This window comes from Trachemys scripta, chromosome 4 (assembly GCF_013100865.1).
Source record: "Trachemys scripta elegans isolate TJP31775 chromosome 4, CAS_Tse_1.0, whole genome shotgun sequence".
In the NCBI taxonomy this organism is placed as follows: domain Eukaryota; kingdom Metazoa; phylum Chordata; order Testudines; family Emydidae; genus Trachemys; species Trachemys scripta.
Window position 1 is genome coordinate 107,897,543 of NC_048301.1, and position 60,006 is coordinate 107,957,548.

Consider the following 60,006-nt stretch of genomic DNA (forward strand, 5'->3'; position numbering starts at 1 on the left):
GAAGAATCCCATGCACTGCTACAGACTAGGGACCGAATGGCTAGGTAGCAGTTCTGCTGAAAAGGACCTAGGGGTCACAGTGGACGAGAAGCTGGATATGAGTCAACAGTGTGCTCTTGTTGCCAAGAAGGCTAACGGCATTTTGGGCTGTATAAGTAGGGGCATTGCCAGCAGATCGAGGAATGTGATCTTTCCCCTTTATTCGACATTGGTGAAGCCTCATCTGGAATACTATGTCCAGTTTTGGGCCCCACACTACAAGAAGGATGTGGAAAAATTGGAAAGAGTCCAGCGGAGGGCAATAAAAATGATTAGGGGTCTGGACCACATGACTTATGAAGAGAGGCTGAGGGAACTGGGGTTGTTTAATCTCCAGAAGAGAAGAATGAGGGGGGATTTGATAGCAGCCTTCAACTACCTGAAGGGGGGTTCCAAAGAGGATGGAGCTCGGCTGTTCTCAGTGGTGGCAGATGACAGAAGAAGGAGCAATGGTCTCAAGTTGCAGTGGGGGAGGTCCAGGCTGGATATTAGGAAACACTATTTCACTAGGAGGGTGGTGAAGCACTGGAATGCGTTACCTAGGGAGGTGGTGGAGTCTCCTTCCTTGGAGGTTTTTAAGGCCCGGCTTGACAAAGCCCTTGCTGGGATGATTTAGTCTTTCCACATGACATGTTCCAAAAGAATAGGTTATGGTAAAAATATTACATAATTAAAAATCCTGTTTTTGCAAGTGTGTAGGATGAATTTATTTTATATCACTGTGAGAAGAACTTTTTGGAAAAGTATGTCTCCTTTTTTTGGTTTGGCCTGGACATTTGCCCTATTTTAATTTTTAAGAAAAAAAAATGTAATATAGTAATATCTTAAGTTGTTTCATTTTAGAAATAACTTCCCCCAAAAGTGAAATGCTTCTGTTTACCTACAATTGTATTGTGTTACTTCTTGCACATCAGTATCTGATTAAAGATTAAAGATTTCAATTGTACAGAAAAAAAATTCTATTTTCAGTTTATTGTCAAACTAATATATTCTAACAAGGTGAAAAACCACAGAATATAATTAAGTACAATTCATACAAACAGACTAGGCACAATAAGGTACTCAGCAAACAAATACAGCCTTCGTTAGACAGCTGACAACAAAACATTTCATGCCAATAATACTCAATAATCCTTATATTTAACAAACCATGAGTTAAGGCTCAATATATTACACATAAGTGTGGACAATTCACCAGATATAAAAAAGGATTGTGTTGTTGTGGGAAGGAGTCTGACTATGTAAGAAAACACTTGCTCATTTGCTTTAAAAAATGTATTATCATCAGCTGTCATCTTCGGGTGTTTTAATAATTCAGTAAATTAAGTCCTGGAAAAAGTAAGAAAGACCAGATTTACTCCAGCAAAAGAGACCCTGTGAAAATTGCACACAGGACGCCCACGTCACAATATACACACGAACGTTCCACATACTACACATGAGCATCTATCTTAGCACACATGCACCTACATCACAGAGCACACACGCATCCATACCCATATTCATTCCAGCATTAGGACTGTGAACAGTCCCCAGCTTTCAATAAAAAGTCGCAGTTTAGCGACCTAAACAGTCGCTACGTGAAGCAACACAATCGCTATAGTGACATCAGGGGCTGAGTCCCTGCACCCCAGCCCCGTACCACAAGCCCAGCAGAGGCACAGCCGCCGGCACCTTCCCCTCGGCGCACCGCTAATGCACAGCGCCTCCTGCTGGAGCAGCCTCTCCTCTGGGCCGGCGGGCTCTGCGCCCCTCACCCGCAAAGGACGGGGGAGGCACATCCCATTGCACAGGCGCAGTATGGCGGTTTGAGAGACATTTCACACGAATTTAGTCCCAGCCATGTCACATGCGCATGCGCTAACCAAGATGTCGCGTCGCTCCCCCAACCCTTCTCAATTGGGGGACTAGCGAGCTGAGTTGCGCATGCGTATTACCCTATGGGGAAGGGGGAAATGAAGGCGCGAACACCCTTGCCGCATGCGCAAGGCTGGAGACCAAAGGTGGTGGGGTCAGTGACAAACCGCCGGACGGCGCATGCGTGTTACTTGCATAGCGGTTCGCTTTTGGAAGCGGCCAAAGGGGGCGGGGTTTGGAGCGGGAAATCCGTTGTGCCACGCATGCGCAGTGCCGGGTAAGCGGGGCGGGGCTCGGCTTGTGCTCAGCTGACGCCGGAGCCTTGGGCTGAGACGGTCGGTTAACGGCGGCAGCGGCCTGTTCGGGCGGAAAGCGGGTCCCCGCCATGGCGACCACCGTCAGCACCCAGCGGGGCCCGGTGAGTAACCGCTACCCAGGGCCAGGGGGCGAGGGCAGGGTGTCTCCCCCTTCGTTCTGGGCCCGGGGCAGGGTGTCTCCCCCGCGCTCCCTGTGGGCAGGGGGCCTGCCCTGGCTCCGCTCTCTGTCCCCTCTCACCATGGACCTGGGCCCCAGGGGCCGGGCGTCTGACCTCTCACCATAGCCCACCCAGCCCGTGGCCTTGGGCAGGGTGGCTCCCCGCCATTCATTCCCTAGTGTCCGGGGCTAAGGGTGGGGGAGGGCGCTCTGGCTCCCCATTGCCATCACCCATGGGGGGGGTGCCCCTTCTTCNAACTTGAGAGAAGCTGCAGGGCAAGCATTTATCTTCCTACACCACCTTTAAGAAATTTATTAGTCATACAGCACTCTTCGCCTTGGAACTTTGTTTTTCTCCTCTTACTAAAATACTGACATGAGGCCCTGTCTGTTCCATGTCGGGAGACCTCTTTACAAAAGTCACTGCCCTGACATGGTTAAAATGCTTTAGTCTTGTAGGCGTAAATGTGCTACTGAATTGCGTTATGACTTTAGATATCAGAATAACTTGATCTTCCTTAATGGTTGCAACAACAATCATTTTGAGGTATATTAACTGTATCACACTTATCAGAAGCTTTTTGAAGTCTATTTTTAAAGACTTTGATGGAAAAGGGAAGTGGGAGGTCAATGGGTCTCTACAGAGGCCAATATATTCTGAACTCTAGTTACTAATAAGTAAATCTTCCTTTCTCTAAACTGTGTGTTTAAATCTCGACCATAGTGTTGAAATAACCATAGTTAGAATATCTGTCCTTTAAAAGAAGGATCCTGCATGATGAATAAACAGTTTATTGAATTAGGTGAAATGGGTCTAAGCAGATTGCTGAATGCACACAGTTTTGAGTGGGCTTGTTGAGCCCCAGGGGCAAGGTTCTTACATGAATAATTAGATGGCTGTGTTTTCCAACTGTGGCAACATTTCAAAGGTATAACAATTCTTTTCATTTATGTAGCATAGGCATCAAATAGGAAACTCCCAAAGTACATTGCAGGTTTTGGACCTAATTTTCAAGGTTGAGTGCCAAAATCCCCAATTTTGCTACTTAAAAGGACACCCAAATGGGCATTTAAGGTATCCAAGTTTCAGAATTGACCTCTCAATACATAGTTGCTTCACCTACCATTCTTTGTCTGTAGCCAGCTCTGAAATGGAAATATGCCATAAATTTTTCAGCCAGCATTACATATTCTTAATGAAAAAATCATAGCCAATTGAAATATGAAGGTATGTTTAGTTATTAGAATATAAATATTCAGGAATTTGGTTGATTCATTAAAATAATTTTGAAGTGCAAGAAAATCCAAATCAATTAATGACTGTTATTTACTAATACCATTTTTCAAACAGACAAATTCACTCTACTGATCAGCTCAATTTTATAAAAATAAACTAAAGTTGGTAAGACGTACTACTTCTTAAATGAATATCTCTACATATGAATTTTCTTTGCTCAGTATTTTTCAATCTAGAAACGAAAACTGTAGGTGTTTACAATTTGAAAGCTTTTCCAGTTCCTCTCAACTCCTGTCACTGTTCTCTGGCTTGTACTCCATATTGTGCATCCTGTTTGGGAACTGGTTTCAAAGCACAACATGGACAACATTCCAACTGTGTATTTTCAGTGTGGGAAACAAACACACTCTGCAGATGATTGTTGGCTCAAAGACCAGCTTTGTATAAACCCCAACAAATGGGGATGGATACAGACAATGCGCAAGTCAGTGCCAAGCGGACAACAGAGAGGATTTTGTGGTCAACAGCTTGCTGGTGAAACATGGAGTGTGCTAGATGTTACAGCATCTCTTAAACACTATAGTTTAAAAGATGAAATCCAAAACATCTTGCTCTTTTTACAAATGGAAGGAGTAAGACTTAAAAATGGAGATTATTATGAGGTCTGCTGTTTTGATAACTTAACAGGTGAGGGTTTACAGGGATACTTGTCACGTTTCCCCCTCTTGTGTTCCAGGAGCCAGAGGTGGGGAGAGAGGCTTCAGGTTTCCCAGCCTCTCCACACAGTGGGGACAGGGGAAGGCCACTTCTGGCCAGGGCTTCCCAGCATATAGCAGGAACAGCTGATCCAAGAGGGCAGTGAGAATTTCCTGTCCAGACTAGAAGGGCAGCCCAAAGGTCTTTGTTTTCAGGGTCTGGTCTTGGTTCTGGATTTGCATAGGGTAGGAGAGGAGGAGGATACAGTAAATTTCTAGGTATTTTCAACACTACTCTTCTAAAGCACATGAGCAACCTTAATTGTGCCTTGTAGTAACACTGTTGAGGGGTGGCGGAGATGGCAAGAAAATCTAAAGTGTTATTTAATCAGTTTAATCTAATTTGGGACCTCAGACACTAAAATGATTTAAGTCTAATCATGGTATAGCATGGTGTTACTACAAGGCACACTTAAGGATGTTTGATGTGCTAACTCTGCATTTCCCTACCGTAACATGTTAAGGTAAAACTTGAAACAAATCTGAACTCTGAGTTCCCTAGGTTTATAATGTCTGGCTTGGGGATAATTTCAATATATTTATATTGTATTATTTTACTGACACTCTCAACTATAAATCTATTTTAATATAGCTTTTTGTCTAGGAATTCATATTAGTCCTTTCAAATGACTGTACCACCTGCTCTCCATTATTAATTGTTTATATCACTGTAGCACCGAGAGCCATTGCTCAGGATTGGGGAATTTACTATGCCAAGTGCTGTACAAACAGGTACTGAGGCCTCATTCTATAGTTATATGTATACTGGCAAAACATTTATCAGTCCAATATAGTATTCTAGCAAAACCCTCCTAGTGAATATGCAGTATATACTAGCAGATAGGTGCTTTTGCTGGTATAGGTTATCCTTTTTTGCTAGCTATACAAGCTATACTGACAAAAGCACTCTTATACTGAGTCTACACTATGGCTTTTGCCAGCAAAGAAATGTTACAAAAAAATCTCACACACTCCTGATTTTTCTGTAGAGGCAAAAGTTCCTGATCCTGATCTGGCCTAAAACAATCCTTACTGCAAATTGAGAACAGGTGCAACCCAGCACTTAGTGCAGTTTTTCTACATTAGCCGCAATATTTTAAGGTTATAGATTTTCAGTTTCTTTGGTAGCTTGTTCTGGTTGCTAGGAAAACTTAAAAAAAAATAAAAAAAAATTCTGGCTTGATGAGCTGGTACTGAGGGCAATTGTCATGTTACGTAGAGACTAATCTATGTTGTGGTGAAAGATTTTTTTAGTTCATGCCCTCTAGCATTGACTCCTTTTTAATGGAATCTGTTTATATTAATCCCACTTTAAAACCAAAGAGCTAGCTTGATCTAATGATTTATCATAAATTCCATCGTTCCCTATTGCATAGTGATTGGAGAAATTTTTTGGACTGTACAGCTGGGTATTTTCAAAGGTGGTGGTCTCTAGTCTAGTTCATAACACAAGAAATAGAAGTTACCAAATGAAATTAATAGGCAGCAGATTTAAAACAAACAAAAGGAAGAATTTTTTCACACAACATAGTCAACCTGTGGAACTCCTTGCCAGAGGATGTTGTGAAGGCCAAGACTATAACAGGATTCAAAAAAGAACTAAATAAGTTAATGGAGAATAGGTCCATCAGTGGCTATTGTCCAGGATGGACAGGGATGGTGTCCCTAGCCTCTGTTTGCCAGAAGCTGGGAATGAGTGACGGGATGGATCACTTGATGATTACCTGTTCTGTTCATTTCCTTTGGGGCATCTGGCATTGGCCATTGTTGGAAGACAGGATACTGGGCTAGATGGACATTTGGTCTGACCCAGTATGGCCGTTCTTATGTTTTATATTGAAAGCTGGACTGAGAGGTGAGTAATGAGAACAGATTTTACATTGGTGTTTGAGCATTAAGAATATTTGTTCCATGTATGAATAGTAAATATGATGGATTATTGCTCACTTACCTGCAGTGACAGAGTCCTGTGGTACCTTATAGACTAACAGACGTATTGGAGCATAAGCTTTTGTGAGTGAATACGTCTGAAGTGAGTATTCACCCACGAAAGCTTATGCTCCAATACGTCTGTTAGTCTATAAGGTGTCACAGGACTCTTTGTCGCTTTTTACAGATCCAGACTAACACAGCTACCCCTCTGATACTTACCTGCAGTGTACGTCTTGCTTTCTAAAATCAGGCTAATGCCAATAAAAGTAGACTTATACATAGGGTAAGGCAAATATCTTTCTTAAAGGAACTGTAATCGTATTTGTTCTGTACTACCCTGTTTCCCCGAAAATAAGACATCCTCCGAAAATAAGGCCTACTTACAGTTTTGCCTCTCGTTGTAATATAAGGCATCTCCCCGATAATAAGACCTCCCCGATAATAAGGCATCCACCGATGATAAGGCATTTTTTATTTCTGAAAAATAAGACATCCCCTGAAAATAAGACCTAGCGCATCTTTGGGAGCAAAAATTAATATAAGACACTGTCTTATTTTCGGGGAAACAGGGTAGTAGCTTTACTATCACAGCCCTATATATTTCAGTAGGGCCAGTTGGAGCCCTTGTTAGGGCTTGCTGACTAGGAAAGATAACTGGCAAGCCATTTGGCACTAGTGGTAGTATTGTAGGGAAGAGTCAAGAGGGTGTAGGGCGGAGTGGTATGGATTCAGCTCCCTCTTACGTTGCTGTGTAGACATACCCTAAGCCAAAGGTTAGTGGGACTCGAGTCAGCTGACCCATGTCAGGGAACCCTGGGCGAGAGCATCTACATTGCATTTGAAGCCTAGGTTAAGGATTTTCTGACCCGTGCTCAAACCTAGGGTTCTGACATTTACACTGCATTCACAGACCTGAGTCCAAGTAATTCTATCCCAGAGTTCCAAGCGCCACCAACTCCTCAGTGTCTAAACTAGCCCTATGACAGTGTTGCACTGTGGGAAAACTCTCCAGCCCACCCGGTTTCCTAACTGTGACAGTGCCATTGATGGAACTCAGGTGCCCATAAGGAGCACACTAGTACATAAGTTGCATAATTAGCTCTGTTGGTGGCTGTTTCAGTAGAATGACTACAATTTGAGAAGGCTTTATACCGAACTACCATTCAGTCTGAGAAATGGGTTCTCCATCTCCAGGCTGAGTCACATTGGCAGGAAAATATTCATGTGCACCTGTTCTGGAGATAATTAGGACGTTCGTCTCCAGGGCCATCAAATTATTAAAATGAAACTTTGCAATTTGTAATTTTTAAAATGATCAATGAAGGTGTTTTTAATTTTTTTTCTGTTCAATTTGAAGATTGACATAAATTGTGGGTTTTGGAGGAAACACCCAGACCTAGTCTGGCTGTTGCTGGCTGCAAAGCAGTCAAGTGCATCCTCTGGCAGCCCCTGACATCCCTTCGCCAATGCAGCAGGTGCAGGGATAAGGAGGCTGGGGGGAAGTTTTGGGACTGACTCCCAGTCACTGTCCTCACAGTTCATGTAGCCCCAAGTTAGGGTTACCACCTAGCTGGTATTTGCCTGGCCTACCCGCTTTTTATATGAATTCACCAGTTGCCAGGAAAATAATTTAATCTGCTGGTTTTTTTTTAATGTGGGTTTAAAGATTTGTATTATCAGAATCCACTGGGATATCTAAGGTTAAAAGTTTCTGTATCCAGCCAAAGATGCTGCAGTGTTCCCACTTCTGCAGTTTGAGATAACAGATCAAAATTATTGAAAATACAGCAGCTGTATGCCCACCAAGAGTCAAGTGCACTGCACATGTATGAGAGAGGGGGTTTGAGTCAGGCAAGAGTGAGGCGAGTGGGATGTTATCAATCTTATCTATATGTGTTATCTCTTTAGATACTATAAGTGGCTGTTGGGGGGGGGGAGATTGTGGAGTTGCCTTGGGGTTGTGGGGGGCTTGTCTTGTGGTAGGGGGGTGCCTTTTTGCATTTCAAAGGTGGTAACCCTAGCCCCAGGAAGGGTAGAGGGGGCCAGGAACAAGGAACAGAGAGTGGAGTGGGACCAAGCAGTTTCTCTGCAGGGAAAGGGAGTGGCAGAACTCCCAGCTCAGCGTGGCTGGGAGAGGGATGACCCCCAACATCCTGGCAGCCAAGAACTTCCTCCTGCCAGTCAGCTTTGCTCCCTGTTCTGGGCAAACTCTACACAGCAGCAATGAGGAACTGGAGCTGCAGGAAGCTATGGGAAGTTATTTGGGTTGGCTCCTACTCACTGTCCTGACAGTGCACGCAGCCCTACGGAGGGCAGGGGGCACCAGAGAGCAGAGAGTGACCAAGTGGCTGCCCTACAGGGTGTGGGAGCAGCTATACTGATCTGGGAGCTCTGCTGCTCTGTCATCCTGCAGGGCAGGCTTTCTGATACTGTGTTTGCAGACCAGTGTTCAGCAGACAATGGGTTAACAGTGATCTGAGCAGCTCGGAGGTGTGGCTCCCATTAGCAGCAGAGTGCAATAGACTGCAACACAGATTGTCAGCATAGAGAGGACTAAGGAAATTGCTGTAAGGAACTCTGGGATACATCCAGAGGACTTCTGGAATCTGAGTGCACACAGGAAAGCAATAGGGCTTAGATCCTAGTCCCAGCTTAACATGGGCTTGGACCCTCCAAGTCTAGTATAGCTGGAGTTTTTTGGAGGTTCTGGAACATACTTATGGAGAAAGAAATTGGCTGGTGGGGGTGTGACCAGTGTCCCAGGGGAGCCAACTGAGGTCACTCAATTAGGGTGAACTACAAAGAATGGGACAGACAATCCCCAAAGCTGGTGGATATTCCAATACTTAGATTTACCAAACCAGCACAAAAGAGCTTCTTATAATACCTTACTGGTTACCCAGAAGCCAACAACATAGTTCCCTTAAAAATAACGATGAGTCCTTGTGGCACCTTAGAGACTAACACTCCTTGTTGTTTTTGCTGATACAGACTAACACGGCTACCACTCTCTAACCAGTTCCCTTAAAGTAACCCAGCCTCAGGTCTCCACCTAAACATCTAAGTCAAATAGGAGGAGGATTACTAAAAATCTTATTCATCATATAAAAATGGTTCTGCCAATCCCAGAGGATTGGACATGTTATCTCCCAGGTTAATGAATATTCCATATCTTAACCGAATACACGCTTACAGCCAATTCTTATTCAACTAAAATTTATTAAAAAAAGAAAGAGAATTGGTTAAAAGCTCAGTATACATACAGAGTTGAGCACAATTCTTGAGATTCAGTTTTGTAACAGAGATGGTCAGCTTTGTAGATGCAGAGAGTTCTTTCAGAAATAGTTCATAGTCCAATGTTTATATAGAGGGTGGTCCAGTCAAGACTGGGATCTCAGTTCTTATGGCTTAGGCTTCCCCTGCATGAAGCCTCAAGCAGATCTGAGATGACAGGATCAGGACCCAAGCCATTTTTTATACAGTTTCAGGCCTTCTTTGACAGCTCAGAATCCTTAGGTAAACAAAAGGCACACATGGGGACCTTGAAGTGGACCCATTTTCTAAGCATCCCTGGTGATGAGCCATACAGATTAACATAAGGCAATTGCCTGTTTTTCCACCATTTGCAGATGGTTTGCTATACATTTCAAAGAGATGAATACAGTGATATACTGTTTACAGTTCATTTAAATGTTAAGATGTCCTTTTGATCTCTGAATTAAGAGAATACAGCATAGACAGGGACTGTCTGATTACATTGTTGACCTCTACTAATATATATGTAAATACACAAACATTTTCTCCCCCATGTCTTGAAGGGTTGAATTTGAGTCATTTATCCTGTGGGATGCTTAACCCTTTCTGGTCATGCGTCACAGGGGGACTGCTAGGAATGGAAGGTATGGACAGTGCGGAAAGTTTCATTCCACACCAACAAACACCTTTCTTGGAGACTGTAAACTTGCTATTTTGTTTGTAGTGGGATTGAATTAAGTCTTCTCAATACCAAGAGGTGATAATCCTGTCTGAGCTATGAGTTGGTTGTTTTTGTGGGTAGGTGTTTTTTTGCAGCTCACCTTCAGCTGGAAAGAGTTGAGTTGTGATGTTAGCTTGTGTTTTTTTTAGAAGGCTGATTGTGTTCTTTTTTTTGAACAATGATTTTGACTTCAGATTTTCTGTTTCACCCTTCTAGGAGGGTTTTCACTGCATTTGTTTGTTTTCAGCTAGCTAAATTATGTGTGTGTTTGGCACTGGAGAGAGAGAATCCCAGGGACAATAGTTTGTCACCTTTTCTTGGGACCCACTCTTAGAAACATAGGGGCTCTAACTCTTCAGGAAAGCATTTGGACTATTGCTTCCATTGCAGGGTCCAAAATAATAGCTTCCAGATACAGAGCAGGTAGGAAGCTCTTCTCATGACTTAGAGACCACTAAGGGTATGTCTACACTGTAAGCATCACAAGCTTCAGCATTGGTTTCACAAGCCTGCCTGGGGATCATGGGTGGATACTCAATTGCCAGCCCATGCAGAGTCCACAATGCTTTGTCTCCATGCTATTCTTAGTGTACTAGTTAGATTAAGGCTAGTGTGGGTATACCTACTTGAGCTGTAGATTGCAGCTTGGATGTACCCTTAGGGGCATTTGACAAACTTAATAGTGAAATGCCTCCTTAGACTGTACAGGGTCATTGAATGCAGTGAAGTTATTTCTTTGCAAATCATCTTTAAAAACAATGGTCGTGGCACAGATACGTCAAAATGTAACTCTTCCTTCTGAACCCTGTTGTCCTGCGCTCCTCTATTTTTATATATATATCACACTTGGGTGACCTATCGACAGCATCTCAAGAGTCTGGAGAGGTACCACCAACGATACCTCTGTAATATCCTTCGTATCAGTGGGGAAGATCGCTGCACTAATTCCAGCATCCTCCCTGAAGACAGTGTCACCGTCATTGAAACAATGATTCTCATGCACCAACTCTGTTGGGTTGGACATTGTGTGCGGATGCCAGACTCTTGCCTCCAAAAACAAGTCCTCTACTCTCGGCTCACCACCGTGAGATCTCTGACCATGGGTCAGGGGAAACATGCTTTCATTGCATCTTTGTAGTATCTCAAGAAAACTGATGTGGTTCCAGGATTGGACTCCTGAGTCATCTCAGGACCCATGTGTAAATCCGAAGTAGAGATCATCCTCAAATCGAGGGATCGCTGATTATATATAAATGGTTTTTATTTTTAAAAGATAATAGTGCTACGTAAAGGTGTGGTCACGACCTGAGCAACCCCTTTTGGCCTGGCATGACACTACAGGTGTGCCCCATCTGTAACTTCCTCAAGTGGAGCAGCAATAGATTGCAATTGAACAGCCCAGGGACAAGGAGAAGCAGATACATAGCATTCGGTTAGTGGGTATCTTTTTAATAAGACTTAGCCCAAGAATCATTACAACAATCATTTTATTAGGCCCCAGGTATAGAGTCCTGTACTGACAGTCCACACCTAAGTCTCTGAATCAGGTTAGACTTGTATCCAGATATCGTGGGAGCAACTGCCACCCACTGCTTTTCTTCCTTGTTCTGCTTCCTGTTACTGTTGTTCCTAGGCTGCAGCTGTAGGCTCTAGCCGTTTTTTTTTTTTTTTTTTTTTTTTAAAGGATTGGTACCTTCCCCATGCGCGCACACAGGGGCTGTTATAGTTCATGGTTAAGGCTATTATTATGTCACGGAATCCATGACTTCCATTGACCTCCATGACATTTTCTGCCCTGGAGCTAGAGCTCCCAGCCAGTCCCGCCCCACAGCTGCCAGCCCCAACCCTGGTAGGGGGACCCTGCAGCTGCCTAACCATGGCGGGGGGTTGGCGGACATAGGACTCTGTGCCTGGGTAGCTGTAGGGTCCCCCTGCCTGCCAAGGCTGGACAGCTGTGGGGAGTTCCCACTGCCTGCCGCCTGGGCAGCTGATGGACCCCTCAGAGCTGCCCAGCTGCCGCAGGGGGTGGGGAACCCCCCAGAGATGCCCAGTTGCAGGGGGGGGTGAGGAGACCCTGTAGCTCCCACACCCGCAGCAGTGAGGGACCGGGGATCCCCAGCAGCAGTGGGTGCTGAACCTGCCTACCCCTTTTGTCAGGGATTTTTATGAAAGTTAGGGACAGGTCATGGGCTTCTGTGAATTTTTGTTTATTGCCCGTGACCTGTCCATGATTTCTGCTAAAAATATTCGTGACAAAAACTTAGCCTCATTCATGGTGCTTTACAAATTCTACATTTTGATGTAGGCTCTTGGTACTAGAAAGACTGACTCTTGAACTAGGATGTGAACTTTCATATTGTTGTGTTAAGGGTCAAATAGCAATTATATAAATGTTTAAAATGTATTATCTACTCTTAAATTGAAGCTGACTAAACAAGTATTTGAAGTACACCGTTATTCTTTGCATATTACAGGACTGACTCAGCCAAGAAGTAACTGTCACTTCTGGGCCTTAAAAGATCTGAATAAATTTACAGAAACTAAATATTCAAAGCTTCTACAATACAAGACAGGGCAGTTTTTCAGTTAGTTTTGAGTTTGGGCCTGGCACAAAACAGTGTTGATTGTATTAGGTTTATTAATTGAAACAAACTGTCCATGATCACATTTTATCAATGAACACTGGCAATTGAGATGTCATTACAAGAGATTTTAAATACAGGAACTCCTCACTTAAAGTCGTCCCGGTTAACGTTGTTTCGATGTTAAGTTGCTGATCAGTTAGGGAACATGCTCATTTAAAGTTGTGAAATGGTCCCGTCTAACGTCGTTTGGCAGCCACCTGTTTTGTCCACTGCTTGCAGGAAGAGCAGCCCCTTGCAGCTAGCTGGTGGGTGGTTGGAACCAGGGTGGACCAGCAGCCCCCCTATCAGCTCCCCACTCCCCTAAGTTCCCTGTGCAGCAGCTGTCCCTCCCCCCGCTGCCATGTACTGCTCCTGCCCTCTGCCTTGGAGCAGCTCCCAGAGACTCCTGCTTGCTGAAGGGGGGAAGAAGGTGTCAGGGTGTCTCCCCCTCCGCCCTGCTCCTGCACCCCACTTACCCCATCTTCCATAGAACGGGGGGGACACACGCCCAATGGAGGGAGCTTCTAGGCAGGAGCTGCAGGTCTCAGGTCTCAGCAAGCTGATTTAATTAACAAGGCAGTATACTTAAGCCTGGGGTCAGCTACTTAAAGGGGAAATGTGCATTTTTTCTCTCACACACAGGGTGTGTGTCTGTCTGCCCTTCCTCCTTTCCTGCTGCCTTGTAGAGTGTTGTGAGAGTTAACCCTTGAGGGCTCAGTCAATTGCTAGTTCATTTAGCAGTAAGCCATTCCCTGGGATATATCCCACCCTCTGACTCCTCCACCTCAACCAAGCTTCACAATCATCATCACTGTGTACCAGTATTAAATTGTTTGTTTAAAACTTATACTGTGTGTGTGTGTGTGTGTGTGTATCTTTTGTCTGGGTGAAAAAAATTTCCCTGGAATCTAACCTCCTCATTTACATTAATTCTTATGGGGAAATTGGATTCGCTTAACATCGTTTCACTTAGTCACATTTTTTTCAGGAACATAACTACAACATTAAGCGAGGAGTTTCTGTACCTTCTGTACCACATTTGCATTCTGCCATTCTTAACTTAAATTGGCAATATGTGGATGGACATTCAGGTTGTCTTCCTTACCCCTAGCTTTATCAATACATTTCAGTCCTGGCCTGCTGCACCTACTGTTGCTGAGATCCTGACAGTCTTGTTTAGGAGTGTCATCTCTTGCCAAATTACTTTTCATAGTATCTAAAAGGTATAGCATCTATATCTTAAAGCTTGTAATTCTCAGACTGTAGCTTAAAGATGTTCTAATTTTCTACAATAAGATGTTGTAGATAAGCATTTGTAAGAATGACAGTGTTGCTCATTTTTGTGGGATACTTCTGAGTGTCACCATTGTCGGGATCTGTAAGGCTCTGTAGAAAATGGAGCAATTTGTATATAATGTTTTAAAATAGATTCAGGATCTTTTATTTAGTGCACAGTTCATATTATAAATATACAAATATTTTGCCTTTGTAGATTGATAGAGGCTGTTTTACCCATTTCTATTCACTTTTTAAGTTGCATCATTTGCTTAGTGGGCTAATTGACACAAGTGGGATAATGTAACACTTTAGTCAAGAGTCTATTAATGTGTTTAACTTTATCCTTATATTCTGAGAGTGTTTATAATTTTGGTAAAACTTTCTCTGAGCTAGGACTTGATTAAAAATGAACCCCGCCCCATCTCAAAATTAAAGCCAATGCTTAATGACTTAGCCCCGTATAACTGTTGCTCAGGGGTGTCCAGTATAGGTCTGTGGTGTAGATCTGGCCTAAATCTCCCTGTCCTCTGATTCTTTCCCCTTATAATACAAGCATGCTCTATAGTCTGTTTCATGTTAAAATCCACCCATGACCCCACTTGTCTTTTCAACTACGATCCCTTCAACTTCTGCCCCTTCTCTTTCATCTCTAAGGTCAATGAACATACTGTACGATTACTGTTTGGAGTTCATCTCTTCCAGTTTCATCCTAACCCCTCTCCAATCTGACTTCTGCCCCGTGCATGTCTCTGACACTGTCCTAGCTAAAGCACAGAACCAGCTCCATTCTCATCCTCATTGATGAATCATCCATCTTTGACAGTTGACCATGGACCACTTGAAAGCTTGTCCCCTTTTGGCTTCTGTGAATTTGCAGTCTCCTGGGTCTTCTCCTGCCTCCAATTGCTCCTTCACTGTGTGTCCTTTGAAAGATCCTCCTCATCTCCCCTTTCACCAGCTTTCTGTGGGGGTTCCACAGGGCTTTGTTCTTGGTCCCCTTCTCTTTTCCCTCTACATCTTATTTCTGGGTAATCTCATCCACAAACTAAGTATCCACAAAACTACCTCATTATCCACCTTTAAATCTCACCTCAAACATCTCCTTTGCCAAGACGGCTACAAAAAAACGTGGCAATGAGTAGGCTGATGATGTGCAGTCACCGCTGCTTATCATGCTGACTGATATTGTCTTATTTCCTTGTACTTCCCCCATCTGTCTGTATCCATTGGTTGTCTCATCTCTTATTTAGATTGTAATCTTATTGGGGTAGACACTATTTTTTTTTGTTCTGAGTTTGTACAGCAGCTAGTATAATGGTGTCCTGACTTAGGTGCTATAGTAATACAAATAAACCTATCTATCAGGATCAGGCTTAATTTAAAAGCAAATTTTTAAAATGTGTGATGTGATTTAAATAAAAATATTACACACACCCATCATAACTCAGCACTGATGTCCAAAGACCTGCATAATAATGCCTTTATAGGTTTCTCTTAAGCATAGCTCATGCAAACTTACCACTTTGTTCATGCTACCAAAATTAGAATAAAAACATGCTGAAGTGACTTGGTGGCCATTTCTTTGTTTTCCTTCCTCCATTTCTTGTTGCAGAACCTTTTACTAGTGGAAATGAGCTATAAATTAGAATCTGATTTTTGTTCTACAGGTGTATATTGGTGAGCTTCCTCAGGATTTCTTACGTATCACCCCAACACAGCAGCAGCAGCAGATCCAATTGGATGCACAGGCAGCTCAACAGTTACAGTATGGAGGACCGATGGGCACAGTAGGCAGACTCAGCATCACTGTAGTACAGGTATGATTTGTTGCTCTCTTCTAATACATTTGTTAATCTGCTACATCTTCTAACAGTGGCCCCATGAGATCTGGTGCTGAAATTGAAGTTGCTACACTAATTGGATAACTTAGTTTCCAGCTAAGTGGCTCTGTGTATTAGTCTCTCATTATAAAATATGACCTGCCCACACAGTCCCTAGCAGTGTTTACATACTAAATTGCACAGCATTAACAGTAATGCACAGTACTGCCGTTTTCCTATTTAAAACTTCTCATCAGTATTTACTATTTTGGCCACGTACAGTAATTGAGTGGACATGTGCTTCAGTCATTGGGTTACTAAACCATCAGGAGCAGCAGCTTCCATAACATCTTTTGTTAAAATAACTTTTGGGCAGAAGCTTTTTTTCATCAGGGTGTAAAATAAGATACTGTATGACTGCAACTGCAGCTTATAATATTGGTCCTCCTTTAGTGCAGTTGGGGCGGAACTAGATGACCTTTTGAGATCCCTTCCAGCCCTACATGTCTGATTCTATATATAGATATATATCTCATGTCAAAGTGAGAAGTTTTGGTGTTTCTGGGACATTCCCTAGATAACTACTGTATCATCTTAGCCTTCTAAACTTTTGCATTCCTTTCATTAACAATTATCTTGCCATCTAGTGTTGGTTAAGTAAACTCTTTCTCTTTTGGGGTGGGGGTAATTGGAAACCAAGCTCCTGGTATAACTTGACTTACGAAATAACAGTTGGCTTCTGGCTAAGAAATTATGATAAAAGACTATATTGGAGAAGTAGATGTGACCTAAGTTGTGCATGGCTTTGAAAGTGATGGGAGAGTCCTTACATTCGATACAGAAGGTTAAAGGGAGCAGTTAAAGGAATTTCAGAAGGGTCTGGGTACATTCTAACTGATAGACAAGGTAAATGATTTTTGGTGCAGCCTTTTGCCTTTTGGACAGACTGAAGTGAGCTAAGGCAAGGGCCAAAGAGGCCAGACGAGGTACAAGTTTGGACTACCAACAGACAAAACGTTGACATTATTGGAATCTTAAAATATTTTGCTGCTTCAGAGAGAATAATCTTCTGTGCACATCATTCAGTTAAGAAGTAGTATAATATATTTTGCTAATTAGTTCCCTTGTTACTTGTGGGGCTTTTTAAAAGCATTTAAAGAGTCATATTGACATTGAGCCAGAACTAAAGAGGAATTACTGTCGGACACTATGCTATTAATGTGTAAGAATACTGTAAGTCCCAAGACTTGCTTCTTCTAGTCAGCCTTTCATTGCCTTCATTCCAGACACTGTCCATATTTTTGTATATACATTTGTAATTATAAAAATTCCAAAGGGAAATGACTTAACAGTAAACCTTTTCTCATAATCTTTCAGTGTAAATATTGTGGCTTGGGCTCTAAAGCCTAAGGGTGGGATACTTTATCCCCCCACCTTCAGCCCTGGTGGATGCAGGACTCTGGGACTCCAACTCATGCCCTCCCCCCCCCCAGAGATGTGCTATTAACATGTTAAAAAAAATAATGCATTTAATGTTGTTTTCAGTTAGTCGCAGGTGTTAACTGCAATTGACAGTCATAAAATATAGCCTTTACACTAAATTTGGTGCTTTTTTGCTAACCACATTTATTTAGGCAATTGTATAACTTATCATAGCATCAGAGAAACGTAGGGCTGGAAGTGACCTTGAAGTCAAGTCCAGCCCACTACACTAAGGCAGGACCAAGTAAATATAGACTATCCGTGACTGGTGTTTGTCCAGCCTGTTCCTAAAAACCTCCTATGATGGGGATTTCACAACCTCCCTTGGAAAGCCTATTCCAGAGCTAGAAAGATTCTTCCCCCCCCCCCCCCATATCTAACCTAACTCAGCCTTGCTCTACCCCTGAGGATTGCTTTTTTTATTTGAGTCTCTGCCCACATCATAGGTGGGCCCGGTCAGTATCCCCTTTCTATCCTGACAGACTTCTTCTAAACTAATATAGTTTCACTCATAAGAATTAATAAAGAAAATGGCAAACTTAATTTTTTTGTTTATTTTCTTCTTCTTTCTTCATTTTTGGTTTCTTCCCAGGCAAAACTGGCAAAGAACTATGGTATGACCCGCATGGATCCATACTGTCGGGTACGGCTTGGCTATGCTGTGTATGAAACTCCTACAGCGCACAATGGAGCCAAAAACCCACGCTGGAACAAAGTTATTCAGTGTACTGTTCCCCCGGGTGTGGACTCTTTCTATCTTGAGATATTTGATGAGGTTAGAATTTTATTTTTGCTTTGGTGGTTGGGGCGGGACCTTACAAAGCTGTACTGAGGTGACGTAGCCCAGTGATGTATACCAGCACCTGGAATGTGTCTTTTTTGTGTGGGTGGCTCACACTTGAACATATTTCTTTTCAACAACAGGTAGAGGCACTGTCTTTAATGAGAGCTGAGATTCTGATGTAATTATATGAGTTCTGGAGGGATGACATAGGGGTTGTGAGAGGGTTATGTTAGCCTTAAAGTCAAGTGGTTTCTGAATATTCTAATGTTAAACTACAGTGCAGTACGTAGGAGCATTCTTATATTCTGCATTTTAAACTAAAAATAGGCTGCTCGTGCAGTTCTTTGGGAGATAATGTTGCAAGACTTTTCAAATCAGATCACAGCTTGAATCCAAGATGTAAGAGTTTTGGTGACAGTAAATCAGTTAAATGTAGAATAATCTTTGTAGGCAAATTTGAATTAAAAAATGATTCCATTAAGGGGTTTGTAGCAGGGTGGTCACCCCACTCCGGTCCAGAGGGGTTAAAAACAGCCCTGGGAGGGGGCTGTGGCTGGGGCAAGCAGCTCCCTGGCTGAGTGGGAAGTCAGGCTCAACTGGGACCACGCCCCAATTAAGGTTCAGCTGGTCCTATAAAGGCCAGGACAGCCAGAAGCCCAGACAGTTCTCTCTCTGCTTTAGAGAGAGAAGGGCCTGGCTGCCTGGAGCTGAGAGGTACCTGAGGAAGGCTAAAGGAGCTGGGGAACTCTGGGCTGGGAACCCTCCAGGCTGCAGGCCTAAAGTAAGGCCAGCTAGGTACTGGGATTGCAAAGGGACAGCCCTGGGTAGGCAGAGGCAGCAGGTCCAAACCCCCCTTGCCAGTGATGAGTGGCTGACACTGCAGTCTGCCCCAGGGAGTAGGGGCTTGGTAGTGACTGGCAGCGGCCTGGTACTGAGGCGAGATGGGGTTAGTGGGTAGGGGTTCCCCTGGGAGGGGAGACCTAGTGTGTGAGGGGTTACTGCTAGGGGGCAGCACCCCAGGTACAGGGGCACTGGGGTCCTGGGAGGGACTTGGGGCCAGACGACAGGCAGGTCACCGGCCTGCAGAAGGTGCTCCAGGAGCTGGAATGAACTAATTCCCAAAGCAACCAGCAGGAGGTGCTGCAAGGGCGAGTCCGCTCCTCTACAGGGTTCCAGTGACTAAAATTCATAGTACATGATTATGAGCCAGAATCCCAGGTTCACATCAGGCATTCTTTCCTTGCAGCTCTAGTTTCCTCCTGGTTTTTTCTGCTGCTGCCTTCCACTTCACTCGTTGAATCTCTTCCTCCCAGCTCCTCTCTTACTATCCTTGGTGCCTAAAACTTTCACTGCTGCTTCTGGTGCATATGTGGGAGAGACAATAGCTTTAGAAAGCTATCTATAATGGTAACATGTTAGAATCTTGTACCTTACGGGTATGAAATCACATCTATGGGTTTTCATAGCTTTCAAGATTTTTCTTTCAGTATAATTGTCTTATGTCAAGGTGGCCAATCTTTTGGCCAATAAGTGCTGGATAGTGTACTTTGGAACCCTAAACTACTCAAACTCCTGAATAGTCATGATAGATAGTCCCATGGTTCTCAATGAATAGATGCCATCAGTCTCTCCTTTGAGAGGAATCTGCCATAACACCTAAATAATCTGACCAGCAATGAAGAAATCATCCATTTACACAAGAGACCTCACACACTATCTTCCCGTTTTTGAGCAAGCTATCAAGAAACAAAACCTTCTGTTCTGCTGGTATCCTGGATTCCTCTGTTAGGGTTCAAGACTTGACATGGTACTTAAATAACGCTTATTCTTGTGGATGATCACCTGCCCACAGACAAGGAAGTACATCTATACTCAACTTACTGGATCTCTGTGACACTTGATATTGTTGATGACCAAATTACTCCTGTCCTGATCTCAAGAAGCTGCAGAGCCAAACAGAAATGCAGTGGAATGGTTTAGGTCCTTCCTCCTTGGGCTGAATCCAGAGGATTATTGGTGGGCATTTGATCATCTCCAGGGCTTTCCATCTGCAGAATTCAATAAGGCTTAATTCTCTCCCCTCATGTTATTCAAGATCAGTATGAAACCATTAGGAGAGTTCTCATTTACACCAAATGTAAATAGGTCCATTTCTCAATACATAAGTGAAATTGGCCCACTACAAAGCAGCTGTCTTAATCTGGAACCCAGACAAGACTAAGGTGGTGCTGATGGGAAGCATGTTGAAGAACTTGCTTCGTTTTGTAGCATGAGCCACTATCAAGGGCATTTTTCTTTCAGAATAAGTTGGATGCCTAGATAACCACAGACAAATAACTGGTGACCCTATAGGACTCAGACCTGACTGTGGTGGTCTGTACATTCGTGACTTCCTGCCTTGATTACTGAAATTTGTTAAATGTAGAAATGAAACCACATTCCCTTAAAAAGCTTCATCTGGTTTAAAAAAAAATGCAATAGCCCATCTGCTTAACAGAACTGTTCACTTTGAACATGTGCTTCGCTGTCTGCCCCAACAGCCTCTTGAATTAAAAAACATTAATTTTCATGGGAGATGTATTCCTTTGGAACAATGGCACTGTGAATATGCGGAAGCTTGTGATTGCAGCAGACAGAACTTTCACAGGAGCTGGACCTGTGGAACTCACTCCCACAAGAGAAATGACCAACATCCTCACTAATATTTTGACAACTACACACAAATCTCATTTCTGCCTAGCTCACTCTCAGTTTCTCCACATAGGCCCATGCATGTGCACTCAAGAGAATCCCTACAAACTAATCAAGGTTTATCTTTTACATTCTAGGAATGAAAAAATATGTATTTTCTATCTTTAGATACTTGGTAGGTGCTCACATACTGTTGTATTAGAAATCATAAAAGAGATGTGGGTGTATGGTGAGTGGATAGAGATGATTGCAAATGAATCAAAGCATATGCTTCCTCAAAAAGGAGGCAGTGTTGGTAGGCTCTCTAACTTTTTGTTTTACTTATACATTCTCTGCCCTCACACTGAAGTTTCTCTGCAGCTCGACCAGTAGTAGAAAGTGGTAATGAAAAATTATACTCTAGCAAATTTATCTAGTGCTGGTTTTAGTAAGTCTGTTTTGGCTAGAGAATCATAAAAATCAGATGTGGAAATACCAATCTTACTGCCATTGTGTGATTGCTCCTTACAATATGTTTTTAATGCTTTTGTCCAGTTTTGGGTTAAATGTGTGTCAAGCAATTGGGCTTTCACTGCTTCCGGTTTGGAAGCTTAATTTTGTCCCCTCTCCAAAGAAAATTGATGTGAACAGTCAAGCCATTCAAAAGTAAAACTGGTTTTGCTGAGAGTGGATTTGGAGGCTTCACTTCAGGATTCCAACTGTAGGGAACATTTTTCTGCGCAACAGAGTTGGCAATTTCCCAGGAAAAACTAGTTGAAGATGGTGCAGGTAAATACCAGCTTAAACCCAGTTTAAACCTGGAAATTGGGAAAAAATAATTGCATCAGCGTCCTGCAAGTTCAGCAACTATAGAACAAATCTTTTCAAACTGGATACATCCATTCAGAAGTTAGGAATAGAGTCAGTCTATCCACTACATCAAAGTTGGCCTGCTGCTGCCAAATGCTGCATAGCCAAATGGCCTTGGACTGGTAGTCTGCAACACTTCATGCTTCTGATTGTTTAATGCTTCAAGCCTACATCGCTTCCTTGTTGTTTTCTATACTGGAATGTTTTTGACTCTTGTTTATATAATATTGAAAACTGAAATGAGTCATGACTTGTTTAACTTTCTTGAGAAAATACCAAACCAAAATATATACATATATTCTGATGTTCTATATTATGACTATATTAGTATTACACCCACTGCAATTTACTTTTTATTTGTACAGCCCTAAATAATCTATAAATCTGTTGCCTTATGTAACCACAACTTGAATATGTAACTAAAACTAAGTGTAATGTGATGTGTATTAACTACAATACATGCCTTAAACTGGAACTAATTAGTTTTTTCCTGGGGCTGTAAAAAACTTCTCTGATAAATGCCAGGTTATCCTTGCTGTCTAAAGTGCAAAATAACTTTCCCCTCCTCAAGTTGGTTTCCAGTTTTATGTAGTTTGGATCCTTTAGTGAGCTAAGATAGTGAGGATGAATAGGTGGCTAGTAGTTCAAAGTAGCAATACTGCAACTAGAGGCATTCAGATCAATCAGCATTTGAGAACCTACAATATATATCACTTTGGAGCTGCTGTCAGTACAGTCCATACTGATGCCAATGTTGCATTTCTTTAGCATATTCAATCTGTGGATATGAAAGTAATAAGCTGTCTCTGGCTACCCTGTCGCAGCTCCCCATGCTGAAAAGCCATAGTCCCTCTTTTAAAAAGGTACTTAGCTGTATCCTTTCTGGAATACAATCTTCAGTAGGGAAAAATCTTTGCAGGAATATTGGCTGAACAGCCTAGTGTTTAATTTCTGCTGTCAAAGTTGTGTTGCAAAGGATGGCTTAAAACTGAAATGGGTAAAATGTGACACTGAGACTTGAGTTCAAAGAACGTTAATCAGAAATCATGTTCAGAAACTTTTTTTTCTGAAGGCCGCGAGTTTGATCAGCAATATTTTATTTCCAATGCCCTTCAGCGAGCCTTTTCAATGGATGACCGCATCGCCTGGACACACGTTACTATTCCTGAGTCTCTGAAACAAGGAAAGGTGGAGGATGAGTGGTATAGCCTGAGTGGAAGGCAGGGTGATGACAAAGAAGGAATGATTAACCTGGTCATGTCGTATGCGGTAAGCCAAATGCGTTTTTGCCCTCAGGATATGGAGGGTGGCTTTCTTAGGGATGGGAACAGAGGAGAAGTCTGATATAATAGAACAGCTCAGTAAACCATGTTTTATCATGTTGATTTTATATTGTTGAAACCTATTGATGTAAGTGAACCTAATATTTTTAACTGTTGTATCAATAAACACTGCCATTCTACTCAGTGAGAGAGCTGGATGTTGCACTTGCTGTATAGCATGTTATCCTAAAAAATGGGCACACCATGAGTTGAAAGGAGAAAAATGGTATCCAGATTCTTTGAAGTTCTTCATATTTCCTGATTTTTCAAAAATGACATGTCCTCCATGCTGTTCTATCTACAGCTGAAGTTTAGTTTTTCTAACTGTGTGAAACTGTTGCTGCTTGTATAACAATATAACCCTTCACCCCCTACAAGCTTTCTAAGTAACCTGAATAGTAGTATTCCTGATTGTTTGAGTAGGCTTAACTAATCTTTCTCTACTTTGAGTATTTTGAGTGCTCCTATAATGATTAGTTTTAATCATTTAGGTTGATGGCACAGACAGCTCAAAATTCACAATGAACTTTTAGAGTAGCAGCTGTGTTAGTCTGTATCCGCAAAAAGAACAGGAGTACTTGTGGTACCTTAGAGACTAACAAATTAATATGAGCATATGCATCTGAAGAAGTGGGCTGTAGCCCACGAAAGCTTATTCTCATATTAATTTGTTAGTCTCTAAGGTGCCACAAGTACTCCTGTTTTTTTAAATGAACTTTTACTTTCACATGGAAGACTGTAGGTTTTATGCTCAACTGGAGACTTACAAATTTCATAACATCAAAAGTCATACGAGGCAAAGAATAGTTTAAAAGAACCTTTTGCGAGGGGAAGATGCTGGGAAATCTTTGTGTTGGAAAAATTAGATGGCTTTTGGTCCAGAAGGCACTCTTCAGATGGGGAGGATTCTACCGCTTGTACTTGCAGTGAGTGGTGGAACTACTCTTAAGTACTACTAATTGAGTAAGAGTGGCAGAACTTAAGCAAGAAGCACTCTGCAAACTCAGGACCAACTTGATCTTGGGTTTGACTTGTTCAAAACCTTGGGATCCAAATTATTTATTGATCATGACAAAGATTCCACCATTTTTACAAACAGTTTAGATCACTAAAGGTAGATATTGAATGACTTAAGCAGTGCCTGCAAAAATTGCCAATTAAAGAAAAAAAATAACATGTTCAGAGAGCTCAAGGAGCCTTAGACGACATCAACCTTTAAAACACTATGCAAGATGCAATACACCCCCTTGTGGACATGGATAATATGATTTTTGTTTGTTTGTTTGTTATCTTTGATCAGTGAGAGTATTAGTATTAATGGAAGTTGTACAGTGTCTAAATTGAGACTGCTTTAAACCAAATTCACATTCTTTGGCTCGTCTAAACTAATCCAGCTGCACTCACTTGATTTTTGAGAAATGACTTCCCTTTTAAATAGTAATGGATTAAAGCTCTTTATACAGAATTTACTCTATTGTAAAAACTTTACAATTTGTGAAATGAAGCAGAATTCATGAACGTATACAAGAAATTTTGGAAATTCAGATTATTTCCTACTTCTTACTAATGAGTACCTCCATTTTTATCTGGGAATTGTTACAAAAAGCTAGCTTAATTTGACATGGCTTTGTGGGTTATAGATTCGTTCCTTCAAATGGCAATTCATTTTGCGTACTCATTGACTTCCTGAAAAGTGATATTCATATCTATTATTGCTAGTTTGCTGTACTAGTCAATGTAAAGTGACTAGCAAGACTTGAAGGTTTTGCTCAAGTGCATTGTCAACTTTAGTTGTGTTTAACTGTTCTTTTCTGTCATCCTTTTGGTATCAAGTCCATACCAGCAGCCATGATGATGCAGCCGCAGCCAGTGGTCCTGATGCCCACAGTATACCAGCAAGGAGTTGGATATGTACCTATTGCAGGTATGTTCTCCATCCTTCCTTAAGGGTTTTGGAAAATTATTTTGGAGGTCTGAAGGAATAATATTCTCTTGTGTTCTGTGTAGGAGGATGTTGGCAGTATCTTTTCTATGGTCCTTTCTCAACTGTGCAATGTTGACGGGTGGAGGGAAGGCAGGAGAGCAACCAAACCCAAATATGGAGTCAGTCAGCTTTTCGTCTGTGATTTACATTGCATTAACTAAAGATGTGATTTATAAACTGGGTTAATTAAATCAGTCCAAAAAGCTTATTTAGGTTTAAACCAAGACTAGTCTACACGTGAGTTATTGCAGAATAAGGTAGGGTGTGAATTTAAAGCAGAATAGCTATTGCAGAATAACTTCATGCGTAGACAAGCTCTACATACATTAGAAATCTGTTTAAGTTAAACTGAAATACAATTGTCTGAATATTGTGTATAAACAATACTACTTTGTGTGGACAAGACCTTAGGCTGGCACAGTGGAAGATCCCATCTATATGGCAGCAGGTCAATTGGACCCCAACTTCCTTCTGCACAGTGGTGCACAGGAAGCTTCCATGGAGCTGGGATCCGTTACTCAGGGAGTCCTGGCTCCTGTAGACTCTCCGAATCCTCTTTTGTGTAGCAGAACTGGACCACTTCTACTCTGTTGGCAGGGTCTTCTGTGCTCACAGAGGGACAGAATCTACCCATGAGTGCTTCTTTGCAATAGCATGTAGAAGAAAGTTATTTAAAATGGCAGCCCAGGATACACAAGTAGCTGAAGACCAACTTTTCTTCAGAGGGTTTAGCATAGACTTTCTCTGCTGAAATTCACTGCATTATTGTACACAACTGGGACAAGGAGAGAGCCTATACTTTGAAGCAGAGCCCCTTTTATTTTTGTAAAAAAGTAGTAAAAATCAATTAGACTGTGAAATTGCCTTTCAAACTTCGGAAGCAGCATTAAAGTATTTAATAGGCTTTTTGTGATATTTTATTTCTCACATGACATATGGTGTTTAAAAGTTTCATTCTGATATGATATGGACATGGATTCAGGTGCAATAGCTGACTCTAATATAATGTCAGTTTGTGTACATCAAAGGGAAAGACTGAATTCAGTGTGGGTTTTTTGGTTTAAGTTAATAAATGCATTCAAGTGACAGAATGGGTAGGGCATGATTGTTAGGTAAAAAAGCAAGTCCTCACTCACCTCTCCAGCACCCGAGTTCGTGCGGAGTTGGTATGGGCTCACAATCTGTCAGAGACCAGACACCAATTCGTTGATCAACGGGCTCACACTATCCTTAGCTTGAAAGGCTTCAGAGTAAGTGTGGCAAGTTTATTAGGGGTGAGCATCAATATTTATACACAGAAGTAAACAAAGTGATTAACATCATAATGGTCATGCATAATCAATCAAGATTCTACAGGATAAAACAGGTTAAAATGTAAATTCAAAAAGAGATAAGGGGAGATGGCTACTTAAGGGGAGGGGGGGTGTCATGAGTAGTTCGCAGGTCAGAGCTTTGGTTAAAAGTTCAGACAGAGACATCAAGTCTGGGTTAAGTTTAAGCTCATCAAAAGTTCAGTGATCATAGCACCAAGGGTTGAACCCAAATTCTGATTCCAAACTCATTTATTAAAGTTAATATGAAGCTTAAATTCCATCAGGAATCTGGGTTACCTGGATGTGGAAGCAAATTTACTCCACAGTAGTAATGTGTACAAGACCGTTGAAATAACTGCACATACAAAAGATTGAAGCATTAAACAGTGAGTGTACTAGAGGTTTGCACACTTTGTTGCTTTAGTAGTCCTAGTGCATTGCACCCAATAGGGACTCTGGCATTCTTTCACTTCCCCCTTGTTAAGGAACCCCCTTGCAACACAGTTCCCTCCCTCATGCTGGTGGTTCTGGGTCCCCCAAGCCAGGGGCTCTTTGTGCACCACTACCTTCTCCTTTCCACTCTCATTTTCTTTCAATCTTGAGGAAGAAGTCTTTCAGGGCAGCAACATTTTAAACTGTATCAGGAACTAAAAATGGGGAGGAGGAAGGGTATTGTTATGTAGCAACGTGTTTAATGGCTACCAGCAACTGGTTCTTTGATCTATAGACAACTAAGAAAGGTGGTTGAAGCTGCTGGCTCTGCTAACCAGATGCTGAAACTGCATGTGCCCCACTTCTTCCTTTCAGCTTTGATTCTCCCCCCCTCAAAAAAAAAAAATCAGTGGGGTTCTGTCCACTGGGAGAGCATTCTCTGAAATCTTGGAATTCATCAGTTCCAGCATTCAAAAGTTATTGTGTTACAGAGAAATGCCATTTAATTGAGTGTTAGACTTCATTTAATCAGCCAGCTACCTAGTTTTGACTATAATTCATATACTCTGAAGTGCAATTCCATTATGATGTAAACCAAATGCATATGTAGTTCTTGCATGTTTCAATTAGAATTTAATATTTTTCTTATTGTAGCTTCAAAATCATTAATGTCATAAAAAAAATACTTCATATACAGTACTTGTGAATTTCAGTGCGCCACGAACAAGAGGGTGTGAATGGGTCCTGGGAGATTACAACTGAATGCTGTACAGAATTTCTCAAACAGCTCTACAAAAAATTGCAATGCTAGCCTGTCTGGCCCAGTCCTATTGCATGTTGTAGTAAGGACCATGCCTCCACTAAGAGTGCTCTGGCAGTGCTTAATTTGTAATGAAAGAGGTGCTGGGGTTCAAGCAATTTTTTTACTTTCATAACTGATGTGGCAAGCCCAGAGATGCCAGGGCAATGTACTGCCAAGCCCAGAGGTGCTGGGGCTTAGCCCTGGCACAAATTGAGCACTGAATACTGGTATACTATACTAGCAAAGTACTGGTGCGAATGCAGCTATAGTGGCAAAGTTGTGCTTTGCACTTGTGTAGTAAAACTAGCCCCTACCAACAAAACAAGTTATACCATTAAAAGCACAGGGGTTTGAAGACATGTGGTCCCTGACCTGTATTAGCGGAAGTCTGTAATGTAGATCTGACCTGAGACTCATTGTCACAAGCGAACTAAGCTTTCCTCAGAGTTGAAAGATTAGTGCTTTTCTGTACTCTGATGTGCACACCATCTAGTGTTGTCTGCCCCTTTCCACTTTAATTTGAAAATATTTTAAAAAAATCTTTTGAAGAACTTTTATTGGTGAAACTTTTCAAAGCAGAAAAGTACAGAAATCTGAGATTTAGTGCATATGACCTTATTTATTTCCTATATTAAACGTCTAATTTCCTAACTCATATTTGTGTAGTATAGAAGTGTCCTTATCTGGTAACATACCTGTACTGGTATGGGTGGTGTAGCACACTTATGCCATGGCTATGGAACACTTGTATGTAGCACTGTACTCATTACTGCTGCATTTGTTTTCAGAGTTAACTTGTTGCTTCAGTTATTACTGTGAATGAAAGTATTAGGAAATCCTGCTTCTCTACTTAAACAATTCTTTATTTTTCAGACCATCATGAATTGCTTTCTTTATTTAACAAATGTCAGATTTTTCCACTGTGTATTTAAAAAAAAAAAAAAGACTCCAAAGGTGACTTAGAAGAAAAATATTATGAACAGTTTAATGGTTTTTATTAAATGCTTCTGATTTTTTTTTTTAGGGGGTTTGAATTCCAAATCAACTTTTTTTTTTTTAATTCAGTTCATTTTGCACATGGCATCTTTCCAAGTTTGCATTTGATAATCTCTGGAAGCTTGTACAGAATCTGAGTCAGAACAGAGAACAGAGCAGAGTAGAGAGATACTGAATGTAAAGAGTAATCGATATGCCAGTATCCAGGATACAATTAAAGCTACTCCTGGAGTCCCTTCCCCTCAAGTGCTATTTACTTGTCTCCGCTCTAGATGATACTTTAAACCTACTAATGCTACACTTTGGAATCCCTCAGCTTTTTGGACAACTCAAGGGGTGAATCAGCATACCCTTATTGACCACTACCATCTTGTCCTTATGAGTGATGATATCTCAGCCTCTGCAAGTTCAGTTTCATCTGCAGTGTAGGAACAAGGAAAGAGTTCCTAGAATGACATTACCTCAGACCAGGGGGTCTTGGACCGAATAACTTGTTTATAGTGTTCAATTCCATTTCACTTTTACTGAAGGGTGTTCTCTCCAGATTTTAAGAGATGATACTACCATGTATAACTACAAGGGCGGAGCCTGCTTATTGCTTAAGGATATGACTATGTCACGGTGGTCAACATTATCACAGAATCTGTAAATTTTGCCACTTATATGGACCTTGCTGCTGCACATTAACAGTTTTTTAGTTCACTTTGATCAGCTGCTGTTTTAGTTTGCTTTAACCTAGTCCTGTTTCAAACAGGACTAGCTCAAAGTGAACTAATGAACTGTTAATGCATGGCAGCATAGTCCGCAAGGTCGCAATGACCATATCATGAAATTATCTATTTTTTCCATTAACACTGCTGTGAATTATGCATAATTTTACCATATCATCATCATCATCATCCATACTTATGGTAGAAGGCTATGAAATTTTGGATTGGTGTGTCCATTACAGCACGCCCATAGTTCTCAATCTCCTAGGGATAGACAGTATTGTTTTAAAATATCCCAACAGGAGATCTTCACTAACTGGAGTGAGATATTTCTTTCATTCCACAGCACGTTAGAGATGATGGGAACATCACCCATGGAGCTGTAGAACCCCATTTTGGATTCATTGGGTTTTGTACTCTGGCGTGCTAGAACTTCCAATCTTTCTTTCTCTGCTCAGTTTGTCAGATCTCCTTACCCAGAAGCTTTTACATCCTGATTTGAGCTCTTTGCCTAGTGGTTGGTTAGTTGAACAGTTTAGATTGAATTTGAAAAGACCAGAAAATTCTACTTGAAAGGAGGAAATATTCCACCCGAAAATTCACGTTCTGTGAAATGGACCTGGTTCTCTGTCTGGGCAAGATTAAAGGATCTGAACTTCATTATTATTCTGTTAATCTTTTATTGTGAACTACTTGTTTTACATCAAGCAACCTAATCTCTCCTTCAGTTTGGTCAGAATGCACCTGGCTTACAATTTCACTGGTGCAAGATTCCACTATATTCTCTAATCCTACATGAACTGAACATAATTATGTCATTGTGTTGCCTATTGTTCAGGAGTTACCCCCATTCTGGGACTTGTGTGGTGCCTACAAACACAATTTTAGCAGCTCAAATGTTTCCTGGACCATCTGTCTTTGAAGACTGCATTTCTGGTCATGATCATGTTGGCTTGAAGAGTGAGAGCTATGTATTAATGGTTCAGCCATTATATATAGTGTTCCAGAATGATAAGATAAAGGTATACCTGCATTTCAAATTCTTGTTGAAGGTGACCTGTGATTTCCACATAAACAACTTATCAGCAGGGAAAGCTAGGCTACTTTGTTAGTAAGGTTTTAAGTTACTGCCTGACCAGGGCTTTGTAAAACACCTAGATGACTGTCTTGTTTGTAGCATTATCTTCACATGCTAGGGAACGGTAAAAATTTCCAAGCAGATCAGAATCTCTCCACTCGTTCATGACATATTAAAGGTACATTTTACCAGGCCTCAAATACATGCCTCAGAAAGTCTCTTCTTGTCAATTGCCTGCAGTGGGGAGTCCATGTAGAATGTGTTTTGAAGAAGATAGTTACTGTTATCTCACTCAAGATTGTGGAGTCTGACAACATATTGTTAGTGGAAGGAACTAAATATCAGAGGGGTTACATCCTCTGTTTACTTGAGTGAGATTGGAAGGACATAGGTCGGATGCCCCAATTGGCACTTCTTCTCAAGAAGTTCCCTTGCCTTCAAAGTGAATCCAAGACCACAAGGCATTTAGCCATGCTTGTCCCATTCCCCTTAATGGGAATCATAAAGAGAAAATCTTACACAATGGGGTTTATAAAGTGTTTGTCTACACTGCAGTTAGACACCTGTGCCTGGCCGGTGCTAGTTGACTTGGGCTAAGGGGCTGTTTAATTGTGGTGTAGGGATCCTGGGATACAGCCTGAGCTCTGGGCTCCTCCCACCTCTCAGGGTCTTAGAGCCTCGGCTCCAGCTTGTGCCTGAACATCTACGCGGCAATTAAACAGCGCTGCAGCTTGAGCCCTGTGAGCCTGAATCAGCTGGGTAAGCCACAGGATTTTTAATTGCAGTGTAGACATACCCTTAATTTCTCCCAGTGAACTACATCTGCAATTAAGTAAATAGCCACTAGGTGTCATTCTGTTCCAGCAATCATCTTGTAGACTGATTCCTAAGTGAAAGTTTTGGTGATAAGGCTTTTTTTGGTGACTGAAATATAGCAATAAACACTGCCTCGTGTTTGGGTTTTAATGTCTATTCAGAAAAGTTAAACTTCTATTCTTTTAAAAAAAAAACTGTAAAAATGTCTGACTTCCACAATTTGTTCAATTTAAATGAGAAATAACTTTATAATCAAACTCGACCTGTTATCTGAAAGTCAAGCTATGATTTTTCTGGTTCATTCATCAGTAAAAGACTCTGCATTTGGAACTTAGTGCAAGCAGGACTGTTAATCATGATGTGCAAGCCAGAATAGAATCTCTCTCTCCCTCAGCCTTTGTAGTACTAACTCACTGGAGTAAAAAGTAGGGGAAAAAATGGTTTGTCACTACAATAAGTGGATGAGACTCGAAATATACACAGGAAGAAAATGTTGAGTAACAAGGGGTCATTTTTACGCTGTGATGGGGGAGATGCGCAATACTGGTCTAGAGCAGAAATACTAATAGAATATTTCTGTATGATCTTTAACTTCACTTATGAACATTACTTTTGTTAGTAAGAAAAGCATTTTATGCCATCCAATGACTAGTGTTCTCTCCTTGATTTGCAGAGTGGAGCTGTGGTGGAGGTTATACTGGTGTTTTGCTGAAACATCTAACTTTCAAAGCACTATGTTTTTTAAAAAACAAACAAACCGCTCCCCCTCAACTCTGTCATGCAAGTTCAGCTAGGCACATGATCTACAGAGTGATATACCTTCAGTCCCAGTCACTTAGGCCCAGACCCTCAAAAGTATTCAGGTGCTTAACTCTCAAATGACTGGGCTGATGAGCTAGTAGTCTAGCAGAGGTAGTAGACTTATAGCTTGTCTACGCTGAAACTTTACAGTGCTGCAACTTTCTTGCTCGGGTGTGAAAAAACACCCCCCTGAGCGCAGCAAGTTTCAGCACTGTAAAGCGCTAGTGTAGATAGTGCACCAGCACTGAGAGCCACGACCCTTGTGCAGGTGGTGTTTTTTTTAACTCTGCCGCGACTACACAAGCCACGTTAAAGCGCTGCCGCAGTAGCGCTTTGATGTTGCCAGTGTAGACTAGCCCTAAGCAATAGGAGCTTGCTTCGTTGAGTAGAACATCTACAGCCAGCTAAGGAATAGCATTAATAGGCTCTAAAGGAAGTTCACTTCTGATTGACTAAGGCTTTATCTACACTGGAACCGGAATGACACAACTTGTCATTCAGGGGTGTGAAAAAAACATTTCCCCCACATTTGCAGATGAAAAACGCTGGTGTGAGCAGCGCTTTGACGGCAGGAGAGCTTTCCTGCTGACAAAGCTACCGCTGCTCATTGGGGCTGGAAGTTTATCATCAGGAGAGCTCTCTCCTGCTGACAAACAGCGGCTACACTGCACTTCACTTTTAGCATCACGGCTGTAGCAGCACAGCTGTGTTGCTAAAAGATGTGTGGTGTAGACATAGCCTAAGTCAGAACTACAAGATGTTAAAAGTGGCTCGTTAGGGCTCCATCAAGGGTATAGAGTATCTCTTACCAATGAGGCAAATCTAATCTTAGCTTATTGTGCCTACACCTTCTTGCACATCTTAACAAGAGATGCCTTAATTTATGCAGACTCATTCTTCTGAAATTGTAAACTCTGATTGCAGTGACCATTTTTTAATGAAAAGCTCTCTGATAGGAATAAAAAAAACTAGTCTATTACAATATGAAAGCTGAGGGCTAGTATAATAGCTTGTGTCTGTTAAGATCTACAAGTCGCCTTGCTCTTAGTCCACTTCGGTATTAAATATTTGTATGCAGTGCTATAAGGATATGTTGCCTTTCATGGAGAAAAGAAAGTCACTGCCACAAGGAAATTGCAGTCTAGGTACAAAGCTTTCCTTCTGATCACCACTTCTGTAAACCACCTCACTATATCTTCAGGAAATCTGATCTGACTGTTGCAACAAGGTACGTCTAATTAAAAGACACTGGAAATATGAAGGCTGGGATCCATAGTCTAACAGCTTTGTATCTGAATTTGCCTGACTCTCATCCTTGGAGGGTAAACTGTTCATTTCCTGGTAAAAAGTAGATTAATGTTTCTTTTCCATGTCTTATTCCTTTCCTACCTATCCTCAGGGCTTGAGTACTTTGCTCTGGGTAAGTCTTCTGAGCTCTTATCTCACCCCACCATATTGGATCGAGAATCTTTGCACGAGCTCATTGAAATTGCTTTTTGTTTGTACACGACATATTGTACCACAGAGCATTGCACTTGGATGTCACAATAAAACAGTTTTAATACATCTGTTTTAAGATTCAAAAGCATCTTTGCCCTGTTGCAGGTGCTAATGGTCTTTTAATGTTTTTTTTTTTCTTTTTCTTTCCAGAGACTTCAGAAATAAATGGGATTAGTTATAGTAGTCTACAGATTAAAAATTATTAGTTTTAGGATTTTTAAACTAAAACAGCATGAAAGTAGTAAAGTTTTCCTGTATACTAAAGTCATCGATACACAAAGGCAAGCCGTGCTGGAAAGATGTAGAACAAATTCCAAAGTCATTGACAGCATCTGGTTCAAGTAGTCTTGTGGGTTAGTTCAGGTAGCAACCATTCTTAATGTCAACAAGCACTAATTTTGCACGTGTAACTTTTTTATAGAGGGAGAGAGGACTATCCCAACCCCTGCCACTGTTAAGTTTTTGTTTTTTTACTGTGGGAGTGGAGGGGACTTCAAAAACTTCTTGGAAGCTCATGTACTAACAGGTTCTCCAGTGACACATTGACAAAGCTTCCTATTCTTTCTTTCCCTTCCCCACCCCTCTTACCTTAGCAGGCTGAAGCCTTACACCTTGCATTCTCATGGGTAAACTTTTTCACCACCATGTGCCTTTTGGAAGCAATATTCGTTTTAATTATTAGTCTTAGCTATGTCATCTGATGCCTATTTCTGTGTGAGCACTACTCAAGGTAGCTGGGCTTAGATTCACAAAAGTACTTCGGCATTGTGATGCTGAGGCGTGCAGCACCTAACTTTTGGGAACCTAGGAACACGCTGATTCTCAAAGCCTGAGTTAGGCACTTAGGCTCCTTATACATTGAATGGGGAGAGAGAAGTGCCTTAGACCACTATTCACAAAAGCCAGGATGCTAGACAGGAAGCCATCCAAACTAGCCAATGGGAGATGCCAGTAAGATGGGTATGTGCTAAGTCCCTCCCCTCTCACTGAGATAGATGCCTCAGTTTGGACTGCAGGGGATGCCTATCTCTACTAGCAATTTTCAGCTGTGAACACTGTAGTTAAGCATCTCAGGTGTTTTTGCAAGAAGGTAGCCAGTGGAGGAGGACCTCTAGCTTGACTTTTAGCCCAGTGGTCAGGTACTCATCTGGGATATGGGAACCCCCCGATGAAAACAGATTTGAACAGGCATCTGCCACCTCTCAGCTGAGTGCCCTAACCAGTGAGCTATGGGGTATTATAATATGGGGATCCCTCCATTTCTTTTGTTGAAGCAGTTCCACTGTGGATGAATAATTAGTTGTTAGAGCAGGGGATTGGACTCTGGCTCTACCGCATCCTGGGTGAGTCCTTTAACCACCAAGCTATAGAATCATTCTCATGCTTGTGTAGGTCCATCTCTGTGCTCTTATCCCCTCCCCCCCCACCCTCCTCACAGTGACTAATTATTTATCCACAGTGGAACCCTAACCACTGGGCTACAAGTTATGAGGGAGGTCCTCCCTCAGCTGTTTTGTGTGAACTTGCCTGAGGTGCCCAATCCGGTAGGCTGTTTCTGAGATGCTTACTAGGCCCTGTGCACGAGATAGCTGGTTGAACACCTGTCTTTCCTGGTTAGTGAATCATTCTGTTGCTTAGATGGGAGATAGGTGCCCAGACCCCTAGAGTGAGGCAGCAGTGTGCATGCCCAGAGGCAGAAACGGGCATCTAGGGAACTTTTTATTGCAAAAAATTAGATGCCAAGTGAGGTTAGGAACCTACGGGATTCAGCATGAATTCTGTGAATCGCACTGAAGCCAAAAACTGGGACTTTTGCACCTAGGCACTTCATTCTGTGTTTAAGTCTGGAGTTTAGGTACTGTGGTATTTTTGTGACTCTAGGCCTAAGGCACTGGTTTAACAGATGACTCCCTTTCTCTTGAATAGTTTGTCAAAGTGATATACACTGACAAATCCTTAATTTTGAACTCTCAAATAGCTATTGTGACATCCTCAATTTGAACTTAGTATTAAAAAGTCCAGTCCAGTGCCTTCATGAAGGGCTAGATTTCTTCTTAAATAAATCAAATGTCATTTACTAGCATCCTGAATTCCAGATAAAACGGTGTAAATAAAATACAAAGCAACTTGATTGGCTTGGTTCTACTATCTTAGTTAGCCTTGCCAGAGCACCAGAATTATTGTGGGATTGGAGAATGTTCATGTTTTCCATAGATGTCAGTTCATTTTGTAGTTAATGCCATAACTGGATATGTTGAGACAGAATTTGGTGTTCTAAAAATAAAATTATGGCCTATAGTTTTTAACACCAAAAATCCCAACACAAGTGTGTCTTTGTACAAAACAAACATTTTGGGAAATTTTCAAAGGTATGAATGAATTAGGCAAAAATTAGTTGGATGCCATCGAAAAGCTCCCCCCAGTGGCATTTCCACAGAACTATTAAAATGGTATAGCCTGCAAGGAGCTATTGTATGTAGTGTCATATTTCATTGTTAAAACTTTTGAGGAAAAGAAATGACCATAAGGCACTTGACTGAACTAAAAACTAAGACGCAAAATATTTGTGTAATGCATTGTGTACAATCTGGATAAAAAAATTTCCCCTTGCTGCTTCTACTGCTGTTCTTAAATGACCACAATATGCTATCAACTGACTTGCTATTTTACATGTTCATTTTTATATTCTTGGAATGTCATCGCTTGTGCCAGCATGTTTCCCACTGCAGTCACGCTGATGCTTTAGAGAACAGACTCTCCACTTTTAATTTATACTTTCTATGTAGTACTGGAAGCAAGAGCGTAATGGCAGTGTGCAATTCCAGCTCCTCTGAAAACGTTTAATACTATTATCTTCTGTCTATGCTTGTGAATGAAAAATGAGCTGTTACACAGTATATGTTAAATGAAGTTATAAAATTAAAGCTACTTAATATGTCAAGCAGTTTTAGTTAAAAAAAAAAAAACCTCAATCTTAAAAATCTAATTCTTTAACAGGAAGATTGTCATGTAAATTGGGAGTGATATTTGATTTTTATTTAAAAAAACGTATTCTTTAAATTTTGAAAAACTATATAGAGAATATACAGTAAATGAGACAAAGTAAACTTTCATCATGGTATTTAAATATCACTCTTTGTTTTATGGTACTCAACGTAGTTGTGCTTGGACTAATTTTGTGCACCGAATGAATTTAAAGTGATACAAAATGTTCAAAAACACTTGTCTGCAGTTTGTGCAATAATGAGGGAGAAGATGGAGGAAAGAAAAATATATTAAACTCTAAAGTTGAGAATATTTATTTATTCAGTAGTGGTTTTACAAATGTCTGATTCAAGAGTTAATACGTTCTTATGACACAGTAGGAAAGGAAACCCTGAGGCCTTTGTGATTCTGACTGTGACAAGACATACAACTTTAAATTTGTGGATTAGCTGATCTGTTTCTATTGTTTGTGAATCACTTCAGAAACTAACTGGAGTGATACTGCCTTTCTTGAGTAAGATGGTTATTGGTTGTGCTATTCACCTGATGCTGAATCTGTTTTGTTTTGTTTTATTTTTTTTAATGAATCTTTTAAAACAGTTTTACAAACTGTGTCTAGAAACTGGTGTTCTATTAAAAGACAACCTGAGGCTGAAAATTAAGGTTTTGAGATCATTTGCACCCCAACTATTTTTTTGACAGTGATAGTAAGAGACCAAAATATTTGATTGGGTTGCTTTACCCATATATGGTGTTGTCTTCCTTGTGCTACACGGGAGCCATCTTCACTGATGAAGGCTTTAGACATGTATATTTAGTTTGTGATGTTTGTCAGTTCTAAGTCAAGCTTATTTAGGATGGGGCAAGGTGCCTGATGGGCAAGGCCCTTCATTTTTGTATTTTATGGATTTATTTTTCATCCAAATTTTGGACCATTGAAGTACATGAAAATGCACATTCTGTTAAGACTCCAATATATTACGTTAGATCTGTCTGTTAACAATAAATTAGTCTAAATGTAAATGTGACGCTGTCTGTTAAAGTAAGGCAATGTAGTGGAAAATACACATGCACAGATGCAGGTGCATATGTGTATGTACTGTTAATATACAGTTCATGAAATAAGTCACAGCATTAAATAGCTTTTACTTTCAGTTCTCTTAGTTATCTCTATTGTCTTTTTCCCTTTCTTCCTGTCCCCCAATATTAACCTGGACTTTTATCTAGAAGGCTGTGAAGTAAAGTTTTTGCACCAATTCTCCACCTGTTTTTTATATTTTTGTAATAAACACAGATATATTCCTGGATGGGGGAACTCCCCCCACCCCTCCCCCCCCAAAAGGGCCTTTGTGATGGGTTACTTAAGGTGGATGAGTTTTAAATTGCTTTCATGTAGGTCTTTGAAAAAGGAAGGCAATGGAGCAAAACACCTTTTTAAATCACTGAAAAAGGAGGAATGTTTGGAATTGGAACACTTTGTGGTGCATTGGAAAATGTGGGTTCACTAACTGAACAAGATTCTTGTTTAACTCTTGCATGTCTTGGGTTTGTTTATGGAAAGCAGGAGGACTTACGTTTTATTAAGGTATGGCCATATTCATGAAGCAGCGTGGTCTTAATCCACAAATCTTCTATGGAAAGAAGAGCAGTGGAAAGCAAAATGTTAACTGAAAGATGTAGTTCCTGAAAAGTTTGTGCAAATGGCTGGTTTCCTGCCTGCTTGCTTCAGGGTTGTGATGTAGAGACAAGTTTTTGGTGGAGTTCATTTTTGGTAAGTTCTCTTACATATCTGAAGGCCTATGTCAACTAAAGAGATCCTCATTCACTTGCTTTTATTATATTTCAGTCTTTCAAAATCTACAAAAATTCTTAATGGTAAAATGTCAGGTCTTATCATCAGTAAGGTCAAAGATGATGTCTCTTAAGGAAGGAAAACTTTTACTGGCTTTTATCAGCATTCCCAACATAAGAAAGGCCATACTGAGTCAGACCAATGGTTCATCTAGCCCAGTATCCTGTCTTGCAGCAGTGACCAATGCCAGGTGCTTCAGAGGGAATGAACAGAACAGGGTAGTCATCAAGTGATCCATCCCCTGGTGTCCAGTCTCTGCATCTGGCAGTCTGAGGCTTAGGGACCCTCAGAGCATGTGGCTGCATTCATGGCCATCTTGACAAATGCCATTGTTAGACCTGTCCTTCAGGAACTTTTTTTAGTTCTTTTTTGAATTCAGTTATAGTTTTGGCATGCACAACATCCCCTGGCAATGAGTTCCACAGATTAACTGCGCATTATGTGAAGTATTTCCTTTTGTTTATTTAAACCTGCTGCCTATTAATTTCATTGTGTGACCCTTGATTGTGTTGTGTTGTTCACTTTCTCCACACCATTCATGATTTTATAGACCTCTATCATTTCCTCCCTTAGTCATCTTTTTACCAAGCTGAATAGTCCCAGTCTGTTTTAATCTTACCTCATGTGGAATCTGTTCCATACGTTTAATCATTTTTGTTGACCTTCTCTGTACCTTTTCCATTTCTGTTTGTCTCTTTTGAGATGGGGCAACCAGAACTGCATGCACTATTCATGGTGTGGGCTTACCATAGATTTATAGAGTATTGTTTTGATATTTTCTGTTTTATTATCTATCTTTTTCCTAATGGTTCCTAACATTAACCTTTTTGACTGTCCTTGCACATTGATCAGGTGTTTTCAGAGATCCATGATGACTCCAAAAACTTTCTTGTCTGAATTTAGACCCCATTTTGTATGTATAGTTAGGACTATATTTTCCAACGTGCATTACTTTGCATTTATCAACATAGAATTTAATCTGCCATTTTGTTGCCCCGTCACCCAGTATTGTGAGATCCCTTTGTAACTCTTCACAGACTGCTTTGAACTTAACTATCTTGAGTAATTTTTTTATTGTCTGTAAACTTTGCCATCTCACTATTCACCCCTCTTTTCAGATGGTATATGGATATGTTGAACAGCACTGTTGCAGTACAGATCCGTGGGATACACCATTATTCACCTCTCTCCCTGCTGAAAACTGACCATTTATTCCTACCCTTTGTTTCCTGTCTTTTAACCAGTTACTGATTAATGAGAGGACCTTCCCTCTTATCCCATGACAGCTTACTTTGCTTAAGAGCCTTTGGTGAGGGACCTTGTCAAAGGCTTTCTGAAAGTCTAAGTACACTATATCCACTGCATCACTCTTCCACATGTTTGCTTGACCCTCTCAAACAAATAATAATAATTTATTTCCCTTTACAAAAGCTGTGTTGACTTTCCCAACAAATCATGTTTATCTATGCATCTGATAAGTCTTTTCTTTGCTATATTTTCAACCAATATGCCTGGTACCAAAGTTAGGCTTACTGGCCTGTAACTGCCAGGATTGCTTCTGGAGCCTTTTTTAAAAAAAAATTGGAGTCACATCAGCTGTCCTCCAGTCATCTGGTACAGAAGCTGATTTAAGTTGCAGGTTTACATACCAAAGTTAGTAGGTCTGAAGTTTCGTATTTGAATTCTTTCAGAACTCTTGGGTGAATACCAGCTGTTCCTGGTGACTTATTACTGTTAATTTTATTAGTTTGTTCAAAGACCTCCTGTATTGACACCTCAGTCTGGGCTAGTTCCTCAGATTTGTCAGCCAAAAACAGTGGCTCAGATGTGGGAGTCTCCTGGGCTCTCATCCTATGCAGTGAAGACTGATGCAAAGAATTCATTTAGTGTCTTCACAATGGCATTGTCTTTTTTGAGTGCTCCTTTAGCACCTTGATTGACCAGTGATCCCACCGACTGTTTGGCAGACTTCCTGGTTCTAGTGTACTTAAAAATGTGTTTGCTGGGTTTATTTTGTCTTTTGCTAGTTGGTCTTCAAATTCTTTTTTGGCCTATCTAATTATACTTGATTTGCCAGAGTTTGTTCCTTTCTAGTTTCCTCAGTAGGCTTTGACTTCTAATTTTTAAAATATGCCTTTTTGCTTCTAAATGCTGCTTTTACTCTGTTTAGGCATGGTGGCCTTTTTTTGGTCCTCTTCATATTTGTTTTAATTTGAGCCTCTTTTATGATGTTTATAAAAAGTTCCCGTGCAGCTTGAAGGCATTTCACTCTTGTGACTATTCCTTTAAATTTCCATTTAGCTTCCTCGTTTTTGTGGTGTTCCCCTTTCTGAAGTTAAATGCTACCTACCATGGTGGCTTTTGTGGTATTCTCCCCTTCCTCTTCTCTCTCTCTCCTCCCCCCCCCACACACCAGGGTGTTAAATTTAATTATAGTATGGTTGCTATTACTGAGCGGTTCAGCTGTATTCACTTCTTGGACCACATCCTATGCTAAATCATGGACTAAATCAAGAATTGCCTCTCCCCTTGTGGGTTCCAGGTCTAGCTGCTCCACGAAGCAGTCATTAATGGTGTCTAGAAACTTAATTTTTGCATCCCGTCCTGAGGCGACATATACCCAGTCAATATGGGGATAGTTGAAATCCCCCATTATTGAGTTTCTTATTTTTATAGCACCTCTGATCTCCCTGAGCATTTCACAGTCACCATCAATATCCTGGTCCGGTGGTCAGTAGTATATACCTTCTGATATACTCTATTAGAAATTCCATGCTTGAATAATAAGAGATTTTATAGCAAGTTTGATTTATCTAAGATTTTTACTATATTTGACCCTGCTTTCTTTCTCATATACTGCCATTCCCTTACCAGCATGAGCTGTCATTCCTATATATTTTGTGTCCTGGTGTTAGTGTCTCATTGATTGTCGTCATTCCACCAAGTTTCTGTGATGCCTATTAAATCAATATCATTATTTAATACCAGGCTCTCAAGGTCACCTATTTTAGTATTTAGACGTCAAACATTTTTGTATATGCACTTATAAAATTTGTCACTTTTTAGTTGTCTGCCGTCATGTCATGTAACTGAATGGGACTCTCTCATTTGACTGTTTCTCCTCGGTTCCTACTTGTACTTTATCAACTTCTATCTTTCCCTCTTTACTAGGCTATAGAGAATCCCCATTAATAGATCCTCCCTTATAGGATGTCTCTATCTGAACCGTATGCTCCTCCACACCTGTCAGCTTTCCTTCAGCCCTTAGTTTAAAAACTCCTCTGACCTTTTTAATTTTATATGCCAATAGTTTAGTTCCATTTTGGTTAGGTGGAACCTGTCCTTCCTGTATAGGCTCCTCCTTTCCCCAAAAGTTCCCCAGTTCCTAATAAATCTAAAACCCTTCTCCCTACACCATCACATCATCCATGCATTGAGACCCTGCGGTTCTTCCTATCCCTGCACATGAAACTGGAAACATTTCAGAGAATGCTACCATGTAAGTTCTGGACTTTAATCTCTTACCTAGCAGCCTAAATTTGGTCTCCAGGACGTCTCTCCTATATTTTTCTATGTCATTGGTACCCACATGTATCATGGCCATCAGCTCCTCCCTAGCACTGCACATAAGTTTGTCTGGATGTCTCGAGAGATCTGTAACCTTCTTGCCTGGCAGGCAATTGACCATGCTGTTCTCCTGGTCATAACAAATCCAGCTATCTATATTTCCAATGATTGAATCCTCCATTACCATTACTTGTCTCTTCCTAGTAACTGGGATTCCCTCCCATGGAGAGGCATCCTTGGTGCAAAAGGATACACCAGTTACATGGGAATTATGTTATAAGGGCTCTATCACTAACATGTCTGATAGTATGAATCATTGCAAATTTTTGTATGCTGGCTCTTCTTGATAAGTCTTGTTCAGCAGCTCAAACTCTCTGGATTTGACCATGCTGCTGCAAATACAGCTACCACCTGACATTCTAGATCATGGAGGGACATTTTAAATAAAAATCACATCCCTGGAATACCAGTTTAAAATAAAATAGGGTCAGAAGAACAAATTAACTTTAACTTAAAACCAAGTTTGATACAAAAAGGTTCTTTATTTTATAAGCTGCATAAGCAGGAAACCGATGTAGTGTCCAGTACTCCCCAGTCAAAGTTTTTTAGTCAAATGATGTCTTGTACAACAATGCCATAGTTTAGAATGCAATCAATTGAAATAATTACAAAATTCTTTACAAAGGTCTTTAGTGCACCATCCTTGGCTACCAAGATTAGCTTTATAAAAATAAACTGTAACTGTGCAACTCTTTTAGTTGTGTTTCTGAACTTTAGGCATGATTTGAATTATTTACAAGGTCATCAGGTGATGGTAAAAATGTACTTTTTATATGGAGTGTGCATGATTTTTTAGGAACTTGTTTCAGAAAGCCCTGGTTTTAAATATTCCTCTCCATATTTGTCAAGGCTGGATCCCCACTTTGAACTTTAGGGTACAAATGTAGGGGCCTGCATGAAAACTTCTAAGCTTAACTACCAGCTTAGCTCTGGTTCGGCTGCCACCATTTCAATGGATTCCATTCCTGGGAAACCTTGAAAAACCTTCACCAAATCCCTGGTGAATACAAATCCAAACCCCTTGGATCTTAAAACAAGGAGAAATTAACCATTCCCCTCCTTCCTCCCACCAACTCCTGGTGAATCAAGATCCAAACCCCTTGGATCTTGAACAAGGAAAAAATCAATCAGGTTCTTAAAAAGAAGGTTTTTAATTAAAGAAAAAGGTAAAAATCATCTCTGTAAAATCAGTCTGGAAATTAACCTTACAGGGTAATCAAACTTAAAGAGCTCAGAGGACTCCCCTCTAGTCTCAGGTTCAAAGTACAGCAAACAAAGATAAACACTCTAGTAAAAGGTACATTTACAAGTTGAGAAAAACAAAGGAAAACTAACACGGCTTGCCTGGCTATTTACTTACAAGTTTGAAATAGGAGAGACTTGTTTAGAAAGTTGTGGAGAACCTGGATTGATGTCTAGTCCCTCTCAGTCCCGAGAACGAACACACTCCCAAACAAAGAACACAAACAAAAGCCTTCCCCCACCCCAAGATTTGAAAGTATCTTGTCCCCTTATTGGTCCTTTAGGTCAGATGCCAGCCAGGTTACCTGAGCTTCTTAACCCTTTACAGGGAAAAGGATTTTGGAGTCTCTGGCCAGGAGGGATTTTATAATACTGTACACAGGACAGCTATTACCCTTCCCTTTATAGTTATGACAATATTACACTGTAAATTTTTCTTTCTTGACTTTGATAGTACTGTGACTTAACAATGTAATGCAAAAGTTCCAAAATAAAATATCTCTGAAGTGGTTTCTGTCCTCTGCCTTAAAAACTGGGAAACACAGTAAGGTCAAGGAAAGTGTCAGTCTATGGGAATAAAAACCAGAATTCCTCATCTTGCAGCATAGCTCTGATGTCACATGTTGAACAATTGGATACTATTTATGCGAGAAGAGACATGACCTCAAAATTCATGGGGTTTTTTTTGTTCACTTATATCTGCTCCCAATCTACTTGGGAACAATGAGTTACTTTAATGCATTCCTTTTTCGATGTAATGGAGCTCATGATCATGGAAATCCCCTTTTATCAGAGCTCTCTTGATTACCCTTGTCAAGAAACATGACTTCGGACATCAGACTATTCATATAGGATCAGGGTTTGTCCTTAGTTTATTTTGTTTTCAACAATGAAATTTTATTGCATCGAGTTCATTAGTGATATGGCCTTTACGTGTAACAAAAAGATCCTGCAAACCATGATATAAACCCATAAGGACTTAATAAAAGAGTGCGAACACTGTCTTTTTTTTTTATTATGTTTTTTGTGTAGCCTGAAATCATAGTACCTGGGTGCCTTTTCTAAAACTGTAGAGCCTGCCTATGCTTGCCTTATTTGTCTAGGTCTTTATGCCAAGCCCATCACTGCATTCACTGAGTACTTTTGGAACATTGCGCAGAGGGTAATAGTGTGGCTAGTATCAAAACGTAATTATAGGAAAAGTCTTGTTTGCCACAGTCAGATGACTTCCCAAATATCAGTGTTTTTTCCATCTACAAATTAAGTCAACACTTTTCTCTGAAATATGTAGAATAAATACCCTTTTGTGCCTATTTCGTTTGATCAACAATGAGCATTTTATTATTCATGTAGGAGGAATTTTTAATTTCCTCTGTTTTTGTTTTCAGGAATGCCTGCAGTCTGTAACCCAGGCATGGTACCAGTGGCAGTGCCACCTCCTCCAGTCAACCCTCAGCACGTGTGTAATGAAGAGGATCTGAAATCAATCCAAGACATGTTCCCCAATATGGACAAGGAAGTAATTCGTTCAGTGCTAGAAGCCCAGAGAGGGAACAAGGATGCAGCTATCAACTCGTTACTTCAGATTGCAGAAGAGTTATAGACCCCAAGCCCTGCATTGTCGCTGTTCTTGATGCCACCTTTATTTTGACTTGCCAAGCCAGGGATTTAGCTAGAGGAAGAATTTCCTAACATTCCTGTGAGCATTCTGTCTAAAAGAGATTGTACCCCTTTTTCTCCTTGGATATTTGCACATTTTTTTCACTTTTTCTTCTACAGTTTGTTTTACATATGTTCTACAGAAGCTTTTTTGTTAATACCAGCCTTATCATATGTGGCTATATTGCTTTCAGGGGTGTGTGGGTATGCTGCTTTTTTCTTCCTTCTCTCTGTTTGAAAACAAGACCATGTTTATATGATCTCTCTTAACAGTATGCAGTACAGGATTTACTGCTCTGTTAGATAGGAAGAGTTATGTTTTCTGGGAGTTGGATTTTTTTTCTTTACATACTGCTTTTAATAAAATGTTTTTGTTTCAGTAAGCCACCTGTTTCTGCCAGAGATATAAAAAATGATTACACAATGCCCTTTGTTTTGTCCTGTGGTGTTCAGTTATTGCTGTGAATAGTCCAACTATCTTTAACATAGTTTTAAATTTACTAACAAGCTGGCTTTCTTGTTGTAGTCTTTAGTGTTTCTAATTAGGTAGCCCCACCCACCTATCCTCGTGATTGGGCACCAAAGCAATATATATCTGTTTGGTGGGCATTTGGGGGCTCAATCCTACCATGTGATGTTGCTGTATTAGTAAAATCTGCAGGAAGTGGTTTTCTATATACAGCAATACACACTGTGCATCAGAGGACAAGATTGGGCCCTAATGTGTTCCTGCAGTTACTTGCACTCTTCTTGCTTCTACATTCCTGATTATTCCAAAGGATGAATGCAGAAGGAAAGAATTTATACTTGGAAAATTATGTATAAAATAAGCATTTAATTATTTAAGGAGCTATCTTGTAATAAGAACGTTTTTGGGGGTATTTTTTTTTTTTTTAAGTATAGCATTTGTTTTAAGAAGAAACATGCTACACTCCTGTTTTTCAGCAAAACTGTCTTTTTGCATGGAGGAAAAAATTACTTTTTAATAAGGAAAGGTTTTTTGGTAGTCTGGAATAAGGAGTAGCAAAGAGCTGCAGAATCTTCAGGAGGTATAAAGTTTTTAAAGAGCTGTTTTGATGATTCATTGAGTTACAGTTGATCTTAACTAATTCAATTGAATTATATGCATACAAATATCAAAATTATCTTGTGAGATAATGGAAAATCTGACATATCCTAAATTGGCAGATCCTCATAAAGGGGAAGGAGATTGCATACAGTCATTGCCTGTGTTAATGTGTATGCAACATTCTAGCATAGAATTGCAGAGCCTTTGGAGAGGGAACAGATTATACGTGTTTGATAAATTTCTGCAGCTTCTTAATTTTTTTAAAACTGCAAAGCAATGCACTTTAAGTAGTATGCACAAATTTATTTTCAATAATGTGCAATGTGACTCTTCTGGTTTTTGGTGGTGTTTTTAAAACTGTTTTACAATACTTTCTATAATAGCCATAGCTTGTATTTTCTTCGTGTTTGAATGTACACTTGAAATACAGGATCTCAAGAGTGGTTCATGAGAACTTTAGTAAGCCAGGTTTGGAATAAGGAAAGAGCCTTTATTCTCTCTCCTTCCCCTCTTTTTTTCTTCTTCCCCAAGCACAAGATTCTTCAATATTTACGAATAAACTGCTTTCCCCAATATCTTTAAGTGTGGGGGTTGAGAGTTTTTAAAATACAATACCAAAGTTGTCCTGGTTTTTTCATTGCTTGATTTTTTTAACTTCTTTTCATGATGTATCAGACACTCACTTGTTAGTTATGTTAAAAATTCCCCATTGTCTGAGTTGGCAGACTTGCATCTTGTAAAAATTTAGTTGTCTTCACATTCTCCCACTGGTTTTACATTTCCCTAAGAATTCAAGGCTACAGTGTCTCTCTCTGCATTGTAATGGGCTATGCAGGTAAATCTTTACCTTTTGCTTCTCTAGAAACAACTTTTCATCAAGAAGCTAGCCTTGCTCCTCTTGTTCGTAACCTCTGTTATCGCATGTTAATCACAAAACTCAACACTAGATTGAGCATCTGGTTTTTATCTTCATAACACAGCGACTTCTTGTGGCATTGCCAGCCTACACCTTAAAGCAAAAGATGATCATCACTCAACTTCTTGGGAAAAATGTAGGGATGAGTCCCTTGCTATAACACTAGTACAAATGGTATGAATTGCTAGAGTAGAACAATTCAGGGAAAATGTGTATAATAAAGATTTATATATAGTTACTTAGAGTCTACAGTAGCAGATTTTTCTAAAGCAAGTAGTCTTGGTTTGATCTGTGTCTGGGAAAGTAATTTTGCTGTCACCTGAGATTGTATTGCTAATTCTGCTATGGCTGAAATGTAAGCATAGAACAAACAGCTCTGAGTGCTCTTAACAATTAGGAGGAGGAAGTGAGAATGTTAGACTAACTAGATTGAATTTCTGGGGATCCTTACATTTTCCATGGGACCCCTAGACCTACTGGAAGTCCTTTTTTGTAAGATGCATTTGTTATATGAAGTATAGCAGAGAGCTGCATAGATTGAAGGTGAGTAGTTTAGGAGCAGAATGGCCAATAAATTGGACTCTATGGGATTAAAATATACTGTGTTCATATTAAGAAATATTGACCTGGGGATTTTAATTCAATGGAGGCTCAAGCATTATGCATGTAAAAAGAAGCCTCCAAGATGCACTACTGTATTTTTTGTCATTAAAATTAACAACACAGAAATCACAAGCCTACTCAGTTTTTCTCAATATATGATATCCCCCCCACGCGCGCACACAATTGTTTTGCTGTTTCTTGTCAGTTTCAGTTCTGAGGGATTTTAAACTGGCAAGGAATAGTTAAAGCTAGCAGTTGAGGGTCCAGAAATGCAGAACTGAAAGGCAATACCTTGCTGGGTTTTGTTTTCAGTTAAATACATCACACGTTCTGTTGCAGCATGTGACATATATGCTTCATTTAATAGAATAATATGTCTTTATCGTACTTCTGTCACACTCAGCAGCTTACAACAGCCTGGAGCCAAAGCCAGCTGTGTAATACTGGCATCTGCTAAAAGTTAGTGTTGTTTGCACTAGCTTCAATCCTGTCAAGGGTCTGCACTGGCTAAAGATAGGAATATGTTTGTCTAGCTAGATCCTTGCTACTTTCTCTTCAACCGCTGTTCTTGTGTGCTGAAGGTACCAAATGTTTTCCCTTTGCAAATATTACTGCTTGTGTTGGTTGACATGTAATACTGTACAGAGGATGTTTTTGCTGTAATCATTCTGGAGGCATTGTTTCTCACTGTATTGAGGCCCAGTGTCCACATGTTTTTCTTTTATTGTAAAATACATTTTGACTTTTTTTCATTCTATCTAATTTAATAAATGTATCATGTGTACCAAAATAGAAGAATCAGTCCTTTGAGGGAAGCTATACCTCTTAACCTGTATACATTCAGACTAAATAATCCAGCTTTCAGTTTCTGGGGTCAACAGTCAAAATAAAAATGAAGACAAATCTAGGATGGTGTGAGAAATTTTTCACTTCAAAGATTTTGCAAACATCCGAGCACAATGTTCGGTTTCTATGCACATCACTCTTCCACTTGATGAGTCACTTTATTTTCTAATACCACAGTTACTTGATTGTAGATTGCAGCTAAATTCTTGTAGAGATGCAATCAGTCTGCTGTGTTAGTACAGTAAGTGTTTAAAAATGTCCTACAGTGGCTGCATGCACCATTCATAAACAAAAATGTGTACATCTAGAAATGAAGAACGTAGGACAGACTTACAGGAGGGAGCACTCCATCATGGGAAGCAGTGACTGAAAAAGGTTTTGGAGTCATAGTGGAAAATCAGCTGAACATAAGCTTCCAGTGCAATGCTGTGGCCAAAAGAAAATGCAAATCTACTAATAGGTGTGTTTTTTGTTTTTATTGGTATTTTGGATGTTGTTCTATTCCAAGAATATTATCTAGTATTGTAACACCAAAGGAAATTTTGCCCAGAATGAAGAAGTAGAGTCTGCATAATTGTAAGGTAGCTGAAACAAAAATCAACTATATCTGTGTATGAATGACACTCATGTAAGGAGAAGAATGGGCTCCATCATCTCAATGGAATGAAATCTGGTTAGAGAACAGTGGTCTCCTGCTAATGAATAAGTGGGCAACTGAATATTAACTATTAACTATTTTTAGCTGTACATAAGAATTAGTCCTCTAATATAGCTGACAATTTTCAGTTAGTAAAATCGCTAATTATATGTAAAGGTATTGTAAGCTAGTAACCAGCTTATTTATAAGTAGAGTGGGGTGAAATTGTATTGGTGAATAGTTTATTCAGCAAAAAAATGCAGTCCCATTTCAGCCTCAAAAAATCAAAATGTTCTTTTGAGTTCTGGTCCCTATGTATTCCACATGTGGGTACATGTCCTGCATGCATCTGAGACCAGAGATTTGCAGCATGTAGTGCCCATTGGTCTGCGCATGCACAGCTGCTGTCATCCTCTGACTCAAGAGCATAAAGGGAGGTGTGGACTAAAGCCCCTCCAGTTACTTCTGACCACTTAATGGCCTGAGTTGGAATTCTGTGTTTATTATGATCTTCCTATTGGAAAGGCTGAAACAAAAGGTTTCATTTTAACCAACTCAAAAATTTTGGTTTAGACTTTGGGACACTTCTAACAAAAGCAAAGGACTATATTAACAAAACTCTGGGGGTATTGCCCTTTTTATAACTTTAAGAGGCAGTGGTTAGGGCACTCAGGTGGGTGACCCAGGTTCAGTTGCCCTGCTGCCTGATGTGGAGAAGGAATTTCAGTTTCTCTCTCTCACATTGCAGGAAAGTGCTCTAACCACTGGGCTATGGACTAGTCTCATGTGGGGCTTTCTCAATCTTTCCTGTGGAAGCTGTTTGACTTTTTATAAATGAATAGTTATTGGAGCAGGGACTGGAACCACCCACATCCTATGTGAGTGACCTAACCCCTAGGCTATAGACTCATTCACACATTTTTCCTAGCCAAATGATTATTCATTGACATGAGTGACATTGGAGGACTCCCCTAGGATATGGGAGGCCCAAGTTCAAGTGCCTGCTTTGATGATTATTTATAAGAAGTGGGACAGCTTCAGCAGGAGAGATTGAGAAAGCTTCATAGCCCAGTGGGAGACCCAAGTTTAAATCCCTTCTCTACACTACCTGGGGTGCTCTCATCCCTAGTTGAGTGCCCTAACCACTGGGCTAAAAAGTTATATGGAGAGTAGCACCAATATCACCAGCTCTTCTCCACCCTTTCCCATTTTGTGAATCTATTCCTTGTTTTTTTTTAAAGTGCCCAGAATAAAAATGTTTTGATCCAACCCAAAAACACTTAACTTTTTTTTGATTTGCCAAATTTCATTTTTGGTTTGACCCAAATCAAAAATTTAAAACAAACAGGAGGTGGAAAGGAAGTGTGAAAAGTATTGTCACTGGCTAAATGTATAGCCTTAGTGTGGAATGTATATTTGGAAATGAATTTGTTGCACACAGCTGAAGTATTGAAGACTATGTGTTGTTTAGGAAAGACAGAAATAAAGGCAAAGGTGGTGGAGTAGCATTGTACATCAATGATGAGGTAGACTGTAAAGAAATAAGGGATGGAATGGAAAAGAGTCTGTCTGGGCAAAAATCACATTGGGGAAGAAAGCTACTGGAGCCTCCCGTGAGATAGTGCTTGGGGTTTGCTATAGACCACGGGGATCTGATTTGGATATGGATAGAGACCTTTCTAATGTTTTTAATGAAGTAAATACTAATGGGAATTGTGTGATAATGGGAGACTTTAACTTCCCAGATATAGACTGGAGGACAAGTGCTAGTAATAATCATAGGGCTCAGATTTTCCTAGATGCGATAGCTGATGGATTCCTTCACCAAGTAGTTGCTGAACCAACAAGAGGGGATGCCATTTTAGATTTGGTTTTGGTGAGTAGTGAGGACCTCATAGAAGAAATGGTTGTAGGGAACACTTTGGTTTGAGCAATCATGAGTTAATTCACTTTAAACTAAATGGAAGGATAAACAAAAATAGATCTGTGACTAGGGTTTTTGATTTCAAAAGGGCTAACTTTAAAAAATTAAGGAAATTAGGGAAGTGGATTGGACCAAAGAACTTGTGGCTCTAAAAATGGAGGAGGCCTGGAATTACTTCAAGTCAAAGTTCCAGAAACTATCAGAAGCCTGCATTCCAAGAAAGGAGAAAACATTCATAGGCAGGAGTTGTAAACCAAGCTGGATGAGCAAGCATCTCAGAGAGGTGATTAAGAAAAAGCAGAAAGCCTACAAGGAGTGGAAGATGGGAGTGATCAGCAAGGAAAGCTACCTTATTGAAGTCAGAACATGTAGGGATAAAGTGAGAGAGGCCAAAAGTCATGTAGAGTTGGACCTTGCAAAGGGAATTAAAACCAATAGTAAAAAGTTCTATAGCCATATAAATAAGAAGAAAACAAAGAAAGAAGTGGGACCACTAAACACTGAGGATGGAGTGGAGGTTAAGGATAATCTAGGCAAGACCCAATATCTAAATAAATACTTTCCCTCAGTCTTTAATGAGGACCTTAGGGATAATGGTGGGATGACAAATGGGAATGAGGTTATGGAGGTAGATATTACCACATCCGAGGTAGAAGCCAAACTAGACCGCTTAATGGGACTAAATCGGGGGGGCCCAGATAATCTTCATCCAAGAATATTAAAGGAACTGGCACATGAAATTGCAAGCCCATTAGCAAGAATTTTTAATGAATCTGTAAACTCAGGGGTTGTATGAATTGCTAACATAGTTCCTATCTAAGAGGGGGGTGGGGGAAAGTGATCTGGGCAACTACAGGCCTGTTAGTTTGACATCTGTAGTATGCAAGGTCTTGGAAAACGTTTTGAAGGAGAAAATAAGGAGTTTGAGGTCAATGGTAATTAGGACAAAATACAACATGGTTTTACAAAAGGTAGATCATGCCAAACCAACCTGATCTCCTTCTTTGAGAAGGTAACCGATTTTCTAGACAAAGGAAATGCAGTGGATCTAATTTACCTTGATTTCAGTAAGGCATTTGATAGAGTTCCACATGGGGAATTATTAGCTAAATTGGAAAAGATGGGGATCAATATGAAAATTGAAAGGTGGATAAGGAACTGGTTAAAGGGGAGACTACAACTGGTCGTACTGAAAGGTGAACTGTCAGGCTGGAGGGAGGTTACTAGTGGAGTTCCTCAGGGATCGGTTTTGGGACCAATCTTATTTAATCTTTTTATTACTGACCTTGGCACAAAAAGTGGGAATGTGCTAATAAAGTTTGTGGATGACACAAAGCTCGGAGGTATTGTCAATACAGAGAAGGACTGGGATATCATACAGGAAGATCTGGATGACCTTGTAAACTGGAGTAATAGGAATAAGATGAAATTTAATAGTGAAAAGTGCAGGGTCATGCATTTAGGGATTAATAACAAGAATTATATAAGCTGGGTACGCAGCAGTTGGAAGTAACAGAGTAGGAGAAGGACCTCAGAGTATTGGTTGATCACAGGATGACTATGAGCAGCCAATGTGATATTGCCATAAAAAAAGCTAATGTGGTCTTGGGATGCATCAGGCAAGGTATTTTCAGTAGAGATAAGGAGGTGTTAGTACCGTTATACAAGGCACTGGTGAGACCTCATCTGGAATACTGTGTGCAGTTCTGGTCTCCCATGTTTAAAAGGATGAATTCAAACTGGAATAGGTACAAAGAAGGGCTACTAGGATGATCCGAGGAATGGAAAACCTGTCTTATGAAAAGAGACTCAAAGAGCTTGGCTTGTTTAGCCTAACCAAAAGAAGGCTATGGGGAGATATGATTGCTCTCTATAAATATATCAGAGGGATAAATACCAGGGAAGGAGAGGAATTATTTAAGTTCAGTACCAATGTGGACACTAGAACAAATGGATATAAACTGGCCATCAGGAAGTTTAGACTTGAAATTAGATGAAGGTTTCTAACCATCAGAGGAGTGAAGTTCTGGAACAGCCTTCCAAGGGGAGAAGTGGGGGCAAAAGATAGATGTGGCTTCAAGACTAAGCTTGATAAGTGTATGGAAGGGATGGTATAATGGGATAGCCTAATTTTGGCAATTAATTGGTGTTTGACTATTAGCGGTAAATATGCTCAATGGCCTGTGATAGGACACTAGATAGGGTGGGATCTAAGTTACTACAGAGAATTCTTTCCTGGGTGTCTGGTTGGTGAGTCTTGTCCACATGCTCAGGGTTTAGCTGATCACCATATTTGGGGTTGGGAAGGAATTTTCCTCCAGGGCAGATTGGCAGAGGCTCTGGGTTTTTTGTTTTTTTTTTGCCTTCCTCTGCAGCATAGGGCACGGGTCACTTGCTGGAAGATTCTCTGCACCTTGAAGTCTTTAAACCATGATTTGAGGACTTAAATGGCTCAGACATAGGTTTGATACAGGAGTGGGTAGGTGAGATTCTGTGGCCTACATTGTGCAGGAGGTCAGACTAGATAATCATAATGGTCCCTTCTGACCTTAAAGTCTATGATTAAGTACAAAGCAGACTAGATATAAAATGTGCAAAGCAAGACTTACAATACTGATTTATTCTTCAGTTACTTTGGGAGTGCATGATGGATTATTCAATTACTAGGAATAGTGTCTGCTCATTCTCTGACAGCATGAGGCACTGTAGTCTTCTAGGTTGGTGCTGATACAACTTTATGGATTGGGAATTAGGAGTGGTATTTACATGGCAGAGCTGAAGCGCATTACCTCTTCAGGGTACACACACAAATCGTTTGCTTAAGGTAAAGGACAATCGCTGTCAAATATTTGTTTTGTTTTCAAATTGTTTTACAGTGAAACTCCAGATAGAAATACGGAACATTGGGGACAGTGCGGGCCAGCAGGAAACAGGAGCTGTGCAGATCTTAGAGTCCCTTGATAAGGTGGAATTCATCTCCTCAGAGAAAATACAGTTAATATGGTGTGAATTTAACAAGTCTTCTGGTTCTTCAGGTTTTTGTTGTTGTTACAGTTTGCATTCTTCCACTGTTTGTTCTTTATTACTGGCTTTTAATAGTACCCCAGCTTAGTGCTTTACAGAAAAACAAAAAACTTCACTATCCTTGTGAAGTAGGTGTCATCGTGTATCGGTGGGTCATGACTTAGGATGCCAGGTTCAGGATGAACTGCTGTGAAGTAGGGCAGACTCACCCCAAACTGGCGGTAATTCTATTATTAGATAGACTAAGCCAGAAACAAAAATAAACTTCTGTCTCACCACACTGATTAACAAGAATTTCAAACTTCAGTCTCCTTTAGGCATCCCAGCCCTTGTTGCATCACCCAGACACTTAACTTCACAAGCTATTATTGAAAACCAATTTCATCAAACAAAGGGTCCTTCGAATCCCAAGTGATCAGCCACATAGCCAGGTCAATATATAACTCAGATTTTACCCAATAATCACGCTTTTGCCAATCCTTTAGTATCTAATAGCTTTATTTGTAAGAGAAAAGAGGAAAAAGTTAAAATAGTCGAAGAAATGATATACATACAATCATTGCAAAGTTCTTGGATCAGGTTTGTAGCAGTGATGGAATAAACTGCTGGCTTGTAAAGTCTGGTAACTTCTAAAAGATTGGAAGGTCCTCAGCCCGTTGGTTGGAATGCTCCTTTTCGTGTAAAGTCCATAGTCCAGAGATCAGAGCAGGAAAGAGGCAAAATGGGGATGCTTCCAGGGTTTTTTATACCTTTTCCCATGTGCCTGACTGCTCTGTCTTAGGCTGTGGGAAATTATAGTTGCAAGATAGAGTCCAGGGTCACATGAACAAATCACATGCCCTTGCATCCTTTGAAGACTCATAGGAATAGCCATTACCCATATTCCTGCTAAAGGGTCTACAGCAGGGGTTCTCAAACTGGGGGGTTGGTATCCTTCAGGGGGTTGTGAGCTTATTACATGGGGGCGTGTGAGCTGTCAGTCTCCACCCCAAATCCTGCTTTGCCTCCAGCATTTATAATAGTATTAAATTTACAAAAATGTGTTTTTAATTTATAAGGAGGGTCTCACTGAGAAGTTTGCTATGTGAAAGGGGTCACCAGTACAAAAGTTTGAGGACCACTGGACAGGAAGGCTCACTGGGCAGAGAGAGGAGCTTCTTCTATGACCCATTGTGAGAACGAAGTATTCTTTGATGGGCCATCAAATTGAATAGTTCATTCACAATGTGCTGGCCAGACTGCATGTAAATTACCTTGTGGGTGTTACCCTAGGAGCAAACACATTTGAAATACTGGTACATAGTCAATATTCATAACTTTAGATACAAAGGTGATGCATGCGTACTAACAAGATAATCATATTTGATTGTAACTTTTCCATTGATATCTTACATGACACACTTTGTATAAGATTTGTTGGAATTGTCTAACAGCATCACAGTAAGTACATATTATCCTATTTTTAGAGGCAGAAACTTAAGATTTGATTTGTCCAAAGCCAAAGGTGCTATCAGAGCTAATATTAGTGCAGAGGAGTTCATGGCTCCAAGTTGCATACTCAGGCCACTTGGCCATGCCTCTTTAAGACCTTTTCTACACTATAGGGTTGCCATATTTCCACAATCAAAAATGAGGACACTGGGGAGGGGAAGCCCTGCCCTGCCCCTGCCCCTGCCCTGCCCCATCCACTGCCTCCCACCTCCTGATTGCCTCCCTCAGAACCCCAACCCCCCTGCTTCTTGTCCCCTGACTGCCCCCTGCTGAGAACCCCCCACCCTAACTGCCCCCCCTAGGACTCTACCTGTCCCCTGACTGCCCTGACCCTTATCCACTCGCATGGGTGGCAGGGTTGTAGAAATTTTGGTGGTGCCCAGAACCCCCCCTCCACCTGCCTAGGGCTCTGGGAGGAGGTCTGGGGTGCAGGTCCTGGGCTGGGGATTAGGGTGCAGGAGGGGTGCAGGCTCTGGGATAGAGTTTGGGTGCTGGGTGCAGGCTCTGGGCTGGGGCAAGAGGTGGGGGGGCAGGAGGGGGTGAGGGATGCAGGCTTTGGGAGGGAGTTTGAGGGCAGGAGGGGGGGTGTGGGAAGGGGGAGGGAGTTTGGAGATAGGAGGGGATGCAGGGGTGAGGGCTGTGGGTCTGAGGTGAGGGGTTCATGATGCAGGAGGGGGCTCAGGGATGGAGCAGAGGATTAGGGTGTGGGGGGATGAGGGCTCTGGCTGATGGGTTTGGGGCGTTGGAGAGGCTCAGGGCTAGGGTGGATGGGCAGGGTAAGGGCAGCCTGTCTTCCCATTAGTGGATGTGGGATGCTAGGACCCGGGGGCAGCAGACAGCAGTTGCTGCTGGCTCTGGCAGTACAAGCAGGCAAGGGAGAGGCAGGCAGGGAGGGAGGGTCCACGGGGGGGGGGAATGCGTGGAGGGAGGTGGCAGGTGGAGGCCGGGGACCCATCCAACACTCCCCCGTTCCCTGATTGCCCCCCCCCCGACTCCCCTTACCATTCTGGCTCCACGTGTAGGCAAAACACACTGCCCGGTGGGTCGGTTTGTGTGTTACACAGGGCTGCAGACAGAGGGAGGGGGGAGCAGGGGAGGGCTCTGGCTGCTGGAAGCCAATGGGTTATACAACCGTTATACAAAGCACTGGTGAGACCTCATTTGGAATACTGTGTGCAGTTCTGGTCTCCTGGAAGCCAATGGGTTATACAACCGTTATACAAGGCACTGGTGAGACCTCAATTGGCCGCCCAATCAGCAGCCGCACTCTGCATGGAAGGGAGGGAGAAAAAAACCCCGGACATTTTAACCTTGTTGCCAATTACTCCCGGACGGCTATTTAGAGAGACAAAAGCCGGACATGTCTGGGGAAATACGGACGGATGGTAACCCTACTACACTACACAGTTTTATCGACAAAAGTCAGGTTTCATCAACAAAACAGTGGAGGTGTGCTCCAACAATGCTTCTCCCGCCGATTTAACTCTCCTGCTATGCCGACATAATAAAACCACCTTGACAAGCAGCATAGAGCCTTTTACAACAAAGATAGTGACAAAATGTCTGTGTAGAGAGTGTACTTGCTTATGTCACCCTAAGCGGCCTCCAGGAGGTGTCCCTCAATGCCCGTCATGAGTGCTCTGGCAAACAGTTTTTACTCTGCTGCCCTGCAGCCAGGTACACAGGCATGCGCCTCTGCCCCTTTAAAGCCCCAGGAATTTTTGAAATTCCACTTCCTGTTTGGTCAGCATGGACAGCTCACATCATATCTTCCCAGCTGACCATGCTGGCTTTCCTCAGCAAACGCCCTCCTGCCGCGAGTACACCAGAGTTACTGGGACTCTGAGGAGAGGAGGCTGTGCAGTCGCAGCTCCAATCCAGCTGTAGGAATTTTGAGACCTATGAGCAAGTTGCTCATGGCATGGATAAAAAGGGGTACAAAAGGGACACGCAGGAGAGCCATGCTAAGATCAAGGTGCTGAGGCAGGTGTACTAGAAGGCAAAGGAAGCAACCGTCATTTTGGTGCGGTGCTGAAAACATGCTGCTTTTACAAGGAGCTGCATGCTATCCTCCACCGCCAAGAGTCTCGTGGATACTTCGGGGGGACTGGAGGCAGCGGCCAGTGGAGTCATCCCTGAAGACGAAGTGGTGGATGAGGAGGTCGAGTTGAAGGAGGATGTGTGACAGGCAACAGGCTCATCTGGTGGCGTGACGTGGTGTGGCGAGCCAGGACCGCTTTTTGACTCCGGAGGAGTCTAGCCAGTCCCATCACTCCTGCTCTGGCATGCCTGAAACAGGAGAGAGGAGCTCCAGTAAGTACTCATTTTGCTTTGCTGCTGCTGTGATGCTATCTGATTAAAATATGACCATACAGAACATTGTTGCAACCACTATTATATAATTGCAACAAATCTTGTACAAAATGTGGCATGTAAGATGTCTATGGAAAGGTTATGATTTGCTGAATACGATTATGCTATTTGTATCCATGTATCATGTTTGTATTTGAAGTTATGAGTATTGGCTCTATACCTGTATATTTCAAATGTTTGCTTCTGGGGTAAGGATCACAAGGTATCTAGCCTGCACATGCAGCTCTTCATTCCTCTCATGTTCCCGACCTCTCACAGTCCCCCTTGCATGCCACCCCAGGGACGTTTTCTATAATGACAGCTGGACTTACACGCAGCTGTGAGATCCTCACTTTGGTGAGTGCGTCTCACTCTCATGTCCCTTGTAAGAAATGTTGCTGTCAAGGTTTCTGGTGTAGGGCTTCATGAGCCTCGGGAGTACGGGATTGGCTGGGTCTCCCAGGATCACTATGGGCATTTCAACATCCCCTATTGCAATCTTTTGGTCTGGAAAGGAAGTCCCTTCATGCAGATTTCTATACAGGCCAGTGTTCCTGAAGATGCAGGCACCATTTATCTTCCCTGACTACTCGGCATTGGTGTCAGCGAAACGACCCCGGTGATCCACCAACACCTGCAACACCATAGAGAAGCAGCCCATTCTGTTGATGTACTCTGCTGCAAGATGGTCTGGGGCCAAAATTGGGCTATGTGTGCCATCTATGGCCATGCCGCAGTTAGGAAATCCTATTGATGCAAAGCCATCCAGTACTTCCTGCACATTGCCCAGAGTCACAGTCCTTCAAAGTAGGAGGCGATTAATGGCCCTCCACGCTTGCATTACTCCAAACGAATTTGTGACTGACCAGTCGCAGTCTGGAGTTGCCAGCTGCCACACAGCAATCTCCAAATTCTTTCCCACCATTAGGGTAGCTCTCATTTTGGTGTCCTTGTGCCACAGGGTGGAGGTGAGCTCCGCACAGAGTTCAAGGAAGGTGACTTTGCCCATATGAAAGTTCTGCAGCTGTTGCTCATCAATCCGATCCCACCACTCAGTTCTTGTTTCCTGAGCCCAATACCGATGTTCCACCATGTGCAGCTGCTCTGTGAATGCCAACATCAGTCTTGAATTTTCTTTCCATGGCACTCAGCAGGTCAGGTACCATGCATTTCTGTTTAGATTCACAACTCATGAAATACTAAAGGATCAGCTGTGTTGTGTTCATAATGCTTATTACAAGACTGGTGAGCAGTGCAGGATCCATGCTTTCAGTCAGAGATGGCGGGTGCAAAGTTTATGAGGGCAGCTGAAAAACGGTGTGAAACATAGTCTGAAGCCCTTTGAATTATGGGGTGGAGAAAAATGCATCATGGGGCGGTGATCCCGCCCCCTGTGATGCACTGTGATCCATTCCCAGACCTCCTAGCGGGAGAAGGTGGAGATTTCCACAGAGGTATAGCTACCCACAGCGCACTGCTCTGTCGGCGGTAGAGCACCAACTGTGGCCTTGCTCTGCCGATACAAGGAGGATCATGTGAACATGCACAAGCGATGTAATTACAGCGGTTTATGATCGTTGATGTAACTTAAGTTGACTTAATTCCTTAGTGGACACATTGCCAAAGAAGCCTTCACCTTATTTCCTTTGTTTCTTTACTATTTTTCTCCAGTCCCACCCCACAAATCCAAGGGGGAATTTTCTGGGGGTCTGTTTCAGAGCTGTGAGAATCCTTATATTTCCTAATTTAATATATGTCCTCAAACTTGAAACTTTTTGCGCAGCTTTCCACAATAAGAACTGAATTAGTCTAAAGGAGCCAGCACTGAGTGGTATGTGAAGTAAGCATTTTGTTTGCTTTCTATAATGCTTGCAGACCTTCTTGGTGTCAGAAGCTGAGCCAGTCTCTTGCATGCTGGTGTACCATTAGGCCAGACCTGCAAAATTCTTATAAAAATGTAGTAGCTTGACTACATCCCATAGCCCAAAGAAAGGGCTTCTTGCAGTTCATGAGTCAGGGTTAGTCACAAAGGGATGTAAGTACCTGAATTCAAAATTTAGATCCTCAAAACCCCTCTTCAGCTGCCACCTGATCCTGGAGTATCAGAGGGGTAGCCGTGTTAGTCTGAATCTGTAAAAAGCAACAGAGGGTCCTGTGGCACCTTTGAGACTAACAGAAAGGTGTTAGTCTCAAAGGTGCCACAGGACCCTCTGATCCTGGAGGTGAC

At 41.3% G+C, this 60,006-nt stretch overlaps 1 protein-coding gene across 2 annotated transcripts; it reads left to right on the forward strand.

Annotated features, from left to right (window-relative positions):
* Positions 1-2,178: 2,178 nt before the first annotated feature.
* Positions 2,179-48,412, forward strand: TOLLIP (toll interacting protein). 2 transcript variants are annotated; one of them, XM_034770319.1, is made up of 7 exons: positions 2,179-2,314; positions 15,840-15,989; positions 18,067-18,249; positions 22,915-23,067; positions 24,954-25,044; positions 33,452-33,472; positions 44,647-48,412. In XM_034770319.1, exons 1-7 carry the CDS (start codon positions 2,282-2,284, stop codon positions 44,859-44,861), a joined length of 846 nt encoding a protein of 281 aa, XP_034626210.1. In that variant the 5' UTR covers positions 2,179-2,281; the 3' UTR covers positions 44,862-48,412. The 2 variants fall into 2 exon arrangements, with proteins under 2 accessions (XP_034626210.1, XP_034626211.1); XM_034770320.1 differs by lacking the exon at positions 33,452-33,472.
* The last annotated feature ends 11,594 nt before the right edge of the window (positions 48,413-60,006 follow it).

Coding starts and splice junctions, on each gene's coding strand:
- TOLLIP (XM_034770319.1), top strand. CDS start 2,282: ATGGCGACCACCGTCAGCACCCAGCGGGGCCCG. Junction 15,990..18,066: donor TCAGCATCACTGTAGTACAG/GTATGATTTGTT, acceptor GTTTCTTCCCAG/GCAAAACTGGCAAAGAACTA. Junction 23,068..24,953: donor ACCTGGTCATGTCGTATGCG/GTAAGCCAAATG, acceptor TTTGGTATCAAG/TCCATACCAGCAGCCATGAT.